At 41.2% G+C, this 72,089-nt stretch overlaps 1 protein-coding gene across 1 annotated transcript; it reads left to right on the plus strand.

The window, feature by feature from the left end:
* The first annotated feature begins 12,884 nt into the window (after nt 1–12,884).
* SERPINB5 (serpin family B member 5) lies at nt 12,885–39,674 on the plus strand. Its single transcript, XM_075212971.1, has 7 exons — nt 12,885–12,989; nt 17,774–17,944; nt 20,391–20,528; nt 28,686–28,803; nt 30,875–31,017; nt 35,481–35,648; nt 39,077–39,674. The coding sequence occupies exons 2-7, from the start codon at nt 17,777–17,779 to the stop codon at nt 39,467–39,469; spliced, it is 1,128 nt and encodes a 375-aa protein (XP_075069072.1). The 5' UTR covers nt 12,885–12,989; nt 17,774–17,776; the 3' UTR covers nt 39,470–39,674.
* Nucleotides 39,675–72,089: the final 32,415 nt, after the last annotated feature.

Below are 72,089 nucleotides of genomic sequence, written 5' to 3' on the forward strand. Positions count from 1 at the left end.
GGTTTGAACGAAGAGGTGCTTTGACAGCCGTTGTTTTCTCAGACTCTCTTTCACGAAATCTCATATCTACACGATGGCAAAGAGAGATCAAATCTTCTAGTGACGAAGGAAGCTCTTGGGTAGTCAGTGCATCTTTAATTTTATCGGAGAGCCCCTGCCAGAAGGCGGCAACTAATGCTTCAGTGTTCCACTGAAGTTCAGAGGCTAAGATCCTAAATTGAATGACATACTGTCCTACTGTATGGGAGCCTTGTCGCAAACGAAGAATGCTGGAAGCAGCGGAGGTCACACGACCTGGTTCATCGAACACACTTCGGAACGTGGAAATGAATTTGGCACTATCTTGTAGAATTGGATCGTTTCTCTCCCACAGAGGGGAGGCCCAAGCCAGGGCTTGTCCAGAAAACAATGAGATAAGATAGGCCACTCTGGAACGATGGGTAGAAAAATTTTGAGGTTGGAGTTCAAAATGGACTGAACATTGGTTAAGGAAACCTCTACAAGTTTTGGGGTCCCCGTCATATTTTGACGGAGTAGGCAGGTGAAGCGTAGGAGCTGTAGACACCTGGGATGGCACTGGGGAAACGGAGGAAAGCACAGGAGCTTCAATATTAGCTGTAACAGTCTGTCCAGATGTTCCTTGGGAGGTTAACGATTGGTAACATTGAAGTAACAGCTGTTGGCGAGCATCCTGTTGCTCCACACGGCTGACCAGATGCTGCAGCATCTCTTTAGCGGTAGGTTCCGTATCTGGGTCTGTCATGGCCTGATCTTACTGTCACGGGCACTAGGAGTCTTTACCCAGGGATCACCAGGTGATAGGCTTACCAGAGCAGTATAGGTGGTAATATGGTACTCTGGTAGCAGGGTGATCACGGAACAGGAAATAGCAGATGATGAGATGCTCAGGAAAGTCTATGACTAGCAGCACTGGCAATATGGAGGTAGTAATACACGAGGAACTGTATGGACAAAGGACACGTGAAGGTAGTCAGTGGTCTGCGGTAGCAAGTTGTACCACTGCTATAGTGAGGAGGAATGTCCAACAGAAACGAGGGGGTGATGAGAGTCAGCGGTCTGCGGATAGCAAGTTGTACCGCTGTCTGAGTGAAGGAATAGAATCCAAGTGGAGGTATCCGGGGAGTCAGTGGTCTGCGTTAGCAAGTTGTACCACTGCTATGTGAGAGGATACTGGAACAGGTGAAACTGGAAACAGGGGTCAGTGGTCTGCCACCAGCAAGTTGTACCACTGAATATATATGTGAGGAGGTGCACGGGGAGAGACTGCAACACAAGATATCCACGGGCACCTTGACTTTGATCCACAGTAATATGCACAATATAAATGTATAGATGACTGAACAACACTGCCAATATAGAAAGTCTCTTGAAGTAGTCCAGCACGAGATAACACAGTCAATGATGGCAATAGACTCAGCGGATAGCACACTCCAGAGGAGAACCAACACAGTCCAGCAAGGTATGCAATACACAGCACAGTCAATGAGAAGTATGCATACCGTGGTTCAGGAGAAGGCAGTCAGACAGGAGTGCAGAGATACCTGAACGGCAGGAGGCCGGCAGGATGCGAAGTCCCTGGATGGGTGAAGCGGTGGTCTAGTAGGTGCAGCGCACAGGTAGGTAGACCAGCAGGGAACACAGGAAAGCGTGGAGAGCGGATCAGCAGTAGATGGATGAGTAGCGCTGAGGATTAGCAGCAGCGGGCCTCTGCGGGAACACGGAGGTAGCCAATAGCAACCAGCAGGTGCAGTAACGATGGGACACGGGAGAGCAGAGTTGAACTGGAACTGTTGATCACGGGGAGTAGCGGGTAGCAATAGTAGCAGCAGACTCAAGGAAACACGGGAGAGTTGACAAGGACTGAAGACTGAAGCGCACAGAGGCAGCGGATAGGAATCAGCCAAACAGTCACGATGAAACACAGACGGGTTGCAGGTTGAAGACTGTAGTGCACGGAGGCAGCGGATAGGAATCAGCTAGCAGTCACGATGATGAAACACAGACGAGTTGCAGGTTGAAGACTGTAGTGCACGGAGGCAGCGGATAGGAATCAGCCAAACAGTCACGATGAAGAAACACAGACGAGTTGCAGGTTGAAGACTGTAGTGCACGGAGGCAGCGGATAGGAATCAGCTAGCAGTCACAATCATGAACAGGTGAGTGGATGTGAATGAAAGACTGTAGTGCACGGAGGCAGCGGATAGGCATCAGCTAACAGTCCCAATAATACATGGTAGAGTTGAAGTGGTTAGAAGACTGTAGTGCACGGAGGCAGCGGATAGGAATCAGCTCACAGTCACGATGATACAGTAGATGGTAGAAGTGGTATGGGAACCACAGTAGTAGAAGTGGTTTGGAAACCACAGAGGTAGAAGTGGTTTGGAAACCACAGGAATCAGCTGGGCTGAATAAACGAGGAAACACAGGAACACCTTCAGAGACTCATGGGGAATGAGACTCCAAGATCAGGCAACGTGGTGTTGACCACAGGTGCTTAATATAGGGAGGTTGCCTGATCTGCCAATTAAGTTAAAGGAACATACACTGAAGGTTTAGAAAGGGCTGCGCATGCGCAGTCCCTCAGGATGGAGGACGGCCACGGTTCCTAAATGTCCGGGAAGAAGCACTCACAGTCCGGTGAGTGACATAGCCTTTGGCTCAGGTGCTACTAACTGCATTCGAGGCCTTCCAGTACAGACTCATGAGTGCCCTTGGACCCTTCTCTGAGTGTTGGCCCCTCTGCAGTGGGTGGTATGGGCACCAGTGTGTCTCTGCTACCCTTAAAGCCGTGAGGCTGGTAGCCTACACCTGGTACCTGTCTGGCAAATAACCTAAGATTAAGAAATTTCTGCTCCACAACTAACTCTCCTGATCCAACATCCTGACAGTTAGTGTGACCTTTCAGGAAACAGTGTTTTGGACGTTCTCAGTTGCTGTCTCACTATTTACCTTCTCTCAAGGTCTAACCTAGCCTCCCAGTTACAATCTCATCTCACGAGGGGTCAAGAACATTTCAAAAACTGACAGGTTAGGAGTCTGCCCAGGGGTGATCTCTTGGTAGCGGGAAAGGACTAGTGGCACTTCAATCAAGTTCCAACTCTTATTCTATTCAATTCATTCTACCGAGTACCACTACTTTATGTTCACACTGGTTTATGGCTAATTGAAAGTATGTGATTTGTTACCACTACTCATACATTATACATCTATTATCAATAACATGAATACCCCTATCGTCTATTATAACTCTAGGACTATCACATTGAATAACAAAAGCTTTGAGTATGATACAGTAATACATTAGACACATTTCAATACACCTCTACCCAGACATTTTTCATTGGTACACCTGTGTATACTTGAGGATCCTGCATGGTGGTAATTGGATGACGTGTATTTGTTTTACCTGGAGGAAAACCCATCAGTAGGAGGGATATGGGATGGCTCTATTGGTGTACCTTGTCCATCTCTCCAGAGTCCACCAGACTCCTCACCACATCTCTTCACCTTCCAGACAGTTTATCCCTCGGGTAACACAAATCTTCCTATATTAACCAATATGTGTATGCGTGCATGTGTGTTCACCTTTTTAAAACTAAAACAATACAACGAAAAACAAACAAAACATAGATTTGTTAGCTGTCACATAAAACCCTGTTGTCTATTTGACAGCTATGTTCTCCCTGGTGTGACAGCCCTGTATGGTTGTGCGTGTAAGTGTGGACCTTACTAGCAGCTACTTCAGTTGGTAACTGTGTCACTGTATAAAGTCCTCTATGTAGTGTCCTAATCATGTGCTGTTATTGCTATAAAACGATTTCTTAGTCACCTCAACATCGCCCTCTAGACTAGAAAAATGTTAAAGACCAATGTATATCAATCGATTTTCCCTCTGCCAACTCACATGTCATTCTCAGTACCTCATATTCAGCTACTTGACTAAGTGGGAAAGGCAAAGAGGTCTCTTTCTATAACACTTTCTTCAAATATAACAGTATCCAGTACATGCCTGTCTAACAGTGAAAATTATAAAACATGAAAATTCTACATTTTCTAGGGTTTCACATTATGTCGTATCTTGTGGTAAAAATCCTACTCCAATGTTCTAAACAGAGATGCATATCTGTATGCCTATCCTCTAGCAATCTCCTGGGCACATTTTTGTACAGGAGGCACGAACCAAAACAACAAAAAAACAAAAAACAAAACAGATATGCAATCTATAAAACATGAATCGTATTTCCACAACAGAACCTTTCTGCTTAAAAATCAGCAGTTTCTATACACATGAAAACAAAACCCCTGACTGTTTCTGTAACTTATGTCAATCTAGTGTGTGTATCTCTGAATTTGTCTTATGTAAAATCATAAAAATATGTTTTAGCCCCATTGTTGAGACTGTGTCTGATTTTATCTCTACCAGAGCAGAGAGAGAGAGAGAGAGAGAGAGAGAGAGAGAGAGAGAGAAAGGTGGAGAGGTAGAGAGAGAGAGAGAGAGAGAGAGAGAGAGAGAGACTAGCGTTTGTGTAAAGAATGAGAAATAGGAAAGCAATGAATGATGGGAATACAAAGGTTTGAATAGAAACATACATGTAGAAAGGGAGATTTTTACAACAAAATGACAGCTGGATTGGACTCTGACTCTATGGGGAAATGGCTGTATTCATTCCACTGTTCCCCTTAGCTATTTGCTAACTATGACCCCTCCCCATACTTGACTAGGGGTTCTTAACAGTGCAATCCAGTGTCGTCCGTCATTTGTTCATTAAGAACTCGGTATCTCATTGACTACATACCTTTTCAACTGACTTTTCTAACTTATAATAGAGAAATGTAAAAATGTACTCTTAGTGACTCATATTTTCTCTGACATACATAAAACGATATTTTGGAGCAAAGTATGTACATACTTCATTGTTGGATAATGATTCTCAGCCAAACAAATTATCATGAGTCACTGCAGCCTAAAACAAAAGAGTGTTCCAATTGTCTATTGTTAATTAGTCTTTCAAGAGTAATTCTTCTATTTCTCTATCTCACCCTTTTTAAACACTTGTCTATACTTCTTTTGTGTCCCCTCTATCTGTGAAAAGAAAAACAAGATAGTTATCTTAAAACAGCAAACACAACAAACATTTCTATTCTTTGCCGTCGGCTAGCAATTTAGGAAAACAAACATGTGACAACATAAAACGAACAAACAAAATCAACAAAGATTACTTTAAAAAAAATAAGTTTCTTTCTACATTTTGCACCTTAATGCTCACCACAGATTAACTCTAGAGTCGGCTATATTTCTCCCCCAGGAATTGGCTGCTATGAGGTGCACAGGAAACTGTTGAGAAGTCTCCGAGACTTGTGTGCGCCGTCTCTGTGGGTGTCTATGTGATTCCCCCTTAGATGGGCCAAGTCTCTTTGCTTCCACTCTTGTCATTGTACAGTCCTGTGCTTGGTGTCCCATTTTAGTGCATCTAAAACACTTTCTCAACTCATGTTGTTTCTCTTCTTTTTTACAATCTCTTGCAAAATGGCCTTCTTCGTTACACTTAAAACACCTGATTTTTCTATGTTTCTTATTATGTGGGTTGTATGCTGGTGGTCGTGTGTGCAATCCCTCTAGAGCTGGGATACTTACCATCATTACCCTATCACTTAGTGCTTTTTCCTCTTTACATATATTTTTATCATGTCCTATAGCTGACTCCCTGAGAACACTTACAGTGATTCCTTTCCAGTTTGGTAATGAAGTTTGCACCCTTCTTTTCAAGTTTTCCCTGAGGCCATCCATTAGAACTTTAACAGCAACCTCCCTGTAATATACATTATCTTTTATGTCTGGTACCCCAGTATATTTGACCATCTCCATCAGAGCCCTGCCAAAGTAGTCTGTTGCATTTTCACTATCTTTTTGCTGGATACTAAAAATTTTACTCCAGTCCACTATCACTGGGAAATATATGGCCAACTGTGTGATTATATTTCTAATATTGTCCTGATTATCATCCTCGGTTAAGGATTCATCCTCCTCCAACATACAATCATTAATGAACTTTTGTATATCAGTATTGAGAGGAAGACAGGCCTTCAATAATACTCGCCAATCTTTATTAGTTGGCTCATACACATTACCATAATATCTAATAAACTGCTGACATTTGGTCAAATCTTTCCTAGGATCAGGGAAATCAGACAAAATTGAAAATGTTTCAGACCTAGTGCATGGATCATGCTTTGCTACATGTTTTAAGGGAACATCACTATTCCTGTCTGCTTTCCCATTGGGAACTGCTGCTGTGCAGACAGGATGTAAGTCTACCAGATCACTAAAACTAGTTGCTGAAATTGCTGCTGCAGTACAATGGATGTCTCCCCCTGTGTTAACCTTTTCATTATTCTCACCACTTTCAGCAGCTGCCCCTGCTGGTGGGACCGTTCCTCTTCTTTTTCCTGAAACATTACTTTTAACGTTACTTAAAACAACATACAACTTACTAGTTACAGTTTTTACATTTTTGGTATTGGCTGTACTTCCCGCCCCAACCGAATTTATCGGGGGGCGTGTTTGCGCTCAGTTCGCCACGCTTTGCAACGCATACTTCCGGAATGCTTGTTTCCGGTACGCTTACTTCCGCTGAACACGTGTTTTTCCTTACACTCACTTCCGCTGTGCGTTCGCTGCTCTGCCACGTGTTACCTTCCATTTGCCACAATTTTAAACAGTCATCATGTTCAATTCTCGTTTTTGTTGATTTAATCAACCGCACTTTATCTCTAACATTATTTAACACCTCTGAGTCAAGAGTACCTATGTTTGGGAAAGGTTTCACACACTCCAGGGTCATCTTGACCCATTTGTCGCAGTATGCTGTTGCATACGCACCATATTTATTAAACATACGGAACCTTGCGGAATCAATTGGTCCTTCCTTAAGCAGCACAACATCAACCATCTCTAGCGTTTGCTTAGCACCCATTGTGAAAACAACCTATTTCTCAATGCTACGCAAAAAAAGACTTTTTACCTGTTCTCCTTTCAAACAGAACTTACTAGAGATTTTTTATCCGTGGACGGTTTCACAGGTTACGCCCACGCACCTCCTAACCCAGAAATATCACTATGGACAACAGAAATATCAGCTCCTCGATATCCTGGCTCTCCACAAAATTCTGTTGAGTATTACTGAACTGGTAGTACCGGGGTTGTATACCCGTTTGTACCAGCGTAATTCCTCTCAGCCGTTCAACCCAAGTCACAAGCACGGTTGTACAACCATGCGGTCCGATCGCACCGCTTAGCAATACTAACTATTACTAAACTTTGCGATTACTCTTGGGGAGAAAGTTTCCAAAAGCTTTTTAACTGTTCTCTTTTCAAACAGGGCTTTTGCTGCCAGTATACCTGCCTTGTATACTACCTCGGTTGCAAGCCCGCCTCGTCAAGCGGCAACCGATATCCCTGTCTTTTTGACAGTAAATCAACTTTCACTTCAAAATCATACAATCACCAAACATATACACCTTAGTTTTCTGCACAGAAAATAACTTTCCCAAACAATGGCACTATCTTTTCAGAGACTTTACCATGTGCTTACAGTATGCACATATTAACTATCAAAACTATTGTTCAACCACGTGGCAAATCTACCGGAAGTTCGCGTACGCACAGCAGGAAATACACATACGCTCAGCAATGTGATACACTTAAAACATAAAACGACAATAAAAAGAAACATTTTTCTTTCTTGTCCCTAGATTCTAATTAGCGTTCCTTCAGTCTATGCAACAACGGACATTCGGTTTCGCAACACACAGTGAACCACAGGTCTTAGACGTATTACGTTCTTTCCTGCTTTATACGACGCGTCCGTCCATCCACCCTTTGTTGAGGAACCGAATATCGTAAGCGTTGCATACCTGCCGGTAACGTAACTCCTAACTCAAGAGCCCCCAAATTATTAAAGTAATTTTATCGTTTTAAAATAAGCATTGCCCAATCAATTGTATGTGTGTCCAAAGCACAAAGTGATTTATTTTTAACGGATGTAAATGGTCAACAATTCAATACATTATTATATCATGATAAAATACAGTACAGCACAGCCAATACCAAAAGATAATACATACATACCGCTGCAATCGCTTGCGCACGCTGCGCAACCACGGGACCCGATGGACAATATTCTGTATAGAATATTGTGTCAGAGTTGACTGAGGCCCCAGTGAGATGCAACTAATATATATACAGTCAGTGTTTCATTGTGAACAATAGAGATGACGTAGATTGTTTCTATAGGTCCAGACGTTGGGTGGATCCAGGCCAGACAGGTAATAGGTTGATTCAATCTAAGGAATCCAAAGGTGGGGGTCTTCTGTCCAGGGGGTCTGCTCCTTTTCATAGCCAGTATCATACAAAGGTTTACTCTCTAATATCAATAACTAAAGTATGCAATGTGCGATCTCTTCGCCGACTGCACCGGACAGCTGCTGATGATTAGGGCTTCAATATGATATCAGGCATGACACCTTTCCTATTACCTAAACCTTTAATAACACTACAATGTACATATAATCAACATATATATATATATATATATATATATATATATATATATATAAATATATATATATATATATATATATATATAGACTAATAATAAACCGAATACTATCTGCTCCTGAATTACAGTGTAACAGAACCAATATGAAATTATATAAATAACTAACTGTTGTAATGCGAGTGTGTGCGTGCGTATTTTATCGTGCGAACGCACCACGTCACGTAACACGTGGCGTACGCTTCGCAATACGCACGGCAAACCAATATTAAACCAATATACTTTCGTTCATCCAATTATACGACTTCAACACTAATCATAAATGACTATATTATTAACAGGTTAATTTAATTGATTTTTTTTCTCTGTGCGTTCTTTTGAGATTTCATATTCCACATACGTATTGTTCGCATCCTGCAGCACCTGGTTTAGAGCAAAGTGAACCTACACGCATAGTCAACACCGCACGTATCTTGAGATCCGTTCCTTGCTGACTCTGGGAGTATGCAGAGTTGATTTACGTGCGGTTGAGAACAACTGCATGATGCGCTCAGTATGCTGCCTTAGTGACTCAGGCCCTCAGTGTCCTATTTATCATCTATTATCTTCTATTTATGCCCTACATAAAAGAGCAGGTGATAATCCCTGATAAGCCTATTTAGCAAGCATTTCAGTGTTACTTGTAGCGCCATGATACCTGTTCTGCTAACACTATCTCCGAATTGCATTAATATAACAAAAGCATTTAAAATGCTTTATTGTTAGAATAAAGTATTTTTAAATACAGTGATATTTAGAAAAAATATTATTTAATTTTTACAAGAACCAAAATAATAATGTGAGCATATAATAAAAATTGGGCGAAACGTGTAGGTTACGAATTCCAAACGGATTTACCAACATCAACTATCATCTACACTTTTGTATTGCCACATCAACTGCACGTCTGTACAGACCGGATACATACTGCTGCATGCGCATGCGCGGATCACGTACTTTCACTTGACAGCTGGATGCCGAGCAACACGGACGGAGAACCACACAGCAGCCTCCTGGAATAGGCATCTGCAGAGCAGGCCCTCCAGGAGTGGGGTAAATTCACCTTCTTTACCCTCCTGTGACACACCGGAGCTTTGTACACCTTTGATATTCAATGACTCGCATCCATCACATTGACTTTTTATTGTGCGATCAGTTCGGGGAATATTACCAACAGCGTGTGATACTGCAATTAATCATTATCCTTCAGGACCTGCTTCAAACGATGCACACCATCGGGCTGAACTTTATTACTTGTACTATTACCCTGGACTATCACGTTTAAGTGAGTAATTTGTGTTCATAAACAGAACCTTTTATATCAGCAAGATTGCTGCAAATCACTATATACTTTATACCATCACTATAAAGCGAGCGGATTGTGTTCGTTTTCAGAATCAAAACTTTTAATGTCAGCTTACCTGTTGCATGTATTATTATATATTTTAACCAGTACCATGATATTGGAAGATGGAGTATACATCTCCATTTAACCCTTGTGTTCGGGAGGACTCCCCAAAATTCAGGAGTCTGCTGGAAATTACGGGAGAGTAGGCAAGTATGTAATTATCTATAGAGACCCACAATCATTCTACACTTCTATACCTATACTTTAATTCTCCTTCACTACTGTGTTGTCTCACCACCATATTGCTTTGTATATTTTTCATGAGAGACTGACCTACATCATTGAGTAATCTGAGAGGATATGGCAGTGGACACGGTTACTGTATGCCTGGAGGACCAGATGAATCATTCAGCACCTGTGGATATTAATAATACAATCAGAAATTATATAGAAATCTGTAATGTGCATGATGTAACAAACTTTAAAAATATGGAGCAAATCAGATAAATCATCAGCCAAATTCTACTTTACCATATACAGTACAGAACATGCCGTGACAGATTGGAATGTATACATTTTATACCATTCATACACAATTTAGTCATACACATTTTCTTTAGTTTCATAGTATCAAAACAGCTGTAGATTCCACCAAAGGATCATGTTAGAGCTTTAATGGACCGTTTGAGCATTGATATATTATGTAATAGATTCATATGTAATTTATACCTGTTTTTTATCCATAGGTACAACTTTAGACAGTCATGGATTTACGCAGAAGTATTTAAGTTTGTCACCTGGGATCCAAGGATGCACAACAGCCCATCAAAGACTACATTTAATTGGTGGTCATTTATAAAATATAAATCTGCTGTCTCTCCCCTAGTTTGCTATTGGTTTCTGCAATATGTTATTAACCTACTTCTGTTACTAACCTACCTGAGTTTTTGTTACGTTATATGAGGATTCCAAAATCACAATTATACAATTCACTCATAGCTCCACTTTATCACCAGTTTTCTGTATTTCATTTCGCAATTGGGAGCTACAGATTAAAAGTAAAATTAGGATTTTACTTCCATGCCTAAATATATTAAGATAGGTATAGATGACTTAGGTCACAGTATGCGTTAACGTCTTTGGCTGAAGATCCCCCTTAAATACCCACTCTCACTGTTACTTCACATCTAGTTTCCATACATGCTTCATTAACCTTGTTAAGTTTTTCATATCACATTCACCTAGTTAAGTTGTTGTATATGTTTATCAAATATAATATTTGTATATCTATGATATGTTTTATCATTATTTATTATATAGATTATATTTAATTGTATTATTTATTACATAATTGTAAATGTATTTTAAGATATTATATATCACTGATTTTTACATTTAGTATCACAATACTGTACCTTGGGATTTTCGATTTAATATATATTTTTCTTTTTGTTTTGTTTGTTATTGTTAAATTTAAAAATCAATAAAAATAAATGCTAAAAAAAAGTAGGATTGCCAGGTAAGCCATTTAAAAGGTGTCATATAAAGTACAGACGCTGCAGGACTGCAATTCAGCTAGTTCATATGCATGCTGCATACCAGGGGCGGAAGTCGGCATAGCAGGACCTCATAATAAAAAATTCCAATTGGTGATTCACTGTGGGAGGATGACCTGACATTGTGGAGTCCCTCTCCATTCCGGCTCTGTGGTGACTACTACACTGGCAGTGGCAGTAGTTCTGCTCCACTTTTTACTATGCAGACATGAAACTAATTGCAGTGCAACCATGCAGCATGTGTATTTAATATCATTCTTGGCAACAATTTGCAATAATCCCTATTAACAGTTTCTTCTAAGCACATCAAACACAAGACAACCTTAAAAGCTGGAGTGTCTTTAAGAGTTGTCACAGATAGCAACCTTGTCAGGATTCACATAGTTAATACATACTTGCCAACTCTCCCTGAATGTCAGGGAGACTCCCTGAAATAGGGGTGATCTCCCTCACTCCCTGAAGAGTCTGGCATTCTCCCAGATGCTGAGCTAGTACAAGACGTGGTTGGCTTCGTTATCTGGGGCATGATGACACAGTTCAGAAATTGTGTCCTATGTCCATGTATTGATGCCTATGGAGGTGGCCATTTTCATGGAGACCAAGATTTAATCAAAGACTGACAGGTAAGACAACATGACTTCAGTAATGGAGACAGAAATGTAAAAGACACCTCCCGATTCTTGTCCTTGCAATAGATAAGTGGCGAGAGCTGGGCTTAATGGCGCAAATATCACATCATCTTAGCCCCAATCGTGACAATCGTTTAGGGGAGGGACCAAAATTATGCGATTCATCAAGCCCCGCCCCAGCACGCCCACTTCCCCCGAAATCTCCCTGAAGCCAACGAGGAAAAGTTGGCAAGTATGAGTTAATATGGTTATCAGGCATAAAGTCATGCTCACAACATTCAACCATAGTGACTTTTTCCCACTTTCAATGTTTTCAGTTTCATGTCTCTGTAGTAGGAGGCTTCCTTTTTGAACTTTGTAATGGACCCCACAATATCTAATCATGATCCTGGGAAAATAAAAACACAAACTACTTTATGTTAGCAATTGTAAAAATGCATTGTTTGCTGTATTTGTATTAGACACTGATTACGGAAGCTTCTGTAATTTGCATGATTTATCCAGACACAACAAGACAATGAAAAGTGCACAGAATCCTGGATCTCACAAGACTGTAGTCAAAGACAGCATATTTGTTGCACGGGCATGTTTTTCCTTGCTGTGCTACAGCTTCATCAAGCCACTACCCTAGTGTACTTTATATATGCTGCCAATACTTATCATTTTTGTTGGGTAGGAAAAGCACTGACTCATGCATGCCTTCGTACATGTTGGTGGGTGTGTTACTTGTGCTCAGGTACAATTACAGATTATTTCAGCACCTTAAGGCAGTAGCATAACTACAAAGCTCTTTCTATTCTACATCTCTTTCTGGATTACTCTTTCGTCCGGATAAAACCAGGTAAGCAGTGCAATGATTCTATATTTTAAACATATATTTTGCAAGCTTTGCAAATTAGGTTTTAGTAGTTATACCATGTGATATAATTCAATATGAAGCAAAATAGATCAGTAAATGGGAATTCATTGTTAAAAAAAAAAAGCGTATTTGATTAAACTATTACCTCCGCACCCAACCTCACGTTTCCCACAGTGCATAATTTGTGAAGACCATAGGTTACTGCTCTTATTCATATGCACTTTTACTGTACGAGTAAAATAAATGAAATATTTGAAATATATGAAATATAGTAACTTTTTATAATGACTTTTTAAAAATGTAAAGCAGGTAAACTAATGATTTTTTGGCATTCAAGTCATTAATTGGGTAAATAATTAACTACATACTGTGGAAAGATCTGTGATATTGCTGTGTCTTGTTTTTAACCTTATTATACAGATGTTCAGTATACATTGCTTGTCATCGAGCATATACTATATAATATATTATTATGTCTTAATTATTTGCCATTAGAATTAAAACTTACAGTACAAATATTACACTTATTTAATATATATATGTTTTCATTTTAAATGGCCTCTATATGTTATCATTCATAAGTATACCTATCCGGTGCTCCCTGACTTGCTTTTCTAAACATGTGCAGGACTGGCGCATGCGCCTTAAAGCCCCAAACTTCATTGTGCATGCTCTGGCCCCTGCATATGCTCAGCAGAGCAAAGCAGGGCCTCTGGAGGGTCATATGGAATTGACAGGCCACTCCCCTACATTTAGCTAGGGAGCCTAGCGATGCTTTAAGACATAGGACATTCCCCATAGAGTAATTCCTGCTCCCTACAGAGTAATGTGGTGATTTAGCCTGACCATCAAACAACCTGGACAGTGGCTACTTTGGTAACGTATATGGTAGGCAAGATTCTGCACATCTACTTGTTTGGTGATTAAGGTCATAAGTTGTGGGAGCTCAAATTCAGTCTAAACACACCAATGGGATCATTGGCCAAATACATTTTCTAGTTATTCTTATCCAAATTCTATGCATTCTGGCTAAATTGTGCAAGATTATAAGTGTACAAGATAATGAGATGCTATCTTGGTATAAAATATTAGATTAGTCCACCTATTTGCAACATGTATGGTCCGTTTTTGAACCAAAGTGAGAAAAAACATTTCTGCAGATGATGCCCAAATGAGAGTATGAAATTACTAAACTTGTATAAATGCATATAAATTGATAATAAGTATTACTTCTACTCTCTCCATTATGAGCACCTAATAGTCCATCCACCTATTTAAGACTGTGTTATCATGGGATCTGAAAAAGATCAAAAAGTAGGATTACCCAACTGAATGGAAAGCATGCTCTAATATAAACCTGTGCACCATACTGGTTGCATATAATCTTGATAAATACAATTCTAATTGTCATAAAATTAGGAGCCAAGTTCAAACACAATGCTGTCCTAACGGGATCCTGCCACCTTAGGATTTGCTTCTAAAATGTAAGATAGTCATTGTTGTAAATTTTATAGTGATTGCTCTGAAAGGGCTATATATGCGACAAGTTAACCCGTGCATGATACTCATGCATTCTAGTCAAATCAAGCTACTTAAGGTGTTAAAAAGGTTCTTGTCATGCATTTGGGCCTAGCCCAGGCTTCCTCAGGGGAAGAGCGTTACTACCCGACGCAAGCGCCCTTTTTTAACGTGGTTTTGTCCACATGTCACCACCTCATCATTTTTCTCCATCACCTCATCCTTCATCTTCATCGCCACATCCTTCATCAAGCTACTTAATGTGTTAAAAACTCCCCACTGTCACCCCCGGCAACCACCAACCACTCCCAACTGTCACTTCTCCTTCAAGAAATATATAGGTCAGTGTATAACTCTGCCCAGCAGGTGGCACTGCAGCTTGTTTTTTTTTTTTTCACACACACCACTAGGCAATTATATAGTAGATAATATATTTTATGTTCAAGCGAAAGTGTTTATAATTGTAAAGTATCTGATCGTATTTACAAGTTTCCATTGCAATTCATAAATTGCTTATAACTGCCCACAACATAGTATCAGTAGCCTACAGCGGAGAATCAGTAGCCTACAGTAGAGAATCAGTAGCATACAGCAGAGCATCAGGTTGGGTGGTTTGGTAATAAATGACTACATTGCGCCACCATTGCTCAATGCTTTGGTTCAAAAACAACAGTGCAATCAATCACGTTTTAACCAGAATTGACTAGATTATTTTGCATTCTGGAAAATCTGTTTGGTAGATGATAATTATCTGTTTGTACAAGCAGTCATTAATCAACCACACTGTTTGGGCTCCATGTCATGTATGTGTGGCCAAATTGGACACAGATCCGAGTGTGCGGCGATCAAGCACAGCAGCACTGTTTTTTCCTATAAGCCAGTAGTCAGATGCTGTAATTGAATAAGAGATAACCGCTTAAGAAAAAGTAACATGGTAATACAAAAAAGCAAGGAATGCAATGGTAATTTGCCAAATTACCACAAAATCTCATGTTAATTTGGGGGTTCACCATAGTAGGACAAGGGGTACAAGGGATAAACATCCCCTTCTAATTAGTGTGTGTGGCCATTTCAGTCATACACATTGCTAACAGGTGCATAAAATCAGCCATGCATTCTTCCAATTCAAACATAAGCAGTAGAATGGGTTGTACTGAAGAGCACAGTGACTTTCAACGTGACACTTTCAAATTTTGCCACCTATCCAACATGTTAGTTCAAGTTTGTCCTCTGCTAGAGCTGTCCTGGTCAACTGTATGTGCTGTCATTGCAAAGTATTAGACGTCTAGGAGCAACAGCTATAAACCTGTAGCCACACAAGCTCACGGAAATGGATGCCTGAGAGCCGTAGTGCATCGTCTGTTTCTGGGTGCAACACTTAATACCGAGTTCCAAAATGCCGCTAATGGCCCTTCCTTAGGAGTGTGATTTTTACCTCTTTATATACCCCAGATCATTTACATGATTAATAAATTATAGTGGAATGTGCTCAAAACAAATTATCATTTAAATAACAAAGTGTCAGACTATTGCCTAATAACAGTAATTATCAAAAATTCTTAAAACAAACCATTGGTGCTTGTAAGTTTATAAGGTGACACAATTAAGCTTGATTAGCCACCATAGCTCCCAAAAGAGAAAGAATCCTGAAAAGAGTGGTAAAATGAACTTGATATTTGAAGGAACATCAAAGTATAGGGTAGATTAATACAAAGAAATGGCATGCATAAATAATTAAAGATAATATAATTAATAAAAATTCCATGTGGAATTTAACAAGAACCATCGTTATAAATCAATTCGGTATCAAAAAAAAGCATTGTAACCACAAACACACAAAAATGTAAGCATCAAAAAAGAGACCACAGCACTATTGTTAAGATTTTTTTCTAAATTCCATGCATTTTGATTACCATCCAATCATCAAAAAATAATTGTAAATGTTGTGGTGCTCTAAAAATTCTATTGTAATCGTGTTAGTGTCTTTTTCCGTTTTCACCTTAACGATAGTCTTTGGATGATTGTATTCAGAGGCACCAAGACAAACAATTTTAATCTGCTGTGAAAAATGCTGTGCTATGGAAAATAGCTTAGGCAGGGAACTGGAAGCTGAATGTACCTGGGGGTGTGTATGTATGCTTAGTAACAACGATGAACCACAATAATGATGGGTTTATTAGACAATCAACCTTTTCAGATGGAATAGATTTTGTTAATACCAAAATGGTTCACATATGTTACAATATCAGGAACATTTAAAACATGCAAATGATATGACCAGGGGGTAAATGTATCAAGCTGCAAGTTTGAAAAGTGGAGAAGTTGACTATAACAACCAATCAGATTCTAGTTATAATTTATTTAATACATTCTGCAAAATGATAGCTAGAATCTGATTGGTTGCTATAGGGAACATCTCTACTTTTCAAACCCACCGGAAACTTACAGCTTGTTACATTTACCCCCAGGTCTTTCCACGTGGGGCCTGCATAACACTACTTCATATAGTATGGCCATGTGGTGTAGCAAGGGAGGCTAGTTGGTCTGTGTTCATTGTCTCCAGGGAAGGTTCTGTTACTCATATGGGTGTGTCAGATATGAGTAATGAAAGGGAGATTTCAGCCGACACTTGGTAAATGCACAGCTGTATCCATTCTATTATTTTGTATTGAGTCTGCTATGCAAATATCTTTCAAACACAACTAAAAGGTTAAAATTCTTTACACACAGGTCCAATCATGTTTCATTAAGATCTTTCTGCTAGAGTGAGGGATGGTAGGGTATTCTCTCCTTGAGGTACTGGTATGTCATCATATCAGCATAAAAATAAGTACCACCTAACTTGATCTAGGACTACTGTCAGCATAATGACTCCCCTGTATGCTCATGCTAAAAGCACTTATCTGAGACTACTGCCAGTGCAAGGACTGAGCAATCTGTATATGGGTGTATAGAATTGCATCCCCTAGTTTTTATCGTGGCTCACCATGCCCTTCTGAGCAACCAAGTGGAATGCCCCACTGATATTACTGCCATTTCATGCATGAATATGTCCCTGGCATTTAATTGTCCCAGGAAATAAGTAGCTGATAGTTTAGCCAGGGTGTGGGCAGCAGAGGTCATAGACCCAGAAGTAAGTGGGGTGGGGCCACACTAACATATGTCGTTTTTCTTTTCTTTTGCTGTCGTATCGCTTTGGGTCTATGTTAGTTACTATATCAGTTTTCATAAGCTAATTTTTCTTTCAGATAATGGAGTCTTTTCATATGGCAAATAAAGCTTTGGCAATAGACATTTTCAAAAAATTAAGTGAAAAGAGCAGGATGGAAAATGTTATCTTCTCACCATTATGTCTGTCATACTCTTTGGCTTTATTATTGAAAGGAGCCAAGGAAAACAATGCAACAGAGATACAAAAGGTAGGTAATAACTTCATCTTTATTATTTCCCACCTAATAGAAGATAGTTTTATTGGGAGAGGTAGAATAGACCCAATCTCCTCTAGGCACAGCAGCCATTCTGTTTACCTGCGGACTGACAATTTGGAAGGAAAATAGCTGGGGCTAAGGTTTTATGTGATTATGTAACTAATAATGAGAAGAAGGAGAAGGAGAAGGAGGAGGACAAGGAGAAGAAGAAGAAAAATAATTTATTTATTTAGCACTTTTCTCCCAATAGGACTCAAAGTTCTTTACATTTGCAGATTAAAAACACATCATAAAACAAATATTTTAACGTTTAATATAATACAGAAAAGCATTGGTATTATGAAATGAGATGTGCATTAATTAAATGCTTACATAAACAGGTAAGTCTTGAGTCCGTTTTTGAAGATTTCTAGAGAGGAGGCCTCTACGACTGTGTGAAGCAGAAATTTTGAAAAAGTGCTGCAAAGCTAAAAGCTAGGGTCGTATATGAAACACAGGTTCTGTTAGTAGTTGTTCATCTGTGGATGAGCATGAGTATAGAAAATCAGAAGCTGCTTCAAGTACACAGGGCCCTGATTATGTAGCATAACTCCCAATCGTCCACATTTACACTGGACCGTCCTGATTAAGACAGCTTTGTCCTGCGGGTGGGAAATTTTGGAGGTATGTCCCATTCACTGCTGCTCTGCAGATTCACCATCTTACAAGCAGCTTGTGAAGAGAATGGCGAAAAAGCGTGGCATAAACGGGGCAGGCTAGTTAACAGCCTAGCTGCTGCATTTAGTAGCAGCTGCAGGCAATTTGATTTTTTCAAGGAGAGCATTAACATGGGCTTACTGCATGTAAAGTGTAGAACCAACCAGCTTACTCCCATTCTGTTCATGAAATGAGTCTATGTCAGTTTGCATAGAGTTCCCCTATGCTGAGCATTCAAGGTATCTCACATTGTCATACTCAACCTCCTCACTACATGCTCATCTTCCTATGCAGCTGTCTCTCACTTATATGTATTTACTCTTGTTCAGCCTTTCTCGCAAATAAAGTGCACGGTTTCCAACTGACCCTAACTTCCAGGCATAATCCAGGGACATTCCTGGAGTTTGAAGATTTGCCCCTGAAAATATTTTCCCCTAAAAAAGTCTCTATTTTTCAATCCTGACCAACTGTTCCTGCTGCTTATCTGTTGCTCGAATTCTGTAAAGTGGATGCAATTCTCATTATCATTATGTTGGGGACGTAATATGTAAAATCCCCAAGAATTACATTATCTGAAAGTCTAAAAAGCATGTCATGATGTAGATCAGTGATGGGCAACAGATGGCCTAGGACATACTAGGTGCGTATGTTGCTCACTTCTTCATGTTTAGCCTATGCACCGATTTTTTTAACCTGGTGAAAACCATGCCTTAGATAGGTATACAGAGAGGTGATGGTGTGTCAGGCAGGATAAGAAAGACAGCTGTGTTACACATCAGCATTGACAGCATATCTACACTAGACATAGTTGCCTACTTTCCCGGAATGTGCAGAAGACTCCCGAATTTCTGGGAGTCCTCCTGGACTTCAGGGCAAGCTCCCATGTTCTGGCCACTGTGTTTAGTTAAGTGGTGTGGGCGGGGTTTATGACACAATTCTCTGAGCTCCGCCCCAACACGCCCACCTCCCTTGGATGCCTACTTGCCAAAGTTGGCAAGTATGATAAATATGTCCTGTGGTTCAGTTTGACAGATTGCTTGGCCATCCTGTGCAATAATTCCAAATTCTGGTTAGCAGGCAATCTATGTTTTTTTTTCAGATCAATGTAATTTAGCATGGAGAGGCCATTGTGCAGATTTCAGAAAAAGACAGAGAGAGGAAGAGGAAGTTGTTGATTTTTCTTGTTGTCCCCAATTTTTAATATCATGTATGGGAGAGACACTGGCCAATGACTATGATAAACAGGGAGTCACAAGACTTAGTCAATCAATGTGTGGTGTTAGCAGGGAAATGAAATAGGTAAATATGCTTTGAAGGGTACAGTGTTAGTGACCCAGCCTGCCTGACCTTAGGGAGTGCATCTCTTCTGACATTGGCCAGAGGGCTGTTGTTTTCTAGGCAACCCAAATATACCAACTATTGTTTCTGTATGCAGTGTTTGTAGAGCAAAACAAAATTTATATGCCTGGAACACAGCCTGGAAAGACATTTATCTTTTGTTAAAAAGTGTGAGGAAACTACATATTGAAAATATCCTTAGTTTTTGTACTGCATCACTGATGACAAGCCATAAGGGAAGGAAGACAACTGGCTCTACCTCTCCTTTGAATTTGCTATGTGAAAATGTAGATAAATTATAGTAATTTTTTCTCACATTAGATTGAAAAACTGAATTGTAAGCATAATTTTAATATAAAGCTTACACGTGAAATGGTGTAATGTGATATATTTTTATTACTAGGTTCTTCATTTTGAAAACGTCAAAGATTATGATTTTGGATTTCAAACTCTGACTTCAGACATAAATAAAATCAGTGCTACATTGCCTTTGAAGCTGGTCAAGCGTCTTTATGTCGACAGTAGTCTCAACTGCACTAAAGTGAGTAGAAATGTATAAATGAGTATAAATAATATACTATGTGCTGAATGTCTAGTGCACAAGAAAAATAAATGCCTGGGTACCGTTCAACTTCAAGTACAAATAAACCCAATAAATGAAAGCACTTATTCTATCATTTCCCTGACAAAGTCTTAAACAGTGTGTCAAGTTATGGAAGTCATTTTTGTTTTATTTCTGCCCTAAATTAGCTTTCATGTAAAACCTGACTCTTTCTACAAAAAGCATTCCATGGACTAATACGAGCCTTACATTCTAATAAGGAGGTAGAGTTTTGTATTTGAATATAATCAATGTGAGCATAATAATGTTTGATCGTGCTTTAAATGTGGGATTACTCACTATACACTGGGTGCAGAGCTAGATTAAGGCTCTGGGGGGCCCGGGGCACTTTAGGCAGGGGGGCCCCTATGATGTAACATGGTTATCATTTTAGACAAACACACAGGCAATGCTGTGTGCACTACTGTTAGGTGCACGCAGCTCTGCCTTCACGAGCAGTACAGGGTGAAGCAGGACATACCTTCCAACTGTTCCTGTAGTTGGACCCAATTCTGACTACACGAGACAGTCACCCAAATTCAGGACTGCCGGACCAGATTCAGAACAGTTGGAAGACTGTCCTGTTCTCTCCTACCTGTTTTTGTCACTTTCTCCACCTGTGGCTGCTGGTGTCTTTAGCTCAGTTGCTGCTTGTCTGGATCTTGGAATGTTGTGGGCCCTATTTGGTAAAAAAAATGGGTACATGAAAATTAGAAAATTCCAACCAACCCCGATGTTAAATCAATAGTATTCCCATTTAATATATAAACATATTTCCCTCCCTCGAAAAAAGCCCTATCAATAAATTAAATGCCATTTATGTTTAAAATATATAACCATTTTCCACAATCATCTACAGCATTAAATAATTCATATTCACATTTAATAAACAGACCTAATTTTCCCCAAAACACGACACATTTATTTATGAGCTTCCAAACCACCCCAGCATCAAATTTAAAGGTCCAATCACCCCATCTTAAATTGATAGCCAACACTATTATATTAAATTGCCCCACCATCACTTCACAAATAAAAGATCACCCATTAAATAATTAGCATCCACCTGCAATCCAAGTTAAATTAAGAACCCCCCTTCCCTCCCACATTATATTAACATACTACCCCCCTCTCACACACACATTATATTAACATACTACCCCCCTCACACACACACACATTATATTAACGTACTACCCCCACTAACTTTGTTTTATCCGCTCGCTGTATGACCTTGTTTCTCTTCACAAATGGGACGGCACTTGTCACGTGGTGCACGTCCCATGTGACACCAATAGCAGCCACACATGGGGGAAGGGGAGGACGGATCGTAGGAATCCGCAGCCAATGATAGAAGGTGGCTGGTCTTGGAGGAGAGGCCAGCCATCAAGTAATAGAGACTTGGGCCAGTGCAGGGACCGGCCCAAAATAGTCCTTTTTTTTCTGCCCAGCCCAGCGGGCATATGCCCCCCAGCTCCCCGTCCCAGCCCGCCTCAGAAAATAGTATTGATACGGCACATTAAAAAAAAAAAAGAAACACTGATAAAATGACATCAGTTTTAACATAAATATATATATATATATATATATATATATATATATATATATATATATATCAAAATTATTGACATGTTATAAATGTTTCTTTCTTTTTAATGTGCGGTGTGTATATATATATATATATATATATATGTAGACACACACAACAAATATGTTATGGGATCCCCTTATTTTGTTAGTAATTAAAGTACTTATGCCTTTTCTATTAAATGTTTAATTAACATATACACACACATATATATATATATATATATATATATATATATATATATATATATATATATATATATATATATATATACATAACCACATACATACATACATACATACATACATACATACATACATATACACATACATATTTCAAGTGAATGTGTGACTCACCTTGGCAGCCACGTTCAGCACAGCATCCCAGTAGCTTTTGGTATGTGAGGAGCTGCTGCTGCACATGCCCAGCAGCTCCATTTCGGCCATCTTAGAATAGCCTGATGTACAGCACCGTGGCTGCTGTACATCAGGGCAGCTGTCAAATTCTGCGGGGGGCGGTGCGCCTGCGTCAGGGGGGCCGCACAAGCAGCAGAATCGGATCACCAACTGACAGGTGATCCGATCAGCTGGCGGCCGGCGGCGGGGGGCCCTCAGGGAGAGGGGGGCCCGGGGCACGTGCCCCCTGTGCCCCCCCTTAATCCGGCCATGACTGGGTGGAAACAACGCCATGTACAACCAATTCATATATATTTAAAATGGTGCAATTTATTGACATTGGACAGAATGGAAGTAGGTTCTCCTTTTATTTCAAGTAAGCACACATTTGTATGTTTATGTAGTAGTACTATAAACATAAATGCTACTACATTGTTATTTTATGTATATTTAATGTAAAATAAGCATCTAATGATATTCATCATTTAAACATTTGCAGAGGTTCAAATCAGATCCACTAACTTAAGCTGGGTACACACTACAGAAATTTCAACAAACTTTTAATGCCGAGCGATTTTACATGCGATCGATGTTCCGATCGCTCGGTTCATGGACTGCATACACACTAGCCTTGTTTAGAACGATAAAGGGAAGAGCGGACGTCCCTTTAGCGACTTTTTTTTGAGCAATGACTGTAATTTCGTACTCACTGTTGTGGATCGGTCGGAAGTTTATACACACTACACAGCGGAAATGAGATTGAAACGAAAATATTAAATGGTACGACCAACCAAATGAGGCGATAATCGTCCATTTGGGCAGACTTTCAACCACCGTGTCACTGCACACACTGACCCGACTTTTGAACGAGCGGTCGTATGTCGGCTGTTTCAGCCGATTATTGGACGAAAACAGTGTAGTGTGTACCCAGCATTACATGTACAATTTCAAACTGCTCGTTTTGTATAAATAATGAAGACATTCTAACACAGGTCAGGTATAGTAAGGGCATGTTTGCTCAATTGTAAACAGATGCAGACCAAGGAAAAGACGCATTTACGAATAGGACAGCCGTATTAATTGCAGGTGGTCATGGGCAGGTGCAAATACCTTATGATGATGATGACAGTCACCGGCAATAGCGAACTGCTTGTGATTGGCTGTTTGCGAAAGCTGCACTGATTGGTGCTTTCTTCATTACTCAGTAATATACTTTTGTGAGTGCTTTTAAGCAAAACTTTTTATTTTTTCATACTCGAGATGGGGAGTTTTTCTGGTGTATTAGAAATGAAGCTTACATTTTATTGATGACTAATAAAAAATATGTTTGTTGCAGATAAAAAAAAATCATTTAAAACATGGGCACAAGTTGGATTAAATTGTTTGTGATATATGAAACTCTTGGCGAACCTGCACGCATCTTAAGATAGCTGCAACAATTTGCACATACACACAATTGGGCCATATTTTGTGAATACATTTTACGCCGTTATTTGGGGCGCAATTGCTGCCTACTTTGCATCATCCCCTATATGTACAATGAATATGTTCAAAGAATTCAGCGTTCCCAGTAGGAATGGGATCCTTAACTGTAATATTGCATTTGGTATCCAAAAGGAGGAGGGGATACTTTAATGTAATGAGAAAACTTGTCACATGGGTGCCCTAGTTTTCTGTTTTGAAAATATTCAGTATATATTTATTTGTGTGCTCTGAATCTTACAGTGTTAAAAATGGAACTTGTCAAGATTAAGTGCAGACTGAACAGTAAGGGGTATTTTTACTAAACTGCAGGTTTGAAAAAGTGGAGATGTTGCCTATAGCAACCAATCAGATTCTAGCTGTTATTTTGTAGAATGTACTAAATAAATGATAGCTAGAATCTGATTGGCAACTATAGGCAACATCTCCACTTTTTCAAACCTGCAGTTTAGTAAATATACTCCTAAGTGTTAAATGCAAGCCTCAGAGGGAACACTGGTAACAACTCACAACAAGACTGCTTTTGGGAAGTATGAAGCTTTTAGTATATGTTTGTCTAAGTAGCAATACAGATTTTTAAATGATCAAGTTATAGTAACACAGAGAGTTTGGCCTTGATGTTTCACCATTCCAATCTGAGTTGAATAGTTAAAAGACAATTTTCATAAGAGTAGGAAGAGCCTGGAGGTGTGTCCTGACTTAATTTGCCTTTGAAGCAACGCAATCAGGTAAATGAAAATATCACAGAAAATCTATTTTATTTTGATAATATTTGTTTTAATACAACCAACAACTTTTCATGGTAAAAGGAAACTAGGGAAGTTGAAGAGAAAAATAATAAACCTGGTAACATTTGGTAACATTCAGATATATATATCTGGGCAGCACAGTGGCTAAGTGGTTAGCACTTCTGCCTTACATAACTGGGGTCAAGAGTTCAATTCCCAACCATGGCCTTATCTATGAGGAGTTTGTATGTTCTCCCCGTACTCCGGTTTCCTCCTACACTCCAAAAACATACTGGTAGGTTCATTGGCTGCTAACAAAATTAATCCTAGTCTGTGTGTGTGTGTGTGTGTGTGTGTGTGTGTGTGTGTGTGTGTGTGTGTGTGTGTGTGTGTGTGTGTGTGTGTGTGTATGTGTTAAGGAACTAGTGGCGCAATATAAATAAATGGTAATAATAATAATAATAATAATATATACACCGATCAGCCACAACATTAAAACCAGCTGCTTAATATTGTGTATGTCCCCCTCATGCCACCAAAACAACTCTGACCCATCGAGGCATGGACAGCACAAGACCTATGACGGTGCCCTGTGGTATCGGGCACCAAGACATTAACAGCAGATCGTTTAAATCCCATAAGTGGCGCCTCCATAGCTCGGACATATTATTACAGCATATCCCACAAATGCTCAATCAGATTGAGATCTGGGGAATGTGGAGGAAAGTCAACACCTTGAACTCTTTGTCATGTTCTTCAAGTCATTCCTGAGGAATTTTTGCAGTATGGCAGGAGCATTATCCTGCTGAAAAAGGCCACGGTCATCAGAGTTTACACCCCTTCATGGCAACCATGAAGGGGTGTACTTGGTATGCAACAATGTTTATATAGGTGGTCCGTGTCAAAGTAACATCCACATGAATGCCAGGACCCAAGGTTTCCCAACAGAACATTGCCCAGAGCATCACACCATCGCTTCCACAAGTAAATGACGCACATTCACCCGGCCGTCCACTTGATGTAAAAGAAAACGTGAGTCATCAGACTAGACCACCTTCTTCCATTGCTCCATGGTCCAATTCTGGCGCACGCATGCCCAATGCAGTCATTTTCGGCAGTGGACTGGTGTCAGCATGGACACTATGACTGGTCTGCAGCGATGAACTAGATGGACTAGCATTCGCTTCCCACGTGCATCAATGAACCTTGAGTGCCCAAGAACCTGTCGCCAGTTCCAGGGCCGGATTAAGGGGGGGGCACAGGGGGCATGTGCCCCGGGCCCCCCTCTCTCAGGGGGCCCCCCGGACCAGCTGTGGCTCTTTTTGCTGCCCCCAAATGTCAGTCTACAGGGGGCAGCACAGGGTTCCGTTTTTAAGTGCTCTGTCGGCACTATAAGCACAGGTAAGCTTTTGCTTTTTTTTTTTTGAGTGTTCTGGGCTTCCTTAGCTGCGTGTAGATGACAGTGTGAGGAGGAGCAGAGAAGAGCTGCCCTGCCTGTCTGTGGGGGATAAGGTAAGTTAAGATCTGCTGTGTGTGTGACTGTGTGTGTGTGTGACTTTGTGTGTGTGTGACTGTGTGTGAGACTTTCTGTGTGTGACTTTGTGTGTGTGTGACTGTGTGTGAGACTTTCTGTGTGTGTGTTTGTGTGACTGTGTGTGTGTGAGACTTTCTGTGTGTGTGACTGTGTGTGTGTGAGACTTTCTGTGTGTATGAGACTTTCTGTGTGTGTGTGTGTGTGTGTGTGTGTGTGTGTGTGTGTGTGTGTGTGTGTGTGTGTGTGTGTGTGACTGTGTCTGTGTGTGATTCAGCCAGAGGAGGAGGTGATTATGAAAATGAAGGGGATAATTATGGACAAGGAGAGGGGGTGATTTATGGACAAGGAGAGGGGGTGATTTATGGACAAGGAGAGGGGGTGATTTATGGACAAGGAGAGGGGGTGATTTATGAACAAGGAGAGTGGGTGATTTATGGACAAGGAGAGGGGGTGATTTATGAACAAGGAGAGGGGGTGATTTATGGACAAGGAGAGGGGGTGATTTATGAACAAGGAGAGGGGGTGATTTATGGACAAGGAGAGGGGGTGATTTATGAACAAGGAGAGGGGGTGATTTATGGACAAGGAGAGGGGGTGATTTATGGACAAGGAGAGGGGGTGATTTATGGACAAGGAGAGGGGGTGATTTATGGACAAGGAGAGGGGGTGATTTATGGACAAGGAGAGGGGGTGATTATACAAATAGAGGGGGTTGCAGAGTGACAACAGAGGAAGGGAAACCAACGCTGATGAGAAGGGGATTGAAGATGCTAAGTAGGTGGGGAATGAGGAGTGAGAGGGAAGATAGAGGATTAAGATGAAGAAGAGGATTGAGGAGTGGGATGTTGGGGATATAAATGGAGAACAGAGAAGTACGATGTGCTCAGACCTAGATTGTCTATTTATTGTGGACCCTCTCTCCATGCCCCAGGGAAGTAGCATTTCTAAAAGTGGGCATTATGGGAAAAATGACAAAATTATGGCCACTCATTCTATTAGCTCTCCTAAAGTGGACATACACTTACTTTATATGGAAACATATAATGTACAAAATGTAATATGCCTCCATGCTAGCTCTGTTGCCTTGCAACAAATCAGGCCTGCTAGTGCTTAGCTGGACTAGGCTGTTAGGGATAACCAATATATACTTACATATAGTAAGGTTATTTTGTTAATTATTTGTGGAGTGATTGTGAGGTATTTAATGTGTGCTTGAGTTTGGGGAGAAGGAGTGCTATTTATTAAATGTGAATATGAATTATAAAATGTTGGCAATGGTTTTGAAAAATAGGTTTACTTATTACATGTAAATGCTATTCATTTATACCAGGCTGTTTGGTGGGGAGGGAAATAAGTTTATTAAATGTGTACGCTATTAATTTAATGTCGGGGCTGCTTGGGGAAAATAGTTCTATTATTAAAAGTGAATAGTATTAATTTAATTCCAAATTTGGGGCTGGTTGCAGGGAGGGAGGCCTAATTATTAAAGGTGGTGCTATTGATTTATTAACAGGACTCTTTGGGGACTCCTAAACTTTATGTACATGTTTTTGTTTCAAAATAGGGCCCCGACATCCCAGAATCTACACAAGCAGCAACTGAGCTTAAGACACCAGCAGCCACAGGTGGTGAAAGTGACAACAGCAGGTAGGAGAGAGCAGGACCATCTTCCAACTGTTCTCAATATGGTGGGACTGTCCAGAATTTGGGTGACTGTCTCACTTAGTTAGGATTTGGTCTGACTACAAGGACAGTTGGGAGGTATGTCCTACTTCACACTGTTATGCTTGTGAAGGCAGAGCTGCATGCACCTAACAGTAGTGCACACAGCATTGTCTGTTTATTTGTTTAAAATCAATATCATATTCGACAATATGGGGCCCCCCTGTCTTAAGTGCCCCGGGCCCCCCAGAACCTTAATCCAGCTCTGGCCAGTTCACTAGTTGTCCTTTCATGGACCACTTTTGCTCGGTACTAACCACTGCATACCGTGAACACCCCACAAGACCTGCCATTTTGGGGATGTTCTAGCAATCACAATTTGGCCCTTGTCAAAGTCACACAGATCCTTATGCTTGCCCATTTTTCCTGCTACCAACACATTAACTTCAAGAACTGACCGTTGACTTGCTGCCTTATATAACCCACCCCTTGACAGGTGCCATTGTAACATGTTTAGTTCACTTGTCAGAGGTTTTAATGTTGTGGCTGATATATATTTAACACATGTGGTCTTGAAACCTTGCTACTAAATTAGTAATAAATTCCTTTGTTTTCTGCATCCTTGAATGCTGCCTGATACTTTAAACATAGGACTATTACTTATGATTGATGGTACATAATCTTTCAACTTAAATCATTCTCTTCTAGGAATTTATCAATTCAAGCAAGAAACCATATCCATCAGAACTGGAAATAATTGACATTAAAACCCGAGCAGAAGAGGCTAGAAATCAGATAAATGCCTCAGTAAAAGAACTCACTGATGGTAAGTAAGTAATGTAAATAAGTATCATCATACCCTACATTGATAAGCTCTACTTTTGGCAAAATAGTGCATGCAGCAGGTAAGATTCTGTCTTAACACTTAGGGGTATATTTACTAAATGACGGGTTTGAAAAAGTGGAGATGTTGCCTATAGCAACCAATCAGATTCTAGCTGTCATTTATTTAGTGCATTCTACAAAATGAAAGCTAGAATCTGATTGGTTGCTATAGGCAACATCTCCACTTCTTCAAACCTGCAGTTTAGTAAATCTAGCCCTTGCAGTCTTTTTGTCATGCTCTTAATTCACTGGGGATAAAGAATTTTCCTGTAGGTTTGCTTTTTTAAATGGGATTCTAAGAAGTGACAATACCTGTAAGTATACCTTCTCATAGGGGGTTTATTATTATTATCCTTTATTTATAAAGTATCATCATTTTATGCAACATTGTGACAAAAACAAATGACATGTATTTACATGAAACAGAAGGTAGGCCAGTCCAAATGAGATTACAACCTAAGAAGTGTGGGGACATTGACACATAAGGTAAAGGAATACATGGAAATGAAATAAAACACAAGACTGTAGAAATGAGCAGCCACTAGGGGAGAGATGTAGAAAATAATATAGGTCCTGATTCAAATCAGAGCATGGAACATGAGCATCGTTTCGACTGAATTGAAATCCATGCAGAATTCATGGTGTATTTCGATTTAGTGTAAGTATGCTCTGCCTTAACGTTACTTGCCTTATGTTAACAGACAGAACAGAGTGCAATCTACACACAAGCTTATGTGCAATATAATGTCACATCTGAAAGCATACAAGAAAATTTACATTCTAAAATAAATGAACAACTCTAAATAGTATAAAAATATGTTTGGTTTAAAAAAACAAAAAAGTTTATATATTTTTTTGCATCAAATCAAAAAATCAAGATGTTCTTAATGCGTACTGTACATACAATGCACTTTTATAGTCTATCTTACTTGCATGCACATAATCTATGATATTTAGCGGCACACATACATGTACTTTTCCAAAGCAAGGCTATGTCGTGCCAGTCATCATTATCAGTCTGTAATTACACCTGCCCTATAGGTGGTGCAAATGATAGGTCTGAAAACAAGCGTACTTAACAGATATCCAGGTTAGAATCAGACACATCTGTGGCAGCGTGCTCTCAGCATGCTCTTACTGCACATTACCGGTAACCACCTGCAGCTTTCCACCTCCATTCCATCATTCAAGTCACAGACAATCATAAGTGTCATTTGCGTTCAGACATGAATTGCATTCATTGGTGTATGGTCTGTGCATGTGCAGTGCTATTTCATGCAAGATACGCCACGAAAACAGACTTATGTCTTTACATGGATCATTCCCATATTCTCCCAATTTACTGGGAGAATTAGTTACAGAGGTGAGAATGGTCAAAAGAACCTTGATAGTGTCTTATAAAATCAAGATCAACAGTAGAGTTCATCTAGTGCAGAGGTGGCCAAACTCAGACTTGAAGGGCTACCAACAGTTCATGTTTTCTGGATTTCTGTTTGTAGAAACATGTAGGGTAATTGCTGACCCAACCAAAAAAGATTAACTCACCTGTGCATGATGAAAGAAATCCTGAATACAGAACTGTTGGTAGCCCTTGTGGACTGAGTTTGGACACCTCTGATTGATCTAGTGTTAATCAGAGTAATCATTCTCCGTTAAGACATTTTACTTTTCTGAATATTTTAAAGCTTGTTTTTATAACTATGATTTTAAATCCAGTATAGAGTGATCAGTTTGTGAGAAATAATGTTCCACATGTATGCAGTGTTTATTATCTTTGTTTTGTGTTATTGTATGTAAATGTAAATTATTTTTTGAGGCAATTTGTATAACTGTTCACCAATATAGCTTTCATAGTCCACATTATATGAGCTATACAACATATTCGAAAGTTATTCACACTGGGGACATGAAATACAGATGTGGCAGTAGCAGGTGAACCATGGCATAATAGGGAACATTGACACAACTTAAACAGCATGCCTGGTATTTTTAACAATGTTTAATTTTTACAGGTAATGTGGAGAATTTGTTAAGTGAGTGCTTGTTGAATGAGAATACGAACATGCTTATGCTTGGATCTGCATACTTAAAGGGATGCTGGCTATATAAAGCCAATGAATCTGAAACAAATGAAGGCGTGTTTAACATTAACAAGGTATAAACAATATATGTGTATCCTCTATTTGATAATTGCTAAAAAATGTTTGACTTTCTATTTTAAATGTTATTTAAAAAGTAAAAAAAACTGTAAATAGTCGCTGGAGACAGTTGTTTTTTTATGCACAATTTTTCATATTATGTTATCATAGCCATTAAAATTACTTTCTAGTCTATTAATCAACATATAGATATAATTTACATTAAATTACCATAGTGCACACTTTCATGGGAAAGTGAGTTTGCCATAGAAGCATTGGGCCATCTTTCAAACAATGTCCTAAATTTGATCATTGCTTTGACAAGACCACTAAAGAGATTGTGTGACTTTGGCTGCTTATATTGGAAATTGCACTCTAAAGGCACTCTAACCTTATTTTTGAATTCTGCCTTTTTACCTGTTTATTAAAGGTATTTATCAATTAATATATAATAGACTGTATAGCCATGGATGCCTAGCATTCTGGATTTTTTCCTGGCTTACTTCTATTGCATTTACTGTGGAATACAATGCAAACATATTCTTTACAAGCTCTTTTGTGTTGTATTCAAAGGGCAAATTCAGCCATATTACTATTTGAATCAAAAGAACCCCTATATGTAACTTGGGGTTGTATGACTCGGAAAGTTACCATTCGCAGGATCTTCATATATCTCCGCCTGCTCTGTTCTTAGCCTGCTCAACCAAACAGCTTCTCTGCAGTACTAACTGTAAACTCACTCAGGTTTAATATTGCTCAGGTTTTGTGGCCTGGAGAATAGTCCAAACTGAGGCACCAGGGTGAAAAGTGAGGCCCTATACTTCTACTGGTTTTACTAAATATGGCAGGAATTATGTTTAAGTCTTTTATCTGAAATATAACAACAAGCAAAGGGTACATAAAGGTTTACATCGGGCATACATGCAACCACATACACACATTATTAACACATGTTTTGATACCTAAAAACACATTTATTATCAGGATTATTATAATATGGCAGATGTAATATTCCTTCCCTCTTACAAATGAAGTTGCAAAAAAATAATTTTTCAAATATGGGCAACAAATCCTATAATATCAGAAGCGAGTAGCTACTGTAGTGCTGACTATCATCCTCATTGGCGTGCATTTGGACCTGCCTTTTAACAGGTGCAAGCAGGGCCTGATTAAGGGTTCTGGCCGCCCTAGGCTAATACGGCCGCAGCGCCCCCCCCCCCTCCTCCGAATATATGGGTGTACAGGAACACTCCTGAATATGAATGTTCAGGTGTATTCTCCAGCATTCAAATTTAGACAGATTGTGCCATTGTCTCTTACCTGTTCTTGCTCTTCTCTCTTGCAACTTTGTTATCCTCTCGCTGGCTTCTGGAAAGTTGGCGTCCTGTTTTGAAAATGCAAAAATGTATTATAATGCAAACCCTGAATGATTAGGCCCTTTAGTTAAAACAAAACACTCCATTATGGCCAGCTAAAAGTACCCCATTGGACAGGCATATATAAGCAATATCTGAATATTTGTTGTCAATCAAATACAAACCTCTACCAGCCCCATCTCACTAATATTTAGTATTCTAGTGATTGCTGAGACCACCCATGTGACCACCACACAATCATGAGATTCTGCCCCCCAAAGCTGCTCTATTTTTTAAATACCCCCTGCAGCCATTTTCCTTAACCACAACCCCCCCGCACAGCCATTTTCCTTAACCCCTGCTGCAGCCATTTTCCTTAACCACAACCCCCCCCCCCACAGCCATTTTCCTTAACCCCTGCTGCAGCCATTTTCTTTACCTCCCACCCTGCATCCATCCCCCTTGCAGATATTTTCCTTACCTCCACTCTGTAGCTATCCCCCCCGTCACATCAAAACTCCCCCAGTCACATATATCAGCCCCCCTCCTCTGCCCTTCTTCATACATATCAACCTCTCCAAGAAGCTGTGAAGAGTAAAAGCATTCCTCAGTAAGTATATAGAAGATGCACTAGTCCAGCTAATTTCATGGAGAGGAGCAAAAATGTGAAACAGTTTATGCATCCAGTGTGATTCGTGAATGAGGTACAATAGAAGCAAGTGTATGCAAACTGTTTGCAAAACTAGTGCTGTTTAGGCCAATAATAGGCCACAGAATAAGAAGCAACTGTGGTTGTATTTAGGAGGTACAAGAAGCGTTCAGCAACATATAATACACAAGTGATGTTAATATGTTTTATAAACTTCTGAAATTAATGTATAAATAGTTCTGATTAGGGATGGGAATCATTTGATGTTTAATCAGAACCATTGTTTAGATGGTTCCAATCAGGGGCGGCTGGCCCGGGGGGGTAGGGGGGGGTAGGCCGGCCGGCCGCCCCACGGATGCAAAATTCAACACTTTCCCCCGCCGATGCGGCCGCGTCAGCGCACAGACGGCCACATCACATGACAGGGGATGTGGCCGCATGTGTGCCCCCCGGGCTTCCCTCTCCAAGCCCGCGCCTGCACCAATGTTTGATGTTTAACCCTTCAATGGTGAGGATCCAATGTTTCCTCACCATCGCTAGATTTCTCCTCCAATGTTTTCCGATGCTTAACAATGGTGTTTTTTTTTTAATTTGCCTTTTTAATTACACTGTGGTACTTTGGGCTGCCTGCTGACTGTCTCTGTCTTCATTACAACTAAAGAGAGTCTTACTCTAGTCTGTGAAATGACACACTGAACTGGCTGCTGCTGCGTCCATGCTGCTGCTGGGGAGAAAGACACTCTGGTCAGCCAATCACCAGCAGCACATTGGACAGGAGGGTAGACTGGCTGGCGGCTATTGGTAATTGAGCAGTGAGTGACAGTGTCAGTCACTCACTGTTTTTGTTGCATGAGACAGACCCAGTGGTGTCAGTGAATCTGGAGTGATGTCATCGGTGAGGAGCAGACCGAGTGTCGTTAGACAGAGAGAGAGAGAGAGAAAGGAGGAGGACTGGGGAGTGGAGACAGAGTGTGTGGATGAAGAGAGAGAAAGAAAATAAATTAAAGAGGAAGCTCAGGCTGAGAGAGTGAGGTCTGGAGGAAAGAAAAAGAGAAGAGACTGAGTGAGACTTAGAGTGAGAAGGAGAGGATATATATGTGTGTATGTATGTGTGTATATATATATATATATATATATATATATATATACACACACTGTATGCCTACAGGAAATTTATTAGCATATGACATGTTTATGTAGCCAGTTTACTTAAAAAAGAAAAAGAAACATTGGCTAACATTGTTTCTATAGCCAGTGTTTAGGAATAAACAGTGTTTTCTAACCAATATTTAAAACAACGGTACGAACAATGTTTTCTTTCGATGTCTAGTCTGTTGTCGTCAGTTACACCTGGTGAGTTCTGATGTCATGAGTTCTGTGTTGTTTAGAAAAAAAAATCTGTATATTATTAGGAATATTTCACCGCTACTGTTAATTAATATGAAGACTAGAAGTTCCTTTAGATTTCTGTGACTTGTATATGATAATAGAACCAGTTTTAAAGATCAAAAACTTACAAAAATAAATCAACAAACTTTAGATTTTACTAAAATATGTACACAAGGATCGATCATGTTTGAGCAGGTTCAAATATGTTCAAGCTTGTTTGAGCTTAAGTAGCTACATTTTATAGTATTTTTAATGTTTTTCCACTTGAACAGCAACATTAAACTTGAAAACAATAATGTATGCTGTTTGAAAGAAAGATGTTAAAATACTATCAAATGTAGCCATATAAGTTTTAAAAGGTAGTATTTTCTAGTGTGTTTTGCTATTTTATAACGCGAGTTCCAAAAGCGAACTTTGAGTTTAAACAAAATTAGACATTTTTGAGATTGGCTCAACCAAAAGTTTCAGTTTGCCGATTTAGACTGATAGAGTTATGTTCTTTCTCATGTAGCTTGAGTAAATTATGGGTAAATTATCCCATATATAATGATTCCACTAGGTGTCTCTATATACAAGGTTATTCCTAGGGCTTGTGACAGCCAAACTCTCCCCTTCAAAAATATATACTGTATTATTACTTTGCTATAGTTTATTTATATACTGCCAACCATTTTGCGCAGCTCTGTATCATTGACATCAGTCCCTGCCACATTGGCGTTTACAATCTAAATTCCCTAACATTCACACCCACACAACACACACATCCATTTTGGTGTATCTTGGAACCCTATGGGGTGCAATGACATTGTTTGCACATTTTATAAAGAACCAAAGTTGTATTTTGATTATTCACAGTAATTGACAAATTTAATAGTGACTTAATATCTACACTTATGACCTATTTTAGAGTTGCATATAAGTGCATGTATGCAATGTACAGATATGTGTAGGTGCGAAATTGATGCACTGTGCATGCACACAACTTGTATACATACTTGGCGCTAAGAAGATAAAACCATCAGACTAAAGTAATGTTTTGTACCTTCTAATATGCAAATATGTTAATGATTTCAATTCTTTCATCTAGACTGAAACTAAGCCTGTACAAATCATTCAGGTAGAAGCAATACTCAGCTTAAGAAATATAAAAGAATGTCACCTGACGATCTTGGATATCCCTTTAACAGGCAAGCATATCAGTATGCTTATTTTAATGCCAAAAAACACGGAAGATGACTGCACTGGACTAGAAAAGGTAATAGTAATACTGCAATATGATCAATTAAAAAGCATGCACAAAATTAACTGTAGAACCTGGCACTGCCATATAATTAAAGCAGTTGCCTTTACCTTTGATGGCACTAGTAGAGCAGAGATTGAGAGATATGACACCTGGTTCTTGACAGTTGGGGAAGTCAGTCAGTGAAAATAAGAGAGAAGAGAGTGAGTTATCTAGTTGGCTGGGTATTTGGAAAATGGTGATAGTTTTCAATCTGACTGAGGCACTGTTGGACTGGGGCAATATTATGCTACACAGTAGTCCCCCCAAACAATATTATGCCACACAGTAGTACCTCCAAACAATATTATGCTACACAGTAATGACACCAAACATTATGCCACACAGTAGTGCCCCCAATGTTATTCCACACAGTAGTGCCCCCAATATTATGCCACACAGTAGTGCCCCCAATGTTATGCCACACAGTAGTGCACCCAATATTATGCCACACAGGTCACAGAGCACCAAGCCTAAACGCCTGTCCAATATGGCAGTTAGGCCATGCCCCCCCTAAATTCTATTCTTCTTGCAGCTGCTGCATTCTCCTACATGCTGTTGCTGAATCCTGAAAATTACCCTAAATATTTCAGGACACAGACAGCATCTCCTGCATGTCATTGTCATTTTTTAAAAGTTCTGTACCACCAAGTTGATTGTGTGAGCAAAACAGGGAATGTGATGGAATTCCCCCTGCTGTAATGCTCTAGCAATATTGGTGGCATTATCAGAAATCACATATCCTCAGGAGAGTCCATGTAGAATAGGCCATGTTGCAATGACATCCCTTGGTTTTTCAAACAGGTTGCCAGAAGTATTACCTCTGACCTGCACCTTGTCTCGTCTCTGATAACCACCTCTCACTCCTCCTTCAAGACGTTTCCCATGCTGCTCCCCATTTATTGAATTCCCTACCACGCTCAATCAGACTTTCCCACAGCCTTCAAATCTTTAAATGCTCTTTGAAAACCCATCTCTTTTTTAGAGGTGACCTTATCCTTGATAGCACTATTCACACTAATGCACCCTAACAACTATCCGGATCTCCACTCTGGGCCACAATCACTCCTCTTGTTTCAGCTGTGCCCTTCCCTTTAGAATGTGAGCTCTCTATTAAGCAGGGTTCCCCAGCTGCATTAATAGTGGATATTGCACGTAGATCTAATACTAGCATAGTCGCCATGGCGTCTGTGATCTGCTTTGCGACTGGGTGACAGCTTTCATACTTGCTTCCTCTTGCAAAGGATTGTTTAACAGTCAATTGTTGTAAACTACTAGTAGTCTTCTTCTGGGTCTACTTCTGGGTTGAAGATCCACCCCCAGCAGCAGGAGCAGCAGCAGTGGGCCTAACGCTCAAGGATTATTATGAGGAGTCCTGGTTAGGGGAGGAGTCGTCTCGCCTTAGAAACTTGAATGCAGGACTAGCTCCGATCACTTGTGAGGATATTGATGATGAAGGTGTTGGGGGTGTAGATTGCAGGTGCTGGGATCTAGCTGAGAGAAGGGAGGTAGCTGATGCTGGACTGCTTGTTGTTATTTTTAGCATAAGTTTTTGATTTTCACAAAAGCTTTCCATGAACTCACTTCAAATGGCGTAACATGGATGAGGTTCCTAGATGGTTAAGGTCCCTACCTCTACTGACTGTGGCTTTACAATGCTACAAATGGCTAAACAACTGTTGTTAGGATTTGTGTAAAAATAATTCCACACATAAGAGGTGGATTTTTTGTTCTTATGCCCAGACATGACAATGCCATTCTTCTTATCACTGGCAAGAACTGCTGCAGTCTTTGTTTGAAAGTGTATGAAAATAATATTGTGACCTGTGAGCAGGGTCAAACGCAGGATTTGTAGAGGGGGGTTTCCACACCATGCCGCCACTGGGTGTGACTGGCATGCATAGGGGCAGGGCTATAATTTTAGACAGTGTTTGGCTGCTCTCCAACTCTATCTATCCCCATAATATACATGGGCATTGCTGCTCGCACTACTGTTAGCTGCACGCAGCTCTCCCTTTTCAAGCAGAGCCGTATGAAGCGGGGGCAGGGTCCAGGCACCTTAATTATACAGTGCCCCAGGCTTGGAGGGGGTTTACAGGCACTAGGAAACCCCCCCTCGGTTTTCTCTAGTTCCGGTGCTCTTTGCTTCACTGAATTCGCAAACCTGCATTGTTAGGTGTAATGAGTGGTTTATGTACTACAACTTGACTATACAAGCTCTCGTGAGACTATTTTTGGTGAACCTGGATTCTCATGCACCAAGTTGAAATTTGCAGAGTCTCACCTGTTCGGTGGTAGTCCCTTTAACGGTGCTGATAACACCGACAGTAACTACCACAAACAAAATTACACAAAAGTCACTTGCCCAACACCTAATGAATGCCGACTGACCTTCACGAGCACCACTAATAACGGCAGCCTGTTTTGACGTAATTTAAAATGGTGAGAGCTATATCAATATATTTAAAGCGGCAATGCCGCTTCTTATTGGACCTAAGTGTTACACTTAGGGTTAGTGTTAGGCTTAGGAATAGGGTTAGGGTTAAGGACCCGGCATTGGCGTTTTAAAAATACTGATATAGCGATCGCCATTTTAAATGATGTCTAAACAGGCTGCCGTTATTACTGCTGCTCGTGATTTCTTAACACACTGTCTGGACTTTTTTTTGTCATTTTTAAGGTCAGTCAGCATTTATTAGGTGTAGGCTAAGTTAGTTTCATCTATTTTTTTTCGTACTACTCACTGTCGCTTTCATCACATCCGTAAATTCGTACCCCAAACCACCTGTTTTGCTTGGCACTTTTAATTAAAGCACAGATATAATGATCTTGCAGTATGTGTCCCACCCCCTAACTGTATAGAAGGATATTTTTCCACTGGAGTTCCATGTTGACATCGCCTCTGACATCATTTACAAAAAAACTCTTCAAAGTCATTGAGGTCTTCTCTTGCAGCTCTGCTGGCCATAATCATAGGCAACTAGGGTCATCCAGCATTTTTCTACATGACCCTGATAATGCTGAGATGTTATTTGCTTAATTAATGACTGAACTACACCTGTGTGGAAGACAATGCTTTCAATATGTACCTCATTTACCTTTATGTTTCTGTGCTGCTAGGTCTTTGAATGCTAGATTTAATAAATTTTCAGCATTAATGGATCTGTTGCTTCTATACATATTTTTTTATGGATTATCAATTGGTGGCATCACAGTGTGCTACACAGTGAATCAAGGTTATCATTTAGTTTTTGCAGGATGTTACTGTATTATTTGTTATGCTTTCTTCATAAGCTAAACATACAAACAAATATGTGTGTGTCGATTGTGTGTTGTGTATTTGTGGTTTCTGTGTTTTGTTTCATAATTATGCTAATTTGTTCTTGCCTTACATTCCATTTTAGCTGGAGCAAGATCTAACTTTTGAGAATTATGTCAATTGGACCAACCCAAGCATGATGGCTAATAGCAAAGTAAAACTGAGTTTGCCCAAGTTCAAGATAGAAAGCAATTATAATCTAAATGACAATCTGAAGAGTCTGGGGATCAATGATGCGTTTGATGAAGAGGTGGCTGATTTTTCTGGGATGTCAGAGAATAAAGGTCTATCTATATCTCAGGCAATTTATAATGCTAGTATAGATATAAGTGAGGATGGCACTGAAACATCAGATGTGAAAAGGGAGAGATACTTGATTTCCAAAACTGAGTGTAATATTGATCAGCCTTTTCTATTTTTTGTAAGACACAAAAAAACACAAAGTATTCTTTTTTGTGGCAAGTATTGTGGCCCTTAAGCATCATGGTAGGAATTCAGCCATTCGATTAAGAGATTAAGACGGTTCTGACACAAGATTCTTTCTTATATATTTTATCTTCTGGTTACTGCCCTAAAGAACATGTAATCCTTCATCAATACATTTTGTATATGAACAATTTACAGATTTGAGTTAGTAATGTCGTTGTTCTTCAATAAAAAACAATAAATCGTAGGAAAAATAACCAGTCTTGTTTCTATTATTAACAATGTAACACTCTAATATGTTTAAAATTAGTTTTTATCTCATGTAATACATATATGCATAGTAGTATGGTACAGGTAACTGGGCATGTTAGTTTAGGTGCTTCCATGATTACAGATAATTGTCCATCATGTGGAAGTAAAATAGACAAAGGCAGCTACAGGCTAAACACAGAGTAAGTCTTAAGAGAGCAGTGAGCTAGTTAACACGGTGATATTAAAGGGTTCACAATGAAATAAAATGCTGTTAAATGTGTTTGAATCATCAACATCATCATCAGCTATTTATATAGCGCCACTAATTCCGAAGCGCTATATAGAGAACTCACTCACATTAGTCCCTGCCCCATTGAAGCTTACAGTCTAAATTCCTTAACATATACACACATACAGACCAAGAGAGACTAAGGTCAATTTTTAATAGCACCCAATTAACCTACTAGTATGTTTTTGGAGTGCGGAAGAAAACCGGAGCACACGATGGAAACCCATGCAAACACTAGGAGAATATACAAACTCCACACAGATAAGGTCATGGTTGGGAATCAAACTCATAACCCAAATGCGGTGAGGCAGAAGTGCTGACCAATAAGCCGTTCCAATGGGAAAGTTATTTAAAAGAAACAACAAGTGAAGGAAAAGCATGGTGATTATGTATATTATGTTTTCTAGTACTATCAAAGAGACAAGAACAGTGTAAATTTGTGGTGGGCAACAGGCAGCCTACTGCTAAACGATCGAAGTGGAGCCGATAGGTTCTCTCTTGACTCAGAAACAAGGAAGCTGAAGGCTATCATCAACAAAGCCCATAGATCTGCTGTCTGAGATGGACATGGAAGAGTTACTAACTAAATGTCAGCTGGTAGGTGTTCCATGTCTCAAACAAGATCATAGCGAAATTATTCAGCAACTCACCCTCATTAAAGAAAACCCGGTCAAGACTTTCAGCGAGTATCGAATGTGGTCCCTTCCTCTGGCTCACGAGATGAATCTCCTGGAATGGCTGGACTGCTTAAAGGAGTGCTTTGACCTGGCACAGGAAAATGTTTCCAACTAATCTAGTTTTGGGTTTGTCTAGGACTAATATCATGTCAGCAAATAATCACCAGCTGCCTCCTGGAACCAAGAAGACTGCCGCCTGCTTCAAAAGGACCTCTAATCATCAAGACAAGCTGCTACCAATTCTCTGACTTGGAGATTCAGAATATCGGCTAGACTTGGGATGAACACTCGATCTTCCATGCATACACCCAGCAGCACAGGGGTTAACAGCATAGAATAATGTATTTTTGTGTTATTATCACCAGTAATCACCAACTCTCTTTGTTGAAGGTGCTGTAAGAGACCGGTTTCTTCAGACCAAGCAGAGCCACAGAACTAGGGGCTACTCAAAAAGGATGGCTGGCGCATGCCTCAGCCTCTGACCCCTGCAAGATTGGAAGCGGCCAACCAAAAAATAAACAGGGTAAAATTTAAGCCCTGCAAGATAAGGGTTCCCAATCAGGGAGCAAGACATTTGATGTAAATTTTATAATTTTTTAAAATTTATGCTGACATCACTGGTGATGTGGATGTAAAGCAACGGAAACTACAACATTCTGTTTTGTCAAAATCCAACAGGTATTTAGTAAATAGACATAACATAAATCTGTCGTTTTGATGATCAATCATTATTCCAGATCTTAAATACAAAGGGAGCATCTTCAGATTGTGGCAAATATTATGGAAGCGTCTCCCAATAATGTAAAGGGGAGAGGGGACATCTCCCAATAGTGATATCATGTCATCCTAGCAATACATTCCATCTGAGACTTCCAAATAGTTTATCTAAACGATGAAATTCCAGAAAGGTGGTACATAGTAACCTTAACAGCTAGCTCCTGATTAGATAATTGTTGATTGCCCTGTCCAGCAGATTGTGCTTAATTCATTTGGGTTGTGGCTATATGATATTTGTGTGTTTGCATTTCTTAGTTTTAAGCTTCACAACCATTTTGCCAAGGAGAAGAATATTTAAATTGCATTCATATGTGGTAAAGCAATGTGGGGGTGTTTGTAATTAATGACTATTTTATTGCTTAATTTGAGCATTTTCCTACTACACTTACACACTAAAGGAACCTTTTTTCTTAAAGCTGTATTCAAGAAATAACCATATGAAGCTAAGAAGCCTGCTGTAGGGCTAATTTGTTTTGTTTGGCTTGCTAGAGCGTTGGAAACCTTCATTTATTATTTTACCTTTTCATTTATTACATTATCATTTAGTGTTATTAAAACATTAGAAAAAAGTGTCCAGTAAATGTAATGTTCAGAAATCTGAAATGCAATACACCAGAAAGATCTACATGATTCATTAACTAATTGTAAGTGCGTCACACAAATGACACAATCCTTGATCCGTGAAAAGTGGTACTGTTATCCAAATTATACACACTACTGATAAAGAAGTACCCTACACAACACAACATCCTATATGGAAATGGTAAATACATAATAATATTTAAAAACACTAATTTAATGCAAAAAACAAAAGTAAGCCTTGAATAGCAAACCCCGAGAGCGTACAGAGCACGGTGGCTGCAAATAGTGAACCTTGAAAGCAAATAGTGAACCTAGAATGCAAACTTTGAATAACGAATGTGAGATTTATATTTTGAACTGTAAGCTCAAGTCTGCTTTTGCAGACAATGATGAAGTTCAGGGCCTTCAAACTGGTGAAATTCCATTGAGCAACTATACCATGACTACACGCTGCACCCCTGGTTTCAATTAGTGAGCTCACTATCCGCTAAGTATTTTATTATTTGAGCATCTCTGTTTTCTGGTTCTATTTTCACTCATTGAAATTTATATTTACATTTTATTTTTTATATACTACCTTAAATGTGCCTCCCTTTGAATTGAAATAAAATGTCTCCATTTGCATTCCCTTCCTATAAGTAATGTGGGAAAGTAAAGTTTTAGTGTTAGGGTAGTAGATGGTGATCTATCTAGTACAGTTACAAGTTCTAGACTTCAGTCAGGGACCCATGGGGTAGTATTTTTTAGTCATCTACAGCATTACATTCTATAAGATATAACTTAACTACATAATTCATTTTGAAATGGAAATCTCACTTCAGCTCCTGGGTGGGATGCAACCTGCTCCAATAAGTGAAAAAATACAAATAAAGACGTTGAGTCATGAGATAAAGGTCAGCGAGAACTAAATTTGGAAACATTTATTGAGCAACGACAAAAGGGACAGACTGTGCCAATTGAAACAATGAACTTCTATTACAGGCTTGCTTACCGTGACTACTAATCTGAAATGTAATATATTATGAAAACTTTAAGTGCAAAAGTATCTTACTCCTGGAGCTAAAAAAATTAAAGTGTGGATTTTGCAAGTTGCCTCTAAAGCCATTTTAAATTTCCCCTGCAAAATTGCCGAATATCGACGATTTGCAAAACTCACACTTTAATACAATTACCCCTTGCTTTCATTTTGTTTAAATATATGGAATTGCTTCTGACATGGAAATAGGTTAAATCAGGACGAAAAGGAGAAGGTAATATAGAAAGCACTGGTATTGCACACTTCAAAACAATTCTGCACAGATGCACCTGGAAGGTCCACATAGAACACATTAAGGCATACGCCTACATTCAGTTCTTGGGAGAACCCTCCACAAACTAGAATGCAATTTGGTGTGCAGAGAGGCGGAAAAATCTTCAGAGGTGCACTGTGTGAATGTTGCGTTAAAGTACAACCTCCTACCAATTTATTACCACCTGTTTCATTAAATAAAACTTTGTATTTTTTCTCCTACTATACTGCTCTGTTTTGTCTCATTGTTGGCTTAAATGAATCATGAGACTGAGGAGACACCAAGACTATCTATATTACATGTGGCAATTTTGTGTTTTAAACCTTTTATTACATTGTCCAGCATGCACCTGTGTGTGTGTCAAAGTGCAACATTGAGGTAGGTTAAAAGTATAGGGGACCTGAAGAATCACATATGTTTCGGATTGGTATTTGATAATGTTCAGTGGTCAAAGTGGGAATTTGCAAGTGCTGGTATGGCAATGTGTACAAGTGAATAAAATTATTTGAGAGAGTGCAGCCAGGACATTTAAGACCACTGTGTATGTGCAAACAAAAGAAAATATATTACGGTACTCTGAAACAAACAATATATATATCTCTATGTGTCAGCATATACGTAAGTAGGAAAGTTTTGTGCACAATATAGCTATTTTGGGATAAGCTTACCTGCCAACATCAAGGCATTTCTTCTAGGTAAGTCAATAGCAACATGTGTTCTCAGGATGTCACATTTTAAACCTTTAAACATATTAAAAGATGCAAGACTGTCCCCCACCTCTCCTATGTCTACACTTACCTGTGTCTCTCTACCTCTCTCTCTCTTTTCCCTCATATATATTTTATTTCCCTTCAACTTTTCAGAATGTCTCCCTTATGATTCTTCACCTCTCCCTTATATCTTCCATGTGTTCTTCTTTTCCTTATCCATTTCCTTTGTCTGCCTACTCTCACCATATGTCGATTCTTCATCCCAGGTGTCCCTCTCCTCCTATTAGAGATGGTCACTGACCCCCGTGTTTTGGTTTTGGTTAGGCCAAAACCGCCCTTGCGTGTTTTGGTTTTGACTTTGGTTTTGTTTTGCAATTTGTTAAAAAAATAAATATTTTTGAGGCCTAAAATAACTTAATTTAGGAATTATTTTGTACCTAAATTATTATTAACCTCACTAACACTAATTTTCATTCATTTCCATTCAATTTTGACCACCTCATAGGTCACAATATGATTTTCATACACTTTCAAAGAAAAATTGCTGCAGTTCTTGCCAGTGATAAGAAAAAGGCCATTGTCATGCCTGGGCATAAGACCAAAAATCCACCTCTTAAGTGTGGAATTATTTTTACACAAATCCTGACAACAGTTGTCTAGCCATTTGTAGCGTTGTTAAAGCCACACTCAGTAGAGGTAGGGACCCTAACCATCTAGGATCCTCATCCATGTTACTTCATTTTTCAGCGAGTTCATGGAAAGCTGTTGGGAAAATCAGAAACTTAGGTTAAAAAAAAGTAACAACAAGCAGTCCAGCATCATCTACCTCCTTTCTCTCATCTACATCCCAGCACCTGCAATCTACACCCCCAACACCTTCATCATCAATATCCCCAGAAGCAACAATTGACAGTTAAACAATCCTTTGCAAGAGGAAGCAAGTATGAAACCTGACACCCAGTCGCAAAACGGATCACAGACGCCCTGGGCAGGGCCGGATTTCCCGCTAGGCAACCTAGGCAACTGCCTAGGGCCTAGCGGTCCCCAGAGGGCCCAGTCAGGACTGGCGGTGAGCGGGGTAGGCAAGGCGGAGAAGTGCTCCCCTCCGCCTGCCATCCCTCTCTGTCCGCCGGCATAGTAAAAGAGACTGCGGACGGAAACAGACTTAAAAAAAAAAAACAGTCACGTGATCGCATGATAGGTCCCGGCAGTCTCTCCTCCTCATTCAGGGGAAACAGAGAAGAGGAGAGACTGCTGGGACCTGTCATGCGATCACGTGACTGTTTTTTGTTTTTTTTTTTAAGTCTGTTTCCGGCCACTGTGTGAGGACTAACCGAGGAGCTGCGTGGTGGAGAAAAAAGAAGACAGGAAGACAAGAAGACCAGAAGACAGAAAAGTGGAATACAAAAGAGAAAAAGACAGGTAAGTAAAACGGAGGCACATAGTGTGAGGTGATAATGAAGGGGCACAGAGGTGACACAGTGAAGGGGCACAGAGGTGACACAGTGAAGGGGCACAGAGGTGACACAGTGAAGGGACACAGAGGTGACACAGTGAAGGGGCACAGAGGTGACACAGTGAGAGGGCACAGAGGTGACACAGTGAGAGGGCACAGAGGTGACACAGTGAGGGGGCACAGAGGTGACACAGTGAGGGGGCACAGAGGTGACAGTGAGAGGGCACAAAGGTGATATTTTGAAGGGACAAAAATGGCAATAAATGGGCATAGTGTGATGATTGAGGGACAAAAGTGACAAGGGCACATCCTTAGATTTATGCGTATTATTTTTGCAAACAACCTAATTTAATATTAATATTTAATAATTCTGTCCTGACTTAAATACTTATTAGGTTGTTTTGACCCAACTACTTAAAAAAACGGGACTGCTCGGTAATTATTTAGGGGTGCCTTTTTCTGCAGCAGGGTGGCCTTGCTCTTTTCACATGTTAGGTATGCCCCCAAAGAGGCAAGCCACACCCCCACCTCCTGCACGGCGGCACATGCTTTCACATCTTCTTAACTATAGGGGTATATGGTAGACATACGGTGGCACATGCTTTCACTTCTACGTAACTATAGGGGTATATGGTAGGCTGCAAAAATATAGTGCTATGGATTGTTTCAGGGAGGGGGCCCAAAAACAGTATCCTGCCTAGGGCCCTATGAGGTCTAAATCCGGCTCTGGCCCTGGGTACTATGCTAGTATTAGATCTGCGTCCAATGTCCACTATTAATACAGTTGGTTTTAGACATTTAATTGAGGTGTTCTGTCCAAGTTAGCAAATGTCATCACTATACCATTTTACTAGAAAAGAAAATTACTCACCTATACCGGAAGGTTCCTAAAAAATTTATTATTGGGCTACAAAATGGCATTCTACCCACTGTACACTTAACCACAGATATGTGAACAAGTGGAACTGGGCAAACTAAAGATTATATGACTGTGACAGCCCTCTGGGCTGGTCATTCGCCTTCACCAGCAGGGACAGCAGCAGCATGTACCGAAGTACGTCACATTTTTCAGAAGTAGGCTACTCTGTGTATCAGCGGCTTCACTAAGAGGCATCCAGCTGACAATCTGTTCCAAAAACTAAGGGATGTCATTGAAAGATGGCTAATCCTGCTTGGACTCTCCTGAGGATATGTCATTTCTGATAACAACATCAATATTGTTCAAGCATTACAGCGGGGTGGAATTCCATCATATTTCCTGTTTTGCTCACACAATCAACTTGGTGTTACAGAACTTTTAAAAAAATGACATGCAGGAAATGTTGTTTGTGTCCCGAAACATTTAGGGTCATTTTCTGGTTTCTGCAACAGCATGTAGGAGAATGCAACACCTGCAAGAAGACTAGCATTTGAGGGGAATGTTTAGTCCAGCAAAGTAGTCAACTGTGAAGAGAGTGCAGACATGGTTAGCTTGAGTCAAGTGATTGCCTTAATATATTTTGAGAAGGAGCTACAGAAATTTGACATATGAAATATAACAAAGTAAATGTGCTAACTATATTTTAATTGTTGATTAAATACTTAATTTGTTTCACCAGGATCCAAGAGCTATCAACATCTTGTAAGGACGTCTTCTCCTTCAGTTTCTCTGGCAACTGCTTGTTGGGAAAAAAAATTTGCTTTCCCAAGACATCCAGTGGTGATGCAGATGAGTCCGCACAACATTTTGATATTTGCTCTGCTCTAAAAGAATTGCCCACAAATCGTGACAGCTCTGCCCTAAAATGAACTACTAATTTCATTTGGAAGCCCATTATCGTAAATAACATCGTAGTACACAGACTTCTATGATGATGGATTCCAGTGGGGATGAATTAGTATTGTTTGAGGAAGATTAGCACTGAACCCTGCCTCCTCTGCTGTTTCTGAGTGAGCTATGGTACAATAAAATGTAACTGCAGATTTAGACCAAGACTGTCAGCACTATTATGTCTATTTCAGCAATTACAATTAGCAATGGAGCAATGGAGTTCTTCTCTTTTGGTGTTACCTATATAACGCAGTAGAATTTGCCTGCAAATTCTACAGACAAGCCTGCTTGTGTTCCTCTTCATCAATGACTCTTAGCAATTGAGCTCTCGTCTTTAGGTGTATATTATACCCAAACCTTATTAGTGCAAATTAGAAAAAATACAGTTTAATCCCTGCTAGACCCTCCACCATCCTTTGCATGTTAATAGTAGAATTGGTTGGAGTTATGGGCAAAGTCACAAATTTTTTGGTCAAATCTTTCAAACCAGCCCAGATGTCAAACTGTTGTGGTCTGCCACCTGCGTCATCCCTGCTTGTGTTTGGAAAGTGCAAATTGGTGCCAGAACCTCACATGCCTGAACTTCTGCCACTGGTGCCACACTGCTGCCACTGGTGCAGGACTTACACAATCAACCGCATCCTCATCAGCGCCCTCGTCGGCTACCCAAATCTCACCCTCATCCTCTTCTAATTACAAAGTGTCATCCTCACTTGATGTATCACCGGCTACACTCAGGCTGTTCAGGCACACATCATCAGAAATGCTGAAAGGGCCCTTCTTTATGGGTAGACTATCAGAATTGTTCACGATTCTGGAACCTGGACGTTCCCACGTCCAGGTTCCAGTCCATCAGGTCCAGATTCTAATCGTTTATTCCAGTACGGAGTCCAGTCCAACATTCCTCCTCCTAACATCTGGTATACAGGAATAGAGGTACCCCTATGAAAAAAACACTCATTCAGCCTCCCAGCTCCCACTACATCTCTGCCACAGCTAGCCCCAATGGTCAAGAGATGGATCCCAGAAACCCTATTGCCGTGACAGATAGGTAGGAAGTGAACCAGGAAAGAACTGTGTCACAAAGGTCAATGGAGTGAAGGGTGTGTAGGCGAAGAGGGTGATCAACAGTATCAAAGGCAGCAGAGAAGTCCAGGAGAATGAGTATGGAGAAATTACCATTAGATTTTGCAGTAAGTAGATCATTGGTTACTTTTGTGAGAGCAATTTTACTGGAATGTTGGTGCGGAAGTCTGATTGCATAGTCAAGAATGGAATGAGAGGAGAGAAATTGAGACAGATATTTGTACACTAATCACTCAAGTAGTTTGGAGGCAAAGGGGAGCAGAGAAATAGGGCGGTAGTTGAAGAGAGAGGCTGGATCGAGAGATGGCTTCTTTAGAATAGTTGAAATGAGCGCATGTTTAAAGGAGGATGGAAATGTGCCAGTGGAGAGAGACAGGTTTAAGAGGTGAGTTAGAGATGGACATACAGTGGAGGAGAGGGAGCGGTGTAGTAGGGAGGGAATATGGTCAAGTGGACAGGTTATAGGGTGAGATGACAAGATGAGTGTAGGTAAAGGTGGGTAGAGTGAGTGGAGTAAGTGGAATTTGGCACGAGGAAATATATTGTCCAATGGTGTCAATTTTGTTTTTGGAATAGGTGGCAAAATCATGGGCAGTGATGGTGGAAAGAGCAGGAAGTATAGGTCGGCAGAGAAGTGAGTTGACAGTGGCAAAGAGGCAACATGGATTAGAAGACTGGGTGGATATTAGAGATTTGAAGAATGTTTGCTTGGCAATTGAAAGAGCAGTGCTGAAAGACGAAAGGATTCATTTATAGTGGAGGAAATCAGGATAGGAACGAGATTTCCTCCACTGGCGCTCTGCAGTGCTGGAGCACTTTTGCAGATAGTGGTTCTGTTTGTTGTGCCATGACTAGGATTTGGATCGTTGGAGACTATATGAAGTTTCTGGAGCTGCATTGTCTAGGGCTGAAGTGAGTGTTTTGTTATAAAAAGAGGCAGCCTGATTAGGACAGGACAATGCAGTCATTGGAGCAAATAGTTGTTTTAGTGAAAATGAGAAGTGGATTGGGATAAGAGTACTTAAGCTTTGTTATGTATGTGTGTTTTTGGGTGCAGGGGGAAAGGTATGAGGTAAGGAGAGGCTGAAGGAAAGGAGGTTGTGGGGATCGGCGAGTGAGAAGGCTAATGTGGAGGCACTAGAGATGGAGCAGTAGCGAGAAAAGACAAGGTCAAGGGAGGGCCCATCACAGAGGGTGGGAGATAAGGTCCATTCTGAGAGACCAAAGGTGGAAGTAAGTGAAAGAATTTTAGTGGCAGGAGACAGTGGAATTATCAATGGGAATGTTGAAATCACCTAGTATGAGTGTAGGCAGGTCAAAGGATAGTAAATAAGTGAGCCAGGCCGCAAAATTATCAAGGAATTGGGAAACTGGACCTGGGGGGTGATAAATGACAGCAACACAAAGATGGAGAGGATAAAACAGACGGATAGTGTGGTCTTCAAACGAAGGGAACGAGAGGGAGGGTTCAGATGGAAGGTGCAACTTGGAGAGAGTAGAATGCTTACTCCAACACCTTGCCTGTTTCCGGATATGTGAGTGTGGCCGAGGGAGAGTTCCCTCTAGGAGAGAGCAGCATGGGATGTAGTATCACAGGAGGTGAGCCAAGTTTCTTTAATGGCAAGAAGGTTGAGGGATTTAGAAATGAATAGATCATGGATGGATGTAAATCTGTTAAAAACAGATCTGGCGTTCCATGGTGCACAGGAGAAGGGAGGAGAGGGTAGTAGAGATATGTGGATAAGGCTGGCGGGAATGGAAGTACGGGATGGATGGAAAGCTTTGTGGTGGAGCGAGGAGCGTGAGCAGATAATGGGGATTGTTCGGAACCAGGGTTAGGCGAGATATCACCAGCAGCCATGAGAAGGAGCAGGGTGAGAAAGAGGACATGTGAGGAGGATTTGTGGGTGTGAGGTTAATTTCTGTTTATGTAGGTTGGTGAGTGTGGTGTGTACAAGAGACAAAACAGTGCATGTGTACAGACTAACGAGGAGGGAAGTAGTGAAGGGGAAATAATAATCGGGGAGGCAGGAGTAGGATGATGGAGAAAGAAACGGAGTTTGGAGAGAAACATGGTGACGGTAAATAGGAGAGATTGTAAATTGAGTAGGTGCATGATGAAGAGATGTTAATGAATGTGTATTAGCTAGGGAAAAGTAATGAGAGAGTAGAAAGGAACATTTGATCCAAATTGTGTGGGGCAATGGAAGAGGTGAAGGATACTTTACTGCCCCCTGGCTGGGGTTAAAGGAGTAGGCATTTGCTTCCGCTTTGACACAACGAGGTCCAGGAGGATCCTAACAGTTGGGTGCAGAGGGTCCAGCAGCCAAACAGAGATGGTAACAGCGATCACAATTGAGCTCAGTGAGTAGCTGAACAGATGTTCAAACAGCAATGACAGTTGAGCTCTGTGGGTTCCACAGCTGGACAGAGATGATAGTTCTGTAAATCCTAAAACAGCCTTGTTTTTCGGTATGAAGTTGATCCTCAGTGCTGTTGTGCCGTTTTCAACAGTATTTCGAAATATCCAAGGCATTATATTTGTGAGAATAAGGAAAAGTAGGAGCTTGGGCTAAGAGCTGAGCCAGTGTACAACTTACTCCAACTGCCATCCGCATGCCATGTGAGATGTCTTTCAAATCACATCCTCCCAAATAGTTTACCGATCTTCAAAAGCTAGCCTGCGACTTTGTTTGGACTGGTAGGTCTCCATCTACCCCTCTTTGCTAAATATGATCAAGCTGTGCTCCTTAATAAACAATGGAATGGACTAGAGCAGCTGTCTGTAAGCAGTGGGTACATATTGAAGGTCAGGCGACGGGTGGTCCAACTGATAAATTCCCTTGGTTGCCTAAACTCTCACACTCATCTCACCCCACTATGTGTCCTACGCTTCATTGCTGGGCCAGACAACGGACTCTGAAATTTATATCAACTTCGCTTTCTCCCCCTCACTCCTGTGATTGCTACACCAGACTTCCCCCCCTGGACTGACACCAGGAGGCTTCAAGATATGGTCAAGAGTAGTCAGCTGGTGGTCAATGGTCATATATGTCACTATATCATTTAAAATATAATGTACTTGGCCAATTTTCTCAAAATTGAATACCGAACATTTATTGTAGTAAAATCATTAAAAAAAATCATAATCTTCAGAATAGTAAAGTAGAAGACAGTAATACATATTATCATTCCTAGCCATATACATTTTGCTTCTTTTGGGACATGCATTTATTTTTTAGTAACTTGTGTTGACAAAATCTCTACTATAGTAAAATGTTCAGGTTCAAAAAGGAGCTTTGTAAAGTGCCCACTGGCATAGCTAATCCAATAAAGTACACTATTTCCACCTGTCATAACCTTAGCTGAAATTGAATATATCTATTTGTGTTCCAATTATGTATTCTATTTCTGCTTCTCAGAGCTGCATTTAACTTTTAGCATACTGCACAAACTCCCAGCTCTCCCCCCCCCCCACACCCCAATCAATAGGCAGCAATAGGTAGAAGTGATAAAATGGTAGCAGTAAGTAAAATAATAACATAGGTGATAAATGATGAAATTGATGATCTGCAGCCTGAAAAGGTGTTCTGTGTCACAGGCCGTTAACTTGTAGAGAGCAGAGGTACAGTTGCAGCTACATATAGATGTACTGTGTCTCAACCCAAAGTCTGTCTCCACAGGTAATTGTCACATAGCTGGTTACCATATTTCAAAGTGAATCAACATTATATCAATATGTAGCCGAGTTCATTCCAGAGATGCTCTCTGCTGTGATTGTCAACTTCCATCAAGAAGTGAGGAGAATTGGTGGTGTGTCATACTGGCACATACCACCCCACTTCAACCACTGATCATGTTGTCATTCAATAATATTTGATATGCAACTGTTTTTTTGAAAGGAGAGTTATGTCTCTGGGACATGTCCAAGAAAAGTTATGGAAAATCAAAGTTTTTGGACTATTTTTGGACAAACTATAATTAACATCCAGAAGACATTTCATCCCCCAATTTAGCATATACGCTGCCCACTGACTGTCCTCCCATTGAAACCTGCCTAAATAGCCTGTGTATGAGAGGGTAAATGGTCAGCTCTTGGGGCCTCAATCTAATTGATTTCATTCTGCCTTGTCCCAGGCATACATAAGTATTTATTCTGTGTAATTATATCCTGTTTGTTTCTATGACTTTATTGTACCTTTATATATTTGATAAAAAATGTAATAAGGTTTGTCCTTGATACTGTAACAAATCTATTAGCCTTTTATGAAAATTATTTGACATGCTGGTGTGTGGTTTGTTAATCCATTTGACTAGCAAGCCTAGTATGTGCCAGTATGTACATTTGAGTGTTGATGTGTTAACCCTTTGATTGCTGATGTGTGCTTTGCTAACCCGTATGGAACAAGGAGCATAGTGTGTGCCAGCATGTACGTTTGTGTTACAGTATCTTGGGGTCTGATTGTCCTGATTCAATAAGTGAAGACAGATCATAGGTATATGTGGGTGTAAGTGCCCTATTTGGGGTTGATTCAACAAATATAAACCCTATGTGATAAACAAGTGCAAGATTGAGTGCAGGGATTGTGTATAACCCCATACAGTAATATTCTAAATCAGAGACACTGGGAAAGCTTTCTTGACACATATAAATCTATTTTTTCCTGTCAGTCCTCACCCTTTTCTATATACCAATAAAAACATTAAAAGCAAGCATTGTCTACACAAAGTATATGAATGATCCTTTTGTTATACAACATATTTAAATATTTATATTATTAGACATCTATTATTATCATTCCAAACATAGACGGTAAAAGTAGTATTATGACTAACCGTTTACTGCACACGTAACAAAACATCATTGTTATATAATATAAACAATACAGCGTCTGTGGAAGACTGGTGGGAGCTGTCATTAACTGACATAGACCCCAAACATGAGGCATAACCTGTACCTATGTAGTTATATTAATTGCGTCTTGTGATTGACTTCACCCTGAATCTATAAGAGAAACAGAGGTAGCAGCCTCCATGTCTTCGGTTGGACGAGGGGCACATTAGTAAAATAATTTTTCCATAGACAGTAGTGCAGCTTTAATATAATTCACAATATTCTTTGAATGTTTTTATTTTGCTACTTTACATTCGTATTTATCTCATGAAGTAAATATGGATGGGAGTTGTTCAACTACAATTGTGACGTACAAGTAAACTGTCCTTAGTATCTGCACTGCACTATAAATACTGCATTACATATCGCAATATTTGATTGAGTGAATCAATAAACTGTGTAAAGGAAGAAGCACTTAAGACATGAAGGCCCTATGGTGTAATATGGATATGATTTTAGTCAAATACACTGGCAATACCACATGTACTACTGTTAGATGCTAACAGCTCTCCCTTCACAAGCAAAGCATGGTGAAGTGGGACATACTTCCCGACTGTCCTGGCAGTCAGACAAAATCCTGATTAAGCGGTACAGTCACCCATATCCGGGAATGCCCGACCAGATTTAGGACTGCTTTCTCCAACCTATTGGTGTAGCGTGGGTCAGGCAGTGAGAGTTAAGCCTGCTGGGCTGGGAAGGACGGAAAGGGGGTAGGGGCAGGGTGGGGAAAAGGAAAGGGGAAATGGCGAAGGAAGGGGGACACAGAAGAAAGGAAGGAAACAGAACTGGGCAGGGCAGACAGGGTTGGGAGGGACCTGGGCATCTGTGGGGATGCCATGCCGGTGGCAGGGAATACCTGGCCAGGCAATGGGGAGGGAGCTGCAATACTGGAAAGTCTGGAGAGGGGAAACTCATTGCCCAGGGTGGGCCAGCCCGGTGAAATCCCGGGACATGGAGAACCAAGGGAAGGATAGACAGAGAAATGGGGACCAGGGAAATAGAAACAAGGAAACCAGGGATCGGGCTGGAGTATGGAATGGAACACTTTGCCAGGCTGGGGAAAGTGGTGCTGCATCGCAAGGGAGGGGCCCAACATAGATTGAGACCAGATGCTGCAGGCTCTGGGACCACAAAGACAGGGAGACAACAGAGGCCACGGGCTGCTGGGGGGGTCTCGAGAGCAGGTAAGCCATAGTGAGAGGGGGCACATCCACTGGCTGAGTCATAGTATTACGGGAAGGGGGCCAGGAGGAGGAGGCCTCGACAATACTGGAAGGGTGTTGGAGTAACTGAGACAATAGCACTGGGCCCCTGGAGATGGAGAGGAGGCCCAGTGCAGAGAGAGGGCCCTAAAGGGGAACAGGAAACCTCTGCACCTCTACAGGGAAAGCCAACCCACCTGTAACAAGCTGCGGGGAGGGGGACAGAACAGCTGTCGTGGGGCAGTGGTGGGGGGAAGCATGAAGACCCAAACAATGGAACTGCTGAGCTGCAAAGACATTGCTGGGCAAGCCTAGGGTGGCCGAAAGGGGGGGGAGTGGGTACTAATTGCCAGGGGGTCCGGCCCGGGCCCTCGCGCCGACGGGTTTTTTTTTTCCGTTTTTTTTTTTTATAAAAATATTTTGTTTTTTTGTTGTTTTTTTTGCAGCGGGGGGGGGGGGCTCGGTCATTGGTGGGGGGAGCAGGGTAGTAAAAAAAATATATTCATACTCACGTGATCGCAGCGCCGGCGTCCCTCCTCTCTGCTGCTCTGTGCTCCATTCAGACTGTTTGAATGCTGGGTGTGACATCATCATCATGTCACGCCCAGCATTCAGTCAGTCTGGAGCAATGGAGCACAGAGGGGACCAAGAGAGAAGAAAAGGAAAAGGTAAGTAAAGGGAGGAAAACGGGGGGGGGCTGTCATAGAGGGGTTAAAAAACGAGGGGGGACCTGTCATAGAGGGGTTAAAAAACGAGGGGGGCTGTCATAGAGGGGTTAAAAAACGAGGGGGGGCCTGTCATAGAGGGGTTAAAAAACGAGGGGGGGCCTGTCATAGAGGGGTTAAAAAAATGAGGGGGGCCTGTCTTAGAGGGGTTAAAAAACGAGGGGGGGGGCTGACACAGAGGGGTTAAAAAAACAAGGGGGGTCTGTCATAGAGGGGTTAAAAAAGAGCCTATTGATTTTGATGTGTTAGCCACGCCCCAATGGCGCATTTTCCACGCCCCCAAATGCATGACCACACATCTGAAAAATTTAAGGCGGCACAATTTTTTTTACTATACTCGACTATAAAGGGGGCCACATTAATTTGTTGCACCGGGGCCCTTAATTCCTCTTGGCAGCCCTGGGCAGACTGCAATGCGAGATGAGGCAAGTGCTGGAGCCCTTGCAGAGACTAGTGCAGGCACAGTGGAAGGGACACCCACCGCCCGCACACCAGCAAGGGGAACATAACCAGCACCATGCACCGGCACAGTCTGGGAATGGGCGAGCCGTGGTTGCTTGTTGAATGGGGCCACAGCCCCCTCCTATTGAAACCTGTCTAAATGCCCTGTTTATGAGAGGACTAATGGTCAGCTCTTGGGGGGGCTCAATCTAATTGAAGAACTGTCAATTTCATTCTGCCTTGTCCCAGGCATACAGATTATGATTCATAAGTGTTTATTCTGTGAAATTATATTGCACTTCTTTTTTGGATGTCACTTCTTATATGCTTTTTCTAATTGTATTTAAATGCCTTATGCCGTTGTAAATTAATTAAAAAATGTTTTGTTCTTGATACTCTAACAAATCCATTAGCCTTTTATTAAGATTATTGTTTCACCATATAAACCCTTTGCATGCTGATGTACGAATTGTTAATCCATTTGACTACCAATCCAGGTGTATGCTAGAATTAGAGATGGGCGGGCTCGATTCCCCGAGAACCGAACCCACCCGAACTTTGGGTATCCAAGTACCGAGCCGAGTAGGAGTACGCCCGCTCGGAATCCAAATCGAGGCCGAACGTCATTGTGACGTCGTCGGATCTCGGGACTCAGTTCTCGCGATACTTGAAGATTATAAATACACGCCTCCACAGCAATCCATCGCCATTTGACAGAGGGAGAGAGCAGGGTGTAGTCATAGGCTGAATAGAGTAGGGACAGAGAATACAATATTCTGATTCCAATTGTGCTAACAAAAATCGCTAGAGAAGAGAGGAGGATAGAGGGTTTTTTTTTTTTTTTCAATATTTGGCACTCAAAGTGCTTTTTGGGTGTCCCCCATTATTTTGCCTAAATATTTCTGGCTGTCAAAATTACTATCTGTCAGCAGTATCTACCAAATAATTTTTTGCACTCCCCAGTGCTTTTGGGGTTTCCCCCAGAATTGTGCATAAATATTTCTGGCTGTCAAAATTACTATCTGTCAGCAGTATCTACCAAATTTTTTTTAGCACTCCCCAGTGCTTTTGGGGTGTCCCCCATAATTGTGCATAAATATTTCTGGCTGTCAAAATTATTATCTGTCAGCAGTATCTACCAAATAATTTTTAGCACTACAAGTGCTTTGGGCTGAGAATGGATTCAAAGAAGTCCACAAATGAGCAGAATGAGCAACCAGGTTCTGTCACCAGTCCTGATGTTAGTGTTCCCAGTACGTCATCTAGGCAAGGCGATGTCAAACTACACAGTGTTTCGAAATCAGTCCAAAAAACAAAAACAAAAAAAATTTACTGTGTTGAAGCGAAATAGAAGTGTTACTGAGCAAAAGTTAAGTGCCGATAAAAAAATTTTTTCCAACATGCCATTCTACACACGCAGTGGCAAAGAGAGAATGAGGCCTTCACCTTTGTCTATTAGTGGCAGATCAAAAAATGTTACCGAGCCTACAAGTGGTGCACAACTACTGTTACGCGTCAAAGCCGAGCTGCAAGATAACAGTAAGGCATTAGAGGATAATGTTTGCTCTGAATCACAAATGACACCAATCCCTGTGGAGAGTCCATCCAACAGTGGGATGTCTAATCGTGAGTATTCTGTTAGTGTACCCATAAAGAGGGGCCCTTTCAGCAGTTCTGCTGAAGTGTGCCTGAACAGCCCGAGTGTAGCCGGTGATACACCAAGTGATGATGACACTTTGTCTTTAGAAGAGGATGTGGGGGAGATTTGGTTATCCAACGAGGGCACTGATGATGATGCGGTTGATTGTGTAAGTCCTGCACCAGAGGCAGCAATGTGGCACCAGTGGCAGCAGTTCTGGCACGTGAGGTTCTTGCACCAATTTGCACTTTCCAAACACAAGCAGGGATGACGCAGGTGGCAGACCACAACAGTTTGACATCTGGGCTGGTTTGAAGGATTTGTCCAAAAAATGTGTGACCTTGACCATAAATCCAACCAATCCTACTATTAACATGCAAAGGATGGTGGAGGGCCTATCAGGGATTAAACTTTATTTTTCATAATTTGCACTAATAATGTTTGGGTGTAATATACACCCAAAGACGAGTGCTCAATTGCTAAGAGTCATTGATGAAGAGGAAGACAAGCAAGCTTGTCTGTAGAATTTGCAGGCAAATTGTGCTGCGTTATTGTTACAAGCCGCGGCGGTGCCCAGTGACTCACTCACCTGCGTCCCGGCCGTCGTTATGATGATTGGGATGTCACTTCCGACCATGACCCAGCCGTTGCCAAGGCAATGGTCGGACGCTTTCTATCCAGCGCCGCGTCTCGGCAATGAAACTAAGCCGGGCACGTGCGCACATCAGCACCACTAGCCTGTGGGCTAATTATTGCATTAAAGCAATTATACAAGGGGCTGTGTATTGTCAGAGCCAGGCTCTGATTGGCTACTGACAGTATTTAAGGCAATGAGGTCTGCTGCCTCATTGCCGGTTATAGCTTCTGTTTGCCAGTCTGCTGACCTGGTCTGTGCCTTGTTCCTGTCTGTTGGAAATTCTACTGATTACCCGTGTATGACCCCTTGCCTGGATTTGGACCCTGCCTGTGTTTCTCGTGACCTTGACCTCTGGCTTGAATACCGACCTCCCTGCCTGCTCGTGACCCCTGACCTCGGCTTGTTTATCGGATCTGCTATCTGCTGCCGGTCCTTGACCTCTGCTTGGACTCCACTCCGCTTGCCTGGGTTCTCCCTAGCCGGTACACACTTCACGACCCTGTCAGTCTGCAGCCCAGCCTGTCCCCACCATCAGGGGCTCCAGTGAACACCTGACTGGCAGAGTAGACCCCGGGTTGTGTTGTGCTGGCTGGAGGGGTTCCTAACAGTTATATAGGTAACACCCAAAGAAAAGAGCTCCATTGCTAATTGTAATTGCTGAAATAAAAATAATAGGGCTGACAGTCTTGGTCTAAATCTGCAGTTACATTTTATTGTACCATAGCTCACTCCGAAACAGCAGAGGTGGCAGGGTTTAGTGATAATCTTCCTCAAACAATACTAATTCATCCCAACATCATAAAAGTCTGTGTAGTATGATGTAATTGCCGATAATGGCCTTCCAAATGGAATTACTAGTTGATTTTAGGGCAGAGCTGTCACGATTTTTGGGCAATTCTTTTACAGCAGAGCAAATATCAAAATGTTGAGCTGACTCATCTGCATCACCACTGGGTGTCTTGGGAAAGCAATTTTTTTTACAACAAGCAGTTGCCAGAGAAACTGAAGGAGAAGACGTCCAAACCAGATGTTAATAAGTCTGGGATCCTTGCGAAGAAAATTAAGTATTTAATCTACAATTAAAATATAGTTAGCACATTAACTTTATTTTATTTCACACTATAATTTTCTGTAGCACCTTTTCAAAATGTATTATTAAGGCAATCACTTGACTCAAGCTAACCGTGTCTGCACTTTCTTCACAGGTAACTACTTCGCTGGAATCAAGTATATTCCCCTCAAATGCTAGTCTTCTTGCAGCTGCTGCATTCTCCTACATGCTGCTGCAGAAACCAGAAATTGACCCTAAATGTTTCTGGACACAAACAGCATTTCTTGCATGTCATTTTTAAAAAGTTCTGTAACACCAAGTTGATAGTGTGAGCAAAACAGGAAATATGATGGAATTCCACCCCGCTGTAATGCTTGAACAATATTGATGTTGTTATCAGAAATGACATATCCTCAGGAGAGTCCAAGCAGGATTAGCCATCTTTCAATGACATCCCTTAGTTTTTGGAACAGATTGTCAGCTGTATGCCTCTTACTGAAGCCGCTGATACACAGAGTAGCCTACTTCTCAAAAATGTGATGTACCTGAGTTCATGTTGCTGCTGTCCATGCTGGGGAAGGCAAATGAAATGACCAACCCAGTGGGCTTTCACAGTCATTTAATCTTTAGTTTGCCCAGTTCCGCTTGTCCACATATCTGTGGTTAAGTGTACAGTGGGTAGAATGCCATTTTGTCAACCAATAATTACATTTTTATGAACTTTCCGGTACAGGAGAGAATTAGCTTTTCTAGTAAAATGGTATAGTAATGACATTTGCTAACAGGGACAGAACACCTCAATTAAATGTCTTAAACCAACGGTATTAATAGTGGATATTGGACGCAGATCTAACACTAGCATAGTACCCAGGGCATCTGTGATCTGTTTTGCGACTGGGTGACAGGTTTTATTCTTGCTTCCTCTTGCAAAGGATTGTTTAACTGCCAATTGTTGGTTCAGGGGATATTGATTATGAAAGTGTTGGGGGGGAACATTGCAGGTGCTGGGATGTAGATGAGAGAAGGGAGGTAGATTATGCTGGACTGCTTGTTGTTATTTTTTTTAACCTAAGTTTCTGATTTTCCCAACAGTTTTCCAAGAACTCGCTGAAAAATGACGAAACATGGATGAGGATCCCAGATGGTTAAGGTCCCTACCTCTACTGAGTGTGGCTTTAAAAACGCTACAAATGGCTAGACAACTCTTGCCAGGAATTGTGTAAAAATAATTCCACACTTAAGTGGTGGATTTTTGGTCTTATGCCCAGGCATGACAATGGCCTTTTTGTTATCACTGGCAAGAACTGCAGCCATTTTTCTTTTCAAGTGTATGAAAATCATATTGTGACATAGGAGGTGGTCAAAATTGAATAAAAAATGACTGGAAATTAGTGTTACTGAGGTTAATAATAATGTGGCTACAAAATAATACCTAAATTATGTTATTTTAGCACCAATAAATTTTTTAACAAATAGCAAAACAAAACCAAACAAAACCAAAACACTCAAGGGCGGTTTTGCAAAACCAAAATACGACGGTAATCCAAAACCAAAACCGAATACAAAACCAAAACACGGGGGTCAGTGACCATCTCTAGCTAGAATGTACATTTGAGTTTTGAGGTATTAACTAGAGATGGTCACTGACCCCCGTGTTTTGGTTTTGGTTTTGGATCTGGATTACCTTCGTATTTTGGTTTTGGCAAAACCGCCCTTGCGTTTTTTGGTTTTGGTTTGGCTTTGTTTTGCAAACTTGTTTAAAAATCCATTTTTTTCTGGCCAAAATAACCTAATTTAGTGCTCCACCTGTTTCTTGGATAAGTAAGGTCATTCTAAAGCTAATAAATTATGAAAAAAACAGTTTAATCCCTGGAAGGCCGTCCTTAATTCTACACACAAACCTGATTGTCTTCCTCTCCATCTTAGCCTATTGGCAATGTAGCCATCGTCACCCTACACTTATAGTTAAATATAAAAACAGAAATGGACAAAGGCAGTTTGGTGTCTGTCTATATAGGCACCCCCCCCCCTCCACTTGTAGTTAAATAGAAAAGAAGACGGCTTGCATAGACTGTACAATAAAAATAGAAATGGACAAATGTAGTTTGGTATCTGTCTGCATCAGCCCCCCAGCCTCCACTTGTAGTTAAATATAAAAAAAACAGTCAGTATAGACTGTACAATAAAAAGAGAAATGGACAAAGGCAGTTTGGGGTCATTCTGTATCAGCCCCCCTCCACTTGTACTTAAATAGAAGAAAAGCACCATGTATAGACTGAACAATAAAATAGAAATGGACAAAGGTAGTTTGGTATCTGTCTGTATCAGACCCCCTATCCACTTGTAGTAAAATAGAGAAAAATCAGCCGGTATAGATTGTACAATAGAAATAGAAATGGACAAAGGCAGTTTGGTATCTGTCTGTATATTACACCCTACACTTGTTGTAAAATAGTTACTGATCCTGCTCATATGTGGACTGCTTTGAATCCATTTTAATGAGCCCAAAGCAATTGTAGTGCAAAATATTTAATAGATAGTGCTGCTCAGTGTCGGACTGGGGCATGAAGGGCCCACCGGGGAACTGCAACACTAGGGGCCCACCAGAGGGGGTGTGGTCAGCCATCATAGAGGTGGGACCTGACACTAGAGGGGGAGTGGTCAGTCCACGAAGGACAGCTAGCACCTTAGTGTAGTATATAAAGCATACAGTGTGTGTGTGTAAAGAATACACAGTCTTGACCTGCATATTTCCCTTCGGCTATTTATCACTATGCTGTAGCATTGTGTGTGCAACTTCCTTTATAAAGCCTAAGTTCCAGCTCAGCATTAACACAATTAAATAAAAATAATGTTGCCTGTCTGCCAGGAAGTCATTGACTAAGACTCAGGCTGACTGCCACAAAAGCAAATCAGTGGATGTTAGCCTAATAATGTATGGATTTATTGTATTAATTCAATGGGGAAAAAGTTAATGAAGTCTTAAAATTAGAGACCTGCTTAGTCCTATAGCAATATGCAAAATCGTATTCCCTATAAATATATATATTTGCGAAATGTGCTAAACATACTTGCATGACAAAATGTTTCTTAGCTGACAACTGTAGAATTTGCATTAATTTCTAACAGTGTAATTGAGATTTTCTGTTTTGGAATAATAAATGCCCAAGCATGTTGCATAACATACCTCTAACAGAATTTAGGATCTCAAATAAATTACTACTGGTTTCTAATGATGGGTCAACTGAAACCCGTTAGCTGCCTTTTACAAAATAAAAAGGAAGAGCGAAAAAGAAATAGGAGGAGTAGTTTCACTACAATGAAATGGGATTATCGTGTCTGGACAGGCAGGGTGCAGACCTCTGCCCCGTACCCAGAATCCTCCAGGGAATAATCAATCACCAGCTCCCAGGTACAAGGGAGAGAAGTTGCCCTCTAATGCAAAACATCCCCAGTCAGTCGGAGCTATATCATTCTAAACAACACCCAACACCCGAGGCCAGGACATAAAACAAAAAGCAGATGTGTTTTCTAATATTCTGCATTCTAAAGTTATTTAATACAGTAAGCAATATCCATTCTCCTACTCATCGAGCCAGTCCTACGACAACCTGAAATACATTAGACAGCATACAGTCCACTTGGTAACTGGGCACTAAGCAAATACACCAGATAGTTGTAGAGCTATGAGAACCACCTAAAAGAAAAGAAGCGTTCTGTGCCGGGCAGCGCAGCTCTGGAGTGCCAAGGTTCTGTGGCAGTGATCAGTACACTGTGAGACTGGCTTTCTCTCCTGACTATAATTTCCGCATCTGTCTTATATCACTGCTGCTCTCTTGGGTGTTCTCTTCCTCTGTCTACCTCACACGGGGACTGTCCACTTGCATATTGCTGACTAGGGAGGGGCGATCGCAAGCAGCGGGGACGCCGGAGAGGACCCTGGTGAGGACCTCTAGGTAAGCTACGCCCACTGTGAAAAGGGGGTGTGGCCGTAAGGTAGCCAGGCCTACCGGTTATTTAACCGGTAGTCCGCTGGGCCAGTCTGACACTGGTGCTGCTAGATACAACTTTCAGCACCAGAAAATTGTTGTTTCACACTGGGGAATATGGAACACCCCAAAGCACTTGTAGTGCAAAATATTCAATAGATAGTGCTGCTAGATAAGACTTTCTGCAGCCAGAAAAATTATGGTTTCACACTGGGGAATATGGAACACCCCAAAACACTTGTACTGCAAAATATTAAATAGATAGTGCTGCTAGATAAGACTTTCAGCACCAGAAAAATTGTGGTTTCACACTGGGGAATATGGGACACCCCAAAACACTTGTACTGCAAAATATTAAATAGATAGTGCTGCTAGATAAGACTTTGAGCACCAGAAAAATTGTTGTTTCACACTGGGGAATATGGGACACCCCAAAGCACTTGTAGTGCAAAATATTCAATAGATAATGCTGCTAGATAAGACTTTCTGCAGCCAGAAAATAGTTTCTGTAGGAGGGAATATGACACCCCAAACAGTTGGTAATGTTTGCAAAAGTGCCTCTATCCTCCTCTCTTTCTGCTATAACAATTGCTAGAAGAATTGCTAGAATTGCTAGAAGAATTGCAAGAATAATTGCTCTGTCTCTGCTCTAATGTTCCCTGCTCTAATGTTGCCTGTGACCTAACCCTGCTCTCTCCCTCTATCAAATGGCGATGGATTGCTGTGAAGGTGGCTATTTATTGATTTCAAATATCGTGAGAACCGAGCTCCGAGATCCGACAACGTCACGATGACGTTTTGCCTCGATTTCGAACCCGAATTGGCACGAGAGTACCGAGCCTGGTGAAGTTCGGGCAGGTTTGGATCTTGGGGAACCGAGCCCGCCCATCTCTAGTATTAAACCTTTTATTGTTGTGTGTGCATTGCTAACCCGTATGTAACAAGGAGCATAGTGTGTACCAACCGGTACATTTGTGTGACAGTATCTTGAGGTCCAATTGCCCTGATTCAATAAGTGGTGACAGATCATAGGTATATATCATAGTTGCCTACTCTCCTGGAATGTCCGTAAGACTCCCAAATTTCTGGGAATCCTCCCGGACTCCCGTGAGAGCAGAACAATCTCCCGGATCCTGGACAGATTGGTAAATTACGTGGATGGGGCAGGGCTTAGTGATGTGAGTTTCCGAGCCCTGCCCTCACACACCCACCTGCAGCTGGACCTCCCGGAATCCAAAACAAAAAAATAGGCAAATAAAATTCTATTTTGTCCTGTCAGTCCCCACCCTTTTCTATCTACCAGTAAAAACATTAAAAGCATGCATTGTCTAGTGTTACATCAATTGGCTGCATACATTTCTACACAAAGTATATGAATGATCCTTTTGTTACACAACATATTTTAATATTAATAGTATTATACATCTATTATTAACATTCCAAACATAGTCAGTAAAGCTAGTATTATGACTAACCGCTTACTATACATGTAACAAAGCTTCATTGTTGTGTAATATAAACAATGCTGTGTCTGAAGAAGAATGGTGGGAGCTGTCATTAACTGAAATTAGACCCCAAAACTGAGGCATAACCTGTACCTGTGTAGCTATATTATTTGGATGATTGGCTTCACCCTGGATCTATAAGAGAGACAGAGGTAACAGCCCCCATGTCTTCGATTAGAGGGAGGGCCGTTTAGTAAAATTATTTCCATAGGTAGTAGTGCAACTTTAACATAATTTACAATAGTCTCTTGAATGTTTTTATTTTGCTCTTTTTACATTTGTATTTATCTTATGAAGTAAATATTGTTAGGTGTTGTGCAACTAAAATTGTGACATACAAGTAAGATGTCCCTAGTATCTGCATATGTGATTAAGGGAATCAATACACTGCTTTCAGGACAAACATCAAATGGTAATAAATATAAAAATCCCTACATATTTGCTGGCTGGGCCTATATACTATAGGCATAACCTACTGGCAAATGCCAGTAATAGGTGTAAGTGGAATGTGAGAAGGCGGTCACTCCACACATTGGTTTATTATAACAGGATACAATGCAGGAGCTTCTATAATACAGGTATGTAACCTTATCAGGTATACAGGTATATGTACCTTGCAGGCAGTCAACAATCTTGTGGATACACACAGCTTTTATATATATATTGTAACAAAAGGAGGCATTTAGCTGGCAATATGCAGAGAAAGCAGGGAAGTAGAGTAAAACATTGGCACAGTTATGTACCTAGGTGGAGATTCAACCAGGTAAAAACATATGTGTAGTTTAAAATTTGTTTACTTACATGATTTAAAAGCTGCTTCCTCTCAGCAAACAGACAGGGTGGGTCTGATAGTCTAAACAGAGCCAGGGATGGGCGTTTCCTTTTAAAGAGAAGGTGGGTGTGTCACCTGTCCATCAAGCTAGGCCTGTGGGAGGAGCGTCAGGTATAAAACCCTGCTTGTTTCATTGTTCAGGGAGATCAATGCTGGGCTAGCGGGCTGATCTGGACACAGAGCTGGACTATGTATAGTAAGCGTTGAGGGTCTCCATAATTGCTGTGCAAGTATACGGTGTCAAAACATTATTACCATCCTGACAATAAAGAACCATAAAAAGGAAGAAGTTGTATGCGTGTGCTTCTGCAGTAGCGGGCTCTTGCCACAAGTGGTGTCAGGAGTGGGATTCTCCGAGAAGCAAGTTTCCACTACCCAACCTGCGCACACGTCAACATGGAGGAAGTACTGAGAACCCTCGTGAATGTGGCCACTGCGCAGCAACAGCAGCAAGCTCAGATGCTACAAGTCGCCGAGGCACAGGTGGAAAACACAAGGCTCTTAAGAGAAGAGTTAAGCCAGGTGAGACATGACAGAAATTAACCACCTGGTCCTGTTCTCCAGAAAATGTCACCAGCTGATGACGTAGAAGCATATCTGGTGTCTTTCGAGAGACTTGCAAAAAGGGCAAAATGGCCTCCTAAAGATTGGGCTGAGAGACTGGCGCCATATCTGATTGGTCAAGCTCAGCGAGCTTATATGGATCTAGATGAGGAACGGGCCTCTGTTTATCTGTGTCTAAAGTCTGAGATATTGGCTCGTATTGGAGTTTCCGGGCCAGGCAGAGCCCAGCGCTATCACCAATGGCGCTATGATAAAGAAAAACCGGTCAGAGCGCAAGTGGCTGAGCTTTCTAAAATTTTAAAGAAGTGGCTGCAGCCTGAGGAGAATTCGCCTTCTCGGATTATTGAAGTTCTGGCGATAGAGCACTGCATTCGGGGGCTGAACCGCGATTTGCAAAAGTGAGTTCTGCAATCAGACCCACAAACTTATGAAGAGCTTGCCACCGTGGTAGAAAGGTTTTGTGCGCTACAGCAAATGACTAAAGAACTTGCATTTGTTCCAAAGCCGTTGCCACGCCACAAGCCAGGTTTGACAATCCTTGCCACAGGGCCCAATGGCAAAACTGCTACGGACAGAGGGCCAGGTGCAAAGCTGTCTAATCTGAAGTGTTTCGAATGTGGTGAGCCAGGCCACTTTAAGGCAAAGTGTCCTTAACTACAGGAACCCATGGACTGTTCTGTAGCACATATTGGACCTGCATTTCCAAGCTGTTTTACCATGAGTCCCACATCAGGAAGTCCTTGTTTGTTCCGGGTGACTGTGCTAATCAACCAAAACCTTGTTCTGGCCTTGGTTGACTCGGGGAGTGAACGCTCATTGGTTTCCAGCTCTGCTTTACCCGAAACCATAACTTCTCGGTTGCCCAAAGTGAAAGTTCTTTGCGTACATGGCACAACAGAGGAGTATGAGAGAACAATACTACCAATCACACTCAAAGACAAAACTGTTATGGTGGTAGCTGCCATAGGACCTAAACTCCCATATCCACTCATTTTGGGGCGAGACTTCCCACTGTTTAATGATGTCCTCGGTGAGCGGATCCGGCCGCACATGCTGGCAACTGATGCAACGGTCGGAAGCCCGGTCTTAAAGGAGCCGCCTAAAAATCCACAACATCTGGACATCGATCTTTGGGAACCGCCAAACCGGAATGCCATCCTGGGAGTCACAGCAGGAGTTCCACAAAAGCATCCAACTGTGGGGAAACATGGACAGTCCAAACTAGCATTGGTCGGTGATGTCGCAGATGAGCCCACCCCGCCTGTCAGTGAGGATACGGACTGGTCCGCAATACCAATTTTGTTTCCTTTGCAGGTCTTTGCTTGAGACCAACTTAATGATGCCACTTTGGAACATGCCTTTAAAAGTGTGACTGAGGTAAATGGGGTAGCGAAAGCCGCCCAGCCTGCAGAAGGTATACCATATTTTATTGTTAAAAATAATTTCCTGTATAGAGTTGCTAATGTACAGGGGGAAAAAGTAGAACAATTAATGGTTCCTCAGGTCCTTGTAACCCTAGTGTTAAAAGCAGCACATACACATGTCTGTGGGGGACACCTAGGGGAGAATAAAACACGGGAACGAGTTCTGCTTAGGTTTTACTGGCCCTGTGTACACATGGCAGTGAAAAAGTATTGCCGGTCCTGTCCCATTTGTCAGAGAACCTGTCCCAAACCCATGTACAGGGCACCTCTCATTCCAATACCAATAGTACAAGTTCCCTTTGAACGGATAGCTATGGACCTTGTGGGGCCCCTGGAAAAATCCGCACGTGGGCACCAATATATACTAGTGGTGCTTGACTATGCAACCAGGTATCCAGAGGCAATTCCCCTACGAAACATAAAGTCCAGCACCATAGCTAAAGAACTTGTATTGATGTTTACACGCTTGGGAATACCCAAAGAAATTCTCACAGATCAGGGTACTCCATTCATGTCTAAACTGATGAAGGACATGTGCCAGTTGCTAGGGGTTACGGCGCTTCACACCTCTGTATAACATCCACAAACAGATGGCTTGGTGGAACGCTTTAACCGCACATTAAAGCACATGCTCAGGAAAGCAGTGGCTCAAGAGAAAAAAGATTGGGACACTCTTATTCCCTATTTGATGTTTGCCATCCGTGAGGTACCTCAAGCTTCAACAGGGTTTAGTCCCTTTGAGTTATTGTTTGGGAGACAGCCCAGGGGTATCTTGGATATGTTAAAAGAAGGGTGGGAGCAGCAAGGTCCCAGGGAGCCAAATCTGGTACAATTTGTGTCCCAAATGTATGAGAGGCTAGGAAAGATAGGGCCCATTGTGCAGCAACATGTATAAGAGGCTCAGGAACGACAGAAGAAAAGTTATGACAAAAGTGCTGTTGTTCGATCTTTCAAGCCTGGGGACAAGGTCCTAGTCCTGGTTCCTACCCAGGAAAGCAAACTTTTCGTCAATTGGCAGGGTCCATATGAAGTTCTAGAGGCTGTCGGTCCTGTTAATTACAGAGTCCACCAGTTAGGTAGGAGAAGGGAGGAGCAAATATATCATTTGAACCTCCTTAAACCCTGGCATAATGAGGAAACCTCTCCTCAGGTAGTGAGTACTGCCATTGAAAAGTCTGAAGTGCCCATAGAGCCAGCCTTGTCCATTCACCAGAGACAACAGACTGAAGAAATGATTCGCCGGAACAGGGATGTCTTCTCTTCCATTCCTGGGTGCACTACCTTAATCGAACACGACATCAAACTATTTGACATTGTCACTGCGCCAGGAGTCATTGTCAAGCAGAAGCCATATCGTATTCCAGAAGCCAGACGGGTGGACGTGAGAAAGGAGGTTGAGAAGATGCTCCAGTTAGATGTAATTGAAGAGTCCACTAGTGAATGGAATAGTCCCATTGTGCTTGTCCCGAAACCCAATGGGACAATTAGGTTCTGCAATGACTTTAGGCGCCTAAACAGTATGTCGCAGTTTGATGCCTATCCGATGCCACGTGTGGATGAACTAGTGGAAAATCTTGCTGGTAGTAATTATTTAACAACCCTTGATCTAACAAAGGGTTATTGGCAAGTTCCCCTGACTTCCACGGCCAAGCCAAAGACTGCATTTTCCACCCCTGATGGTCTCTATCAATATAAAGTCCTACCCTTTGGGTTGCATGGGGCACCTGCCACCTTCCAAAGGGCTATGAATAAATTGCTACGACCTCACACAGCTTATGCAGCTGCTTACTTGGACGATATAGTGATTTATACCCCATACTGGGGATCACATTTAGCCAAAGTTGAGGCGGTCTTAGCTTCATTACGGTCTGCAGGGTTAACAGCTAACCCAGAGAAATGTGCCATAGCCATGAGAGAAGCCAAATATTTGGGGTACATTGTTGGTCGAGGGCATGTAAAACCCCAGCTAGACAAAGTGGAGGCAGTCAAAAATTGGACAAGACCAGAGAAAAAGTCACAGTTAAGAACCTTTTTAGGCTTAGTAGGTTACTACAGGCAGTTTGTAAGCCACTTCGCCACTAGAGCTGCTCCACTTACGGACATGTTAAAAAAAAGTTGTCCAGATATATTAACCTGGTCTGACTCTGCAGAAACCGCCTGGTCTGATCTTCGGTTAGCTCTTTGTTCCTCTCCAGTTCTACAAGCACCAGATTTTACCCGGAGGTTCTTCCTCCAAACTGATGCTTCTGGTGTTGGCTTAGGTGCAGTCTTGTCACAGGAGAAGAATGGAGTAGAAAATCCTGTCCTGTACCTAAGTCGTAAGTTGCTTCCAAGGGAACAAAAATATGCCACTGTGGAAAAAGAATGTCTCGCCATAAAATGGGCTACAGAAGCTCTGCGCTATTATCTCCTAGGCAGAGAGTTCACCCTAATAACAGACCATGCACCATTAAGATGGATGCAGAACAACCGGGAGGTAAATGCCAAGGTAACCCGCTGGTTCTTGGCACTACAACCTTTCAAGTTCTCAGTAGAACATAGACCTGGAAATCTACACAAAAATGCAGATGCGTTGTCACGAAAATATGCGCTCCTCGCGAAGTCCGCGTCCCCCTACTTGGAGACGCTAGGGGGAGGGATATGTAACAAAAGGAGGCATTTAGCTGGCAATATGCAGAGAAAGCAGGGAAGTAGAGTAAAACATTGGCACAGTTATGTACCTATGTGGAGATTAAACCAGGTAAAAACATATATGTAGTTTAAAATTGGTTTACTTACATGATTTAAAAGCTGCTTCCTCTCAGCAAACAGACAGGGTGGGTCTGATAGTCTAAACAGAGCCAGGAATGGGTGTTTTCTTTTAAAGAGAAGGTGGGTGTGTCACCTGTCTATCAAGCTAGGCCTGTGGGAGGAGTTGTCGAAGTCAGCAAATTGGATAAAGTCATTTCAATTAAAGTCTAGCAAACTTGGTTGTCTTTGTCTGAAAAGATGCGTACGGTACGCTATGACGTACAAGGGCACGCTACGGCGTGAAAGGGCGTACGCATCCACTACACGTGGCAGCAACAGTAATCGGTCTTTTACCGTACATTCGCACAAACACGCATACTTATAAAATAGTACACATTAATGGTAGTTGCAACACATAGTCAGTTATGTCGAAATATAGTAGTATTTATATGATATATCAGAGTTACATGCATATTAGTGAAATACACGGAATGGGTTAAAGGAATAACATCATGAGTGGTATCATAATGAACCTTATTACATATCCTACTGTTTGGTTCACTCTGCGAGGGAATCGCAGAGTGCATACGCAAGTTATGAATGATAGGAAATTATGAACTACTTAAGACTAAGGAATCCGGGCGGGAAGAGCAGAGCATACCCCCTGCAGAGATGACCCCCTCCTTTGGATTCCTTAGGATGAACCAGCCAATGATTGACGACCCCTTGGACATTCCTGAGACCCGGACCAATAGATGCAAGCTATACCATCTTCATTGTATTACTGTATTTGATTGTGTATATAAGCAGCAGCTTGTGATCCAGAGGGCAGACATCTTGTCCCCAGACTTCAGGATTGAATGACTGTACTGGATCCAGAGCGCCTGCGATAAGTAACAGCTGTATTTACTATTACTTCGCTTGAGCATATTTGTTTCCACTTATTGCGAATAAATCTTTGTGCATTGGAAACACAAATCGAGGTTCGACAATCGTTATTGGTTAGCGACAATACGCACATAACAATTGGGGGCTCGTGAGCTTTGGAGGTTTCGTTGCCGATGATACGCAAGACCAACGGATTTCGGTTCCTCAACAAAGGGTGGAGACGCGTCATAAACGGGTAAGAACGCATGGTGTTCAAAACCTGAATGTTACTCTGTGTTGCGAAACCGAATGTCCGTTTTGCATTATCTAGGGCACGCTAACTAGAACCTAGGGACAAAAGAGAAAACTGTTTATTTTTTCTGTCATTGTGCGTTTTAACTGTATTGCATTATTTAGCGTATGTGTACTTCCTGCTGTGCGTACGCGAACTTCCGGTAAACTTGCCACGTGGTTAAACAATCGTTTTGATAGTTATTATACATGCATAGTATAATTACTTGTGAAAGCCTCTGAGACATTATTACTATTGTTGGGAACTTTTGATTTTCTGCGCAGAAAAGGTGTATAGTGTGTGATGTTGTAACGTAGATACACTGTTTTATTGTTGAGGTGCTCAGTTGCTGTCTGACGAGGCGGATTGCCCAACTGAAGGACGGTATACAGGGCAGGTATACCGAATGCGAAAACTGGGTTTTCGCAAAGCGCTACCAATAGATCGCAAGGTTTGCTAATAATTAGTATTGGTAGGCAGTGCGATCCGGTCGCACCGTTAGTGCGAATTGGTGAAGCAGCTAGGAGGAATTATACTGGAAAGGCAGGTTGATTGTATCGACTTTGCGCTCCCAGCGATAATAAACTCAGCAGATTTTGTGGTTTAGCAAGGGTATCGAGGAGCTGATAGCCCTTGGGGCCCACAGTGATATTTCTGTATTAGGGAAAAGCGAGTGAGCGCGGCTAAAGGAAATACGTTCACCGAGGATTATAGATCTCTAGCGGTGAGTATAGCAACAGAGTTGAAATTATTAGGTGGAAAGAACAGAGCATTGCGGTGTGTCTGTATTTCACATTTGGCCGGAAGGAACAGAGCATTGCGGTGTGTCTGTGTTCCGGGTAGAAGGTATATTGTTCAACATGGGTGCTAAGCATACGCTAGAGATGGTCAGTGTACTGCCTAAGGAAGGCCCTATTGGTTCAGCGAGGTTTCTCATGTGTAAGAAATATGG

The sequence above is a fragment of the Mixophyes fleayi genome, chromosome 5 (assembly GCF_038048845.1).
Source record: "Mixophyes fleayi isolate aMixFle1 chromosome 5, aMixFle1.hap1, whole genome shotgun sequence".
Classification (NCBI taxonomy): domain Eukaryota; kingdom Metazoa; phylum Chordata; class Amphibia; order Anura; family Limnodynastidae; genus Mixophyes; species Mixophyes fleayi.

Coding starts and splice junctions, on each gene's coding strand:
- SERPINB5 (XM_075212971.1), top strand. CDS start 17,777: ATGGAGTCTTTTCATATGGCAAATAAAGCTTTGGCAATAGACATTTTC. Junction 20,529..28,685: donor GTAGTCTCAACTGCACTAAA/GTGAGTAGAAAT, acceptor ATTCTCTTCTAG/GAATTTATCAATTCAAGCAA. Junction 31,018..35,480: donor GCGTGTTTAACATTAACAAG/GTATAAACAATA, acceptor TCTTTCATCTAG/ACTGAAACTAAGCCTGTACA.